At 33.8% G+C, this 72,089-nt stretch overlaps 5 protein-coding genes across 6 annotated transcripts in view; 3 read left to right on the top strand and 2 right to left on the bottom strand.

Annotated features, from left to right (window-relative positions):
* Positions 1-7,369, bottom strand: part of LOC111984638 (caffeic acid 3-O-methyltransferase) — a 9,792-nt gene extending 2,423 nt beyond the window's left edge. The window contains exons 1-2 of the mRNA XM_065771337.1: positions 6,806-7,369; positions 5,772-6,082 (exon numbers count right to left, since the gene is read on the bottom strand). Coding sequence (XP_065627409.1) covers positions 5,772-6,082; positions 6,806-7,224 — 730 coding nt within the window. The 5' untranslated portion in view covers positions 7,225-7,369. The remainder of the gene's footprint in view (positions 1-5,771; positions 6,083-6,805) is intronic.
* Positions 7,370-14,583: 7,214 nt separating this feature from the next.
* LOC111984635 (uncharacterized) lies at positions 14,584-39,438 on the bottom strand. The gene is made up of 7 exons (XM_024016254.2): positions 38,871-39,438; positions 36,847-37,632; positions 18,103-18,458; positions 16,996-17,207; positions 15,561-15,817; positions 15,288-15,466; positions 14,584-15,106 (listed from the first exon to the last, which is right to left on the bottom strand). The coding sequence occupies exons 1-7, from the start codon at positions 39,145-39,147 to the stop codon at positions 15,023-15,025; spliced, it is 2,151 nt and encodes a 716-aa protein (XP_023872022.1). The 5' UTR covers positions 39,148-39,438; the 3' UTR covers positions 14,584-15,022.
* On the top strand, positions 25,100-31,424 carry LOC112019031 (alternative NAD(P)H-ubiquinone oxidoreductase C1, chloroplastic/mitochondrial). Of its 2 annotated transcripts, none has more exons than XM_065771349.1 (9): positions 25,100-25,286; positions 25,477-25,664; positions 26,859-26,954; positions 27,129-27,195; positions 27,295-27,478; positions 27,961-28,054; positions 28,146-28,358; positions 28,712-29,125; positions 29,273-29,385. In XM_065771349.1, exons 1-8 carry the CDS (start codon positions 25,223-25,225, stop codon positions 29,120-29,122), a joined length of 1,317 nt encoding a protein of 438 aa, XP_065627421.1. In that variant the 5' UTR covers positions 25,100-25,222; the 3' UTR covers positions 29,123-29,125; positions 29,273-29,385. The 2 variants fall into 2 exon arrangements, with proteins under 2 accessions (XP_065627421.1, XP_065627420.1); XM_065771348.1 differs by having other exon boundaries at positions 25,101-25,286; positions 28,712-29,116; positions 29,273-31,424.
* An 18,013-nt stretch (positions 39,439-57,451) lies between the features above and the next one.
* LOC136066682 (fatty acid amide hydrolase-like) lies at positions 57,452-64,066 on the top strand. Its single transcript, XM_065771402.1, has 5 exons — positions 57,452-57,692; positions 58,245-58,354; positions 63,514-63,574; positions 63,876-63,976; positions 64,061-64,066. Exons 1-5 carry the CDS (start codon positions 57,593-57,595, stop codon positions 64,064-64,066), a joined length of 378 nt encoding a protein of 125 aa, XP_065627474.1. The 5' UTR covers positions 57,452-57,592.
* A 1,167-nt stretch (positions 64,067-65,233) lies between these two features.
* LOC112019026 (fatty acid amide hydrolase) overlaps positions 65,234-72,089 on the top strand; it is a 15,779-nt gene continuing 8,923 nt past the window's right edge. Inside the window, exons 1-4 of the mRNA XM_024051563.2 lie at positions 65,234-65,462; positions 66,015-66,124; positions 71,274-71,334; positions 71,636-71,823. Coding sequence (XP_023907331.2) covers positions 65,363-65,462; positions 66,015-66,124; positions 71,274-71,334; positions 71,636-71,823 — 459 coding nt within the window. The 5' untranslated portion in view covers positions 65,234-65,362. The remainder of the gene's footprint in view (positions 65,463-66,014; positions 66,125-71,273; positions 71,335-71,635; positions 71,824-72,089) is intronic.

Below are 72,089 nucleotides of genomic sequence, written 5' to 3' on the forward strand. Positions count from 1 at the left end.
GCCCTAAAGCGACAAGGTGACGGGGTTTTGGGTCTCGACAACTTCAATAGGTCTTGAAGCGACGAGGCGACATTGGAAACCACATCTTTCTCTCTCCATCTTTGTGAATTTTAAATTCCTTTATTTCTTTCCTATAGCATCATCTTCTTTGATTTGGTGGTGCTCGGAATCAAGATGAAGAGATCATCGAATCGGAGCTAAAATCTTAAGATTTGTGGTGGACCGGTGCAAGTGTGGGCCCATGAAGGTGTAGATTTGGAGGAGGTGGGTGGGGTCAATGGTGGCGGGGAGCTATTTGGCCATGTGGGTGGCTTGCTCTAGAGTCGATACTAGCTTTTGCAATGGTGCTAGTGGTACTGTTGCTGCCTCTACCATGCCTTCCATGATTTAATGATCTTTGATTTTTTTTTTTTTCCTCTGTCTCTCACTCAGTGTGTACAGAGTTTCTTCTCTCTCTTTTTTCTCTGTGTTTTTTTTTTTTTTTTTTTTTTTTTAGAAAAAAAAAAAAAAAAAAAAAATCCTTCATTTTACACATTTTGACTAAAAAAACACTCACATCAGTAAGTGTAAAAATGTGCATAAATGCACAATTGCTACAGTAACCGTGCATATATGCACGGTTATTGTAGCACTTGCATTTATTATTTTATTAATTTTTTCTCTCTCTTGTCTCTGGTTGCTCTCCGTTTTTCTCATTTTTTTTTCTCTCTCTCTTGTCTCTACTTCTTTTTCCTTCTCTCTTCTCCTTCTAGCTCCAACCCTCGCCATCCTTGTCACCGGCCTCACTGTCGTCATCATCGACGTCACTTGCTTCATCGAAACCCATGTCTCCATGGCCCTAAAGCGACAAGGTGACGGGGTTTTGGGTCTCGACAACTTCAATAGGTCTTGAAGCGACGAGGCGACGTTGGAAACCACATCTCTCTCTCTCCATCTTTGTGAATTTTAAATTCCTTTATTTCTTTCCTACAGCATCGTCTTCTTTGATTTGGTGGTGCTCGGAATCAAGATGAAGAGATCATCTTGAGATTTGTGGTGGACCGGTGCAGGTGTAGGCCCATGGAGGTGTAGATTTGGAGGAGGTGGGTGGGGTCAATGGTGGCGAGGAGCTGTTTGGCCATGTGGGTGGCTTGCTCTAGAGTCGATACTAGCTCTTGCAATGGTGCTAGTGGTACTGTTGCTGCCTCTACCATGCCTTCCATGATTTAATGATCTTTGAATTTTTTTTTTTTTTCCTTTGTCTCTCACTCAGTGTGTACAGAGCTTCTTCTCTCTCTTTTTTCTCTATGTTTTTTTTTTTTTTTTTGTTCTTCTTTCTAGAAACTTCTTGCTAATGGAGAGTTCTTTCTAAGGATGCGAAACTTTTCTAGTTATTTTATTATGAAATGGAGGATTGTAATTATTGTTTGGTTGATGAGAAAGTGAGAGAGAGGCAGATTGGGTCTGTGAGAGAGAGAGGCTGTGAGAAAGAGATGGGTTTCAGATTGGATCTGTGAGAGAAAGAGGCAATGAAGGAGAGAATAATAAAAAATTGTAAAAGAATGAATATTTTATTGAATAGATGTGTAAAATAGATAAACTGATGTTGATGTTTTGTAAAAATGGGTGTGGAAAATAGAAAAAGTAACTTTTTTGTGCAAAATAGATGGAAAGTTTGCATCCACTGATGTGGATGCTCTTAGTTAATAAAGGCTCCAAATTTGTGGAAACCAAACTATTTGGGCTAGTTGCAGGTTGGTCACTCACCAAACCAAACCTTATAGTAGGGTAATAACTTTGTCACAAAACTCATAACCAAATAGTATATTTCTTTCTGAAAAATTACATATTTAGACCCTAATCTTTAGGTTGGATGTCAATTTGATCCATGACCTTTCAAATATGTGGATTTAGTCCCTAACTTTTTGATATTATATCAATTCGATCATTATCGTTAAGTGATAGATGAAAAATACTGACATGACTAACATCAAAAATAAAAAATATGTATATTCCATGACACATCTGATGACACTTGTACTGCCATGTGGAATAAAAATAAAATAATGATAATAATAATTCAAAAAAAAAAAAAAGGAAAAGTAATTTATGATTATTTGACACAAACATCCTTATAGTCAAGGTTTTTTTTTACCCATTTTGTCTTTGTTCATTAGTAAGGAAAGTAGTGGAAAGTTGAATTACCATTGAGCTTTGAAACAAGTGTAAGTCTTAAACATTGACCTCAACTTTAAAAAGAAAAACAGCTATTCACAAAAGTGACAAAAGAAGACAGTAGCAAGTAGTAGAAAGAACTCAATGAGCTATAGACCATGGCTGGAGGTTGGAGCTTCCATTCTCTAACATATTCCCATACAAGAACTCGAGTATCCCAAACGACACCATTTTCTTTTCTACACCATATTCCCTAACTTCTCTCTAAATTTCGATCCTACCCCTAACCTTTCACTATCCTCCTCTTGGCTCTCTCCAGTCTCCACCTCCACCTCCACCTCCTATGATATCGGAATTTTTTCATTTTGAAATGATTTTAGGTTTTTCAATTGCTTTTCTATTTCCTTTTCCTATGGTTCTCCACAACTAAACAGGAATTTGTCATAAATTTTTATTTTTAATATTTTATATTTTAACCATTAATCATATCGGCATTTTTCATCCATCACTTAATAGTAAGAACCAAATTCACACAAAACGCCAAGAGACCCCTTGAACTTTGTGGTAGTGGCTATTGCACACCCTGAACTTTTATTTTGGCCAATTTACTCCCTGAGCTTTCCACATGTGGCAAATAAAGGCATTTGTTATTATATCATTAATATACTAACAAAATAGTCAAATGACATGCACATGAACTCTAAAAACCAAATTCAATCGTGAAACCTAATGGAAAGAAGAGAAACCTAGGAGAGAGGGACGATTTGAGGCTGAAGTTCTTTGTGCCACCATTATCATTGTTATGACGTCCATTAAGTTCAAGGCTGATAATCAAAACAATGAGTTGAGTTTGTTCATCGAGAAGGATTTGTTCACACAAGTTTATGACCTAATTACCATATTTTTTTTTCTTCATGCCCTCTATAAAGTTCATAGTGGTGTCTAGTAACTGGTGCAAATGGCTAATGGGTTTTATTAGTTGGTATGTGGCTAGTCAATAGTAGTGTATGATTTTGCTTTTCTAGTAGGATTTGTTTGAACATAGGTATTTGAGATTGAAAGAGGAATGTTCAATGGGCCATGAACTTTTGCAATTAAAGGCTGCTAGAATTAAATTGTTGTATTCAATTGAGTTTCTGTTGTAGTTTCATGGTCTGGTTTAATTTTCGAGGTTTGGGTTTATGTGAGTGTAGACACCTCATTTTATACCCGGTTAATAAACTTTATTCCCTAGTCCCAATGATTAGCTTGACATGTCTACAAAATGTAATTAAAGTTATTTTGATAGTTTGGAAGTAATTACAACTCAAAAGTGCTTAAATCGCTTTGAAAACGATGCTGAAAAATGACATTCACTCAATGTTTTGATCATACCTTTCTATCCTCATAGCATTTTTGGGTGAGGTTTGTTTCATTGGAAAATAGACATCTTGGGCTTCAATTTGAATACATATTTTTCCTAATTTAGACTTAAATTGAGTAAGTTATAACCGTTTGAAGTCGGACCAACCCAGCAATCAAAATTAGGGTTTTTGGGGACGCATGCATGTAGATGCACATGCATGGGGCCAAAATATCATTAATTTATGTGGGCCGGCCCCTAAACCCTTGGGAACATCCAAAGACATCTAAAATGCCCTGAAAACCCTAGTTTAAACATATAAATACAACCTTATGCTTCCAAACTAAAATCCTAGCTAGAAAGAGTGCCTCTTTGCTTTCTAAACCCTATTTTCTCTCTTGAAAACCCTAGGGCAGCAACTAGCACATTTTTTTTTTTACAGAGATTCAAAAACCTTTTTTTAGCACAAAACTGAGGTAGAAACTTTTTCTTAAAGGGATTTCTCAAAACCTTTTATTTTTGAGTTGTGATTACCTATGAACTATTGAATAATTTGATTCCTTTGATTATTACTTAATCTTGTTGTGTAGGCATTGAGGGGTCGGTTAAATATCGACCAAATTGTGTTCCATAAGCAATGTGAGTCTCCTTTTATGGCTCTTCCTTAATTTAGGTTTTATAACTTGTGTTGTTTTTGTTCTTTACTTTATTTACATATTATATACGCTTAGAAATATGTTTTTCTTTGTTTGATTTTGTTTTGTTGTGTCTCACCATGTTTTGATTGGAGAGTTGAATTATTGGATGTATTGATGAACATGTTTTGAGTGTTACTCTTGTTTGTTGTTAAAACCATTGCATGTTTAGGAATAGTTATTTGTTTTTGTTTATCTTTTATATCTTTGTTGTTAGTTTAGGTTCGCTAGTTATATATTAGAAACATGTTAGATTTTGTTTGATTGTCGTTTTTTTAAAACTTTGTTCTTGGGCTTGTATATGTGTGCATGCTTTATGCTTGCACATGCATACTCGAAGTATGTGTATGCATACAATTTGGTTGCACAATCATACCCTATGTATGCGCACGCATACTCATTCCCAGAAACGCATTTGAATATGATGATTGGTCTCCTTGATTGATGAATATCATGATGCTAGGTTTGAATGATTGAATATACTTGATGATTAATGCCTTGTTGATTTTTCTGCCTTGTGATATACTTGCTACCCTTGGATATATATGTGCTAGATGAATAGTAGGGTTTTTATGCCATGGAAGAATGTGGGACATTTGCCATGTTTTGCATGTTAATTTGTGTGAGTTTAGAATAACATGTTAGAGGAACTTTCAATGGGATTAGGATTTAGAAGATAATGAGTGGAGGCTAACCTACAGGTTAGGTGGGGTTAGGTGCCTAACACCTTCCTATCCTTATACCTAAACTCTGGATACGTACTCTAGAAAAGACTAGTCCTTCCACAAGAGCGCTATATTTATGGTTCTTAGACCTAATCTAGGTGGCAACTCTATTTTCCTCCGCCATGGTCCACTCAACCGAGGCATATGTCCCCATTGCGCCCACAGTAAGCTTGTTTGTTTCATTCAAGATAATAGAAATTAGTTACAAATGAGAAATTGGAGGTAAGAACAGTCTATAATCTGGGTTTGTTTTTGTAGTAGTAAGAACAGTTTATAATCAAGGTTTTACGGGATTGAATTTGGTTTTTTTTTTTAAGTTCACATGCTTGTCATGTGACTATTTCTTTAGCATATTAATGATAGAATAACATGTGCATCTCTTTGGCAGATGTGCGAAATTCAAGAAGTAAATTGGCTAAAATAAAAGTTTAGGGGGGTGTAATAGCCACTACTCCAAAATTCAGGGGGTCTCTTAGCATTTTTCCCTACCAAAAGGTTGGAGACCAAATTGACACATTTAAAATGTTAGAGATCAAATTGACGCAGAACCTAAATTTTAGGCTCAAATACATAATTTATCAATTTCTTTTCTTTTACTATACTTTTTGATGTTTATGTTTTTATATAATCACTTAATGAAAACCTTTTTCTTTTTCTTTTTCTTTTTTTGGTGTGTGTGTCTAGTATTTGACCTACACTAGTTGCTGATCCTCAACAGAATTTCCTACCAAACTAGGATACTTGTGTAAATAGGCATGATTAAGTCTACTGTTTTAATTTTTAATGAATTTCAAGCACATTTTATAATAATATTATTAACTAAATTAATCTTACTAAAGAAATTAGGAATGTTACCAGGATAGGATGGTGCATTTTGTATCACATGTGGCAAATCAAAGTTAATGCCTTTAGTGGTAGGGTTCTTGGAAATGATCATATTTATACATTTCCCAATTCCACCACCAACATCAACCAATGACTTTAGCCCCTCGAATCCTTGGTATACCTCAAGAATTTTCTTCATAACCATTGTGGAATCATCATCCATTATCTTGAAGAACATCTCCTTGAAAGTTGGATCCCCGTCCATATACTGAAACATGGGCATTCCATGGACTTTCTTAAATAGATTCCCACCTTCAAGGATTGCATCCTTCATACGTATGCTAGAATGTAGAAACAAAGTAAATAACATGAGATACAAAACACAGTCAGTATTAATATATCTCATCATATATGTAATAACGCATGACAGTCTATGATTTCTCCAAACATTTCAATTATCAAGGATTAAAGAATAATATTGCCTTTTATTTAAGGCACCCTAATATGGAAAGAGTTAAAGGCTAGTGATTTTTTATAACTTTTTTCATAATTTTAACATTATTTATTGTGATTAGAATAACATTATTTCCACTTGAGTCCACCACTAACATTATTTTTATTATGCATTAATTACAAAATATCATATCAGTTTTCTTATGAAAAAAAAAATGTGAAAAATATTGGTTTCCCATACTTACAAATGGACTCATATACACTTCTTTTTTGGTTAAAAAAATAAAAATCAAAATAGAAGTGAGGAACCAAAAGTATAGTTGCTCAACTAACACCCGGTGTTTCCTACAGAGATGAACAAGGTTCAATCAAAAAAAAAAGTGACTAACAACAAAAAATTATCCAATTATAATAAAATGTTGCTGCACTTTTTTCCCCTAAAGAAAGATATTTTCGTGAAGATTATTCTTCCAAGGAAAAACATGGCTCCAATGCTTCTATGCAATGGATCTATTAGGGCACGGACATGTGACAAATCTAGTGCACTAATCATTCGATCCAAGCCGTTTCCATTTTTGCATTTATACAAAACACAATGAGACAGCCCATACCTGACCTCGTAAATGGCTCGGTGTGAAGGGAAAGCTGAAAAACAAGCCACGGACCCTCTATCCTCTCTTTCAAAAAGGAACTGAGAGGCTGGTGTGAGTCCATAGAGTCTCTCAACCCTACCATCTTCAAGTGTGTGGATAGAGCATGTCAAAACGGAGTGACTAGCAAGAAGGCGTAGCATACGATCCAACCGAGAAGGCGCTTCCGAGTCCTGTGTTGGAAGCTGCGAAGCAATTTCTGTCGGTGTCATGCAAGCAGCGGGGCCTGCTCTGGCAATGATCCCAAACAAGTCAAGATCAGTGGCTGCTTTTAGGACCCAACTAATTATATGCGTGGTGGAGATTAGCATGGCTTGGAGGCATGCCTCATCCTCTTCACTAATGGCGGGTACAACTTGGTTTTCTATGGTTCCAGACATGTTTGCTTCCTTTTCCTTTTCTTTTTTTCCCTCTTCTTAAATAGGTCTTGCTGACATTTGCTTTGTGGTGTAGATTTAAAGAGTTCTTCTAGGCTGATTGCTGAGTGGTTATTTATCACTTTCTGAGAAGCCTAAGCCTAAGTTAGGTACGATTACGATACAATACAAGATATATACTTGAAAAATTAGGATATAATACTGTAGAGATGCATATATTAATTAATTATTAAATATATATTTGTATATTATCAAGTGTTTATTTGTAATATATTGTTTAGCATATATCAATTTAAGAATAATAAAGCGAATCCATGACCATTGAGTGATGTTCTAAATTCAAAACAGAATCTAAAAGAGGAAATAAAAGATAACTAGATAAATGTTTAACATGGAAACCAATATATATAACAATCCTCATAATTTAAGTATCTATACACTACCAAGGCATTAGGTTATGACCGTATCTATGCCGTAACCCACACTTAAAAAATATATATATATATATAATATAATAAAATAAAAAAGACACACCCAGGAGTTTCTCAAAAAATTAGGGGTGTCAATGTTCGACCCAACCCGCGAACACGACACGAACCCGACACGGGTTTTTTCGGGTTAGGGTTGGACCTTAATGGGTTTGAGTCATAAACGGGTCGACCCGAAAGCGACACGATAAGAAACGGGTCATAAACGGGTCAATCCGCGTAACCCGCAATAGATACGTTTGACAGGCCAATTTATTTGTATCAACCCGAAATGACCCACTTAACACAACCCGTTTAACTCATATAATAAATAAATATTTATTTTATTTTAAATTTGTCAAATACCTTTTATATCCAACATATATTTTAAATTTAAAAAGAAAAGTAAGTAATTACAAAAATTTACAAGGGATATAATTGAAAATTGAAACTTTACAAACCTTAGAACTACTAACACTTTTCTTCTTCTTCTTCTTCTTCTTCTTCTTCTTTTTGGGTGGCATAGAACTTATACAAATGAAATTAGATGAGCTTGTGGAAGATGTTATGAATTCGAACATCAACAAAGAATCTATGGATGATAATCGTGGTCATAGTCAGGATTAGTCTACTGTTTGCTCAAATTCTTTCAATATTGATACTTGGCATTTGGCGAGTTCCAAGAATATTATATTTTTGTTGAATTATGTTATTTTATTTTGTGAAACTTTGTTATTTTAAATTTGAATTGAAGTGTATGCACTTCTTTTGGAATGTAAAGAACTTATTACTAGATGAATGTTATATTTTCGTTGAATTATATTATTTTGAATGTGGGTTGAAGACTTGAAGTGTGTGCACTGCTTTTTGGGATGTAAAAATAATTATTTCTAGATAGATGTTATATTTAATATTATGCAGGTTGAAATGGATTGTGTTACATTCATGTCAATCCAACATGACTTGTTTATTAAGCGTGTCAAATGGGTTGGGTCAGGTCAACCCGCCTTATTAACAGGTCGGGTTAGGGTTGAAGGATCATGACACGATTATTAAATAGGTTGGGTTAGGGTTGAGCCATTTAGTCGAATACCCCTACCTCGACACAACACGAACCTGACACGCTAACCCGAATTGACACCCTACAAAAAATATAGGATATGGATAGGTATTGACTATGAATACTTGAGCAAAAATAGAGTCTCCATGTGTCCTAATTTCATATAAACCGTCATTTATTTTTCACTACTCATAATCTATCACACCCACTAGTTTAAACTTTAAAGTCTCAGTGTGGCCCCAATTCACAAACATGCTTACAATTTTTTGTTAAGAAAATTCATTAGATAGTTTGGGAGCACCGCTACACAAAACTTTCTTCAGCCCTTTGTAAAAGTCTCAAACTCAAATGAAATGGGAATTTTTTTTTTTTTTTAAATGTTACATATACAACATTTTCACAACACATCGTAAATGGTAAGTTGTTATTAGTTATAATTTGAATCCACAACTTCAATTACTTTTTTACATACTCATAATAACTAATAACAACTTATCATGTAAAATTTATTGTGAAAATATTATAGATATAATATTTCCCTTCTTCTCATTTTTCTTGAAAATGAGTAACATGTGGCTAACTGGCTACTGCTACACAAACAACAAAGATGATGATTACTAGTCATGAATGCGTACATGGGAAAGAGCTAGCTAGGATTTCAATAATTTATAATTGACGAGAATGCACAATGGGTGCTATAGATGTGATTGAAGGAGACAACCAAATACTGACCTGGATACAAAAACTATTAGGGACAGTAATTTACGTAAAAGAGGAAATAAGGATTTTGGGTTTAGTTTTGTGAGAAACGTTATTAGAGCTGCTCACAAACTAGCCTCCGATGGGGTGGAATGTAAAGACTTAGGCCGTGTTTGTTTTGGTTTCAAATCACTTTTGGAAATGTTTTTTCGTAAATGCGGGTGTTTAGTTGCACATGAAAAATAAATTTATCGGAAAATATTTTTAGTTGACCGTGTGTTTTAATGGCTTTGACCCAGAAATTGGTTTCAGTCCAAATTTTCACTTCAAACCATTTCTGGACTCACGCGCTCTCTCTCTCTCTCTCTCTCTCTCTCTTCACGCCTTCAAATTTGCCGATGAAACTAGAGCCCAGATCACGCCACAAACCCAGAGCCCAGATCACACCTTCAACTTCGCCGATCTACGAAACCACAAACCGATCTTCGACCCACGAGCCTTCGACTTCGCCAGCGACCCATAGCCTTTGCACCACGAACCCACAAACTGATCTCTCTCTCTTTGTGATTTTGATTTTTTGTGTGATTTTGATTGACCCACAAACCAATCTACGTTTCTGTGTGATTTTGATTTTTTACTCTCTCTTTGATCTCTAATTTTGTTGTTGTTGTTGTGGTGGTGTGGGTGGTAGTGTTTTGGTGGTTTTCCTGTTGTGTGGTGGTGGGTTTTGTGTGGGTCGTGGTGGAAAATAGTATTTTCAAAATGTTACCAAACACATGAAAATATTTTTTAGAACAATTTTCATAATGCAACCAAACACTTGAAAATATTTTCTTTTTCCGAAAATAGCATTTTCGAAAAATATTTATTTTCCGAAAAATATTTTACATTAACTAAACACAGCCTTAGTGTGCACTGAACTTCCTCCAAATTGGCAATTCCCAATATTAGATGGGGATGAACATTGCAACTGATTTTTTGAAGAAATATGATTGTTTCTACCATTTGGAAAAAAAAATATGAATGTAATTCACTGTTCACTAGAAGATTGCTAACTGAATTATATCTTACTAAACAAGATGACAATCGCAAAATTACACCTCAGATTGGCCCAAATATCAGGCCAAAATGGATATTTGCCCATTTTGCCCAAAACAAGTAGCAAAATGCTCCTGCTCTGAAACTATTTAGCTATATGCTCCTATTTTAAAATCGATTTTTTAAAAATCAAGTTTCAATGAAAAACTCGATTTTTAGAAAATCGAGTTATAAGCAAAAATACTTTTTTAAAAAAAATTACATGAAAGTCGAGTTCTATGTAACATTTTGCAAGTAACTTGATTTTTATTAAATCAAATTTTAAAACATGAGTATTTTACTATATAGTTTCAGAACATAATATCTTATTATGTATTTTGGACAAAAAAAGTAAATACCCACTTTGACCCAAATATTGTACAAACCTGAATGACAATAAAATTTCTTACAAATAACAACTCTTAGTGGGAAGGGAAGACAAGGATTTGAAAAAAAAAAAAAAAAAAAAACATACAACACAAAAGCAGATTATGATGGTAAACTGATTATGCATTTGTATACTCTTTTGGAACATTCACGCCATTCCCACATGCAGAGGGCCCACCCATTATCTCCCATTTAATGCCTGAGATCATAATCTTTTATTTTAGCCATGCCACTACAATCACGCATTCCGTATTACGAGAATACTCGCCATAAACATTATATCAAATGATATTTTTACAAATTTTCACAATAGGTAATTTACTAATTGTTATTGTTGAGAAAAAAATAATCTTAATGTTAAGTTTAAATTTGAATTAATAACAATTAACTATTTGTAATTTTTATAAAAATATTATAAACTCAATACCTTTCTGATTTAAAACACAATTAAAAAAATAAGTGTATACGAAGCGTGTGACAGTCAGCGTGAAATAAGATTTTTTTAATGTAATAACATTATCCTGAAAGAATATGCTAGTGCTTCAAGCTGAAAGGTCAATTAAAATAAAACTGCTATTTTTGATGAATAAATAAAACTACTATTTTACTCATCTGCTACAATGGCATAAAATAATTGAAACATAATGATGACCAATTATACCACCACTAGTCACGAGTCATGACAAGTATCTTGGCTTATCGACAGAGACAAAGCTAGGGGGGCCGCTGGGCCCTGGCCGCCTGACTTTTTAAAATTTTTATTAACAGTGCTTATATATTCCTAAATTTTCTGCAATCAGTACAATAATAATAAAAAAGACAAACAAATTCTTTGTCAATTAAAAATCCTTTTTCAATTAGAAGTACTCCCCCATTACTCCTAATGAAAAAAAAAAAAAAAAAAACTTACGCTGCCACCACGAGTTGCTTCCAACCTCCACTCGATGACTCGCGCCAACTCTGTTCACAGATGCAACACCATTACAAGCTATCAAAAATATCATCAATATACAAAGGTGTAAAAATAATCATACTCACCAATTACACACTGCCAAATAAATTGAATAGTCAAGCCCTTTTCATTAATTATAATTCAATTAAAATTAAGGATCTCAAGTTTAATTTGATGAATTAAACAAATAAATTGAAGAATTAAAGAAATAATGTTGACTTTTTGTTAGATATGGCAATGCATTGTTATAAATTTTGATTTTGGTTTTAAGATAGAGATAGAGATATTGTTTGGTACGGTTAATGTTGACAATCAAGCATGTAAGATACTAGTTTACAAAAATTAAAGCCTCAAAACATTTTTCCCCCAAAGAGTGTGGTTTTCAATTGGGTTGAGCTTTTATTAGTCTATTGTTTCGAAAACCCTTTTGGAAGTGAAAAGAAATAGTGCGCAACCTTTTTTCCAAAAAAAAATAATCACTTATTAATTATCATATAATTTTGAAAAAAATGCTAAAAAAATGTACTATAAAGTTTACTACATAAAGTATAGAAATTGATATAACAATGAATGTGATTGGTAGACTTTGACAATAAAATAAAATGAATGTTTGATTTTTTTTTTTTTTTTTTTTTGGTAATTGATGACACGTCACTTTAAGTTTTATACAATAAAATTTGAATTTTACCCCTTAAAATTTAAGAGTATTTGGATTTTACACCTCAAATTCTAAAACTTCAAGTTATAAAATTCAAATACCCTCAAACTTTAGGAAGTAAAATTCAAACACCTCTAAAATTTATGAGAAAAAATTTAAATTCTGAAATTTTATGGTATAAAATCTAAATATTCTCAAACTTTAAGATTGTAGTTTGCAATTTAGCCTCTTTTTATTTTTTATACAATGGAATGGACCTTTTTTAAAGAGGGATAAAACCATTGAAAAATGGTGGGTACCACTATATCATTGCCCAACAATCTCAAATCATAAGCAACCCTACCGGCCCTATTAAATTTCAGGTGGCCCAACGTTATCAAACTTTTTCACAACTTGCATCATTGCATAAAAGTATGAAACACGTGGAACGAGAGTTTTCGCTTCCTATGGTCTATATTACTTCAAAATTGATTGCAAATTTGTTAACTCGGTTCTGATTAGATCGGAATAAGCGAAATATTCCATACCAATTATAAGATTGGTATACTGAATTCCCTCGTTCCACCTTAATTGGTCAAAATTTCGAAGTATTTCAGCGCTTGTTCCAGCCGGTGTCTGCCAATTTTGTGAAGGGAAAAAAACATTGAGACTCTTGAAATCAAATACAGAATATTTAATATTCGCTATAACAGAAAATGAAGAGATGTAAATTAAATAGTTGTTTGGAGTCTTTTAGTGGCCATGACATGCGTTGTGTTTTGATAAGTTAGCGGCTAGACCTGAGTTTCACCTGTTAGCCACAAAAAAATAATTTTCTAATATGTAAATTAGGCTAAAACTTATGTGAAATTAGGCTAAAACTTAATACATACATCTTATCACACGCAACTATATATACACACATATTTTGGACCGAACACTTGACTTCAAGTCACGATTTCAGTGTAAAAATGTGTGTACAGTTGTATGAGATAAGATGTGTATAATAAACACTACTCATGAAATTAAGAGAATGAAATATGTTTAAAGAGGCTTAACAAACATTTTTCAAGATTAAATGAATATAAATTTGTCAAATTCTAAGTTAATATATTTGGCATTAAATTTATGCCAATAGATGCAGGAAGCGACATCATAAGATGTATATAAAAACCAAATTAATAAGGAAAAGAGTATTCTCATGTATAGGAAATTTAAACCATATGGCATGTACAAATAACCATGGAGAAATATGTTAGACCAAGTAAGAGTATTTGCCGATAATGTATCAAGTTGATATAAGCATCAAAGCCATGCTAATAATGTATCAAGTTGAATCATATGAAGATGTGCAGAGAAATATAAAGAATGAGGTATTAGAAACTTATCTTAGTTACAAGCAACTTACACCTCTCTCTTGGCCTAGTAAATCATGGATTCACGAGGCATTTGCAATAGATCAAACTCCAAGAATTCATGCTACAAAGTGTGAAGTGGCAGCGACTATAATAGCTTTGCTAAGACAGCTTCCATTACTTAAGAAAGATAGATGTTAGCTCCAAGAAATAAGGAAAAGAGGAAGTAATGATTTGAAAATGGGGACACTCCAATTTGTGTAGTTAAAGAACTCATAAACATATTTTGTACACCTGCTGAATATAAAAAAATTGTCCCAGCAAATATGAGTGATTTAAGTGATTCAAATACGTCTCTTATAAATGTGCGTTGTGGTTTCTAGTCCGGAGCTGACATAATCTCCCTTTCTCATGTTATGGGTTCCTTTGCAGTTTATATTAATGTTGGGGTCACTCGAAAACATGCTGAATGATGGGAATATCAGTTGTGGCCATTGGGATTAACTTTCTCCTTTATTGAGCAATGTTCCTCCTTAAAAAGATGATGTTGCAATAACATGGTAACATTGTGTTTGATATACTATATACCAAACAGTTTGTTGCAAGTCTCGTAAGTGATTTCAAAGTAATTTAGGTGAGGTACATTTAAAAGTTAATTAAAAGAATTTTGAGACATATTAAAAGGGAAAAAACTGAAAGCTAACTTATAATTGTGAGGGTAAACAAGATGAGAATCGCAAAATAACCAAAATATCATACAAGCTGACAACAAAATTTCTTACAGATAACAACAAACTAGTGGTACGAAGGTAAGATACATAGAATAGCTACCAATACTGGGTGCTTTGCTTGCATCCAAAATAATGGAAAAAATGATTACAATGCGGACACTAAAACAGATTGCATTTATCAGTTTCGACAGGGACATAGCCAGTTGAAATAACTGAAGAATGTTGAGCTCACCACAAAGGCTAACTGCCTATAAGATTATGCATTTGCTACAATCTTCCCATCCATCAATCACAAAATTTCATGCATCACATCCACAAGCAGCACTTGTGCAATATTGAGAACTTTACAGGGCATTGCCCCACCAGGCATTCAAGAAGTGTATTGCCCAACACAACATATAGAATCTAACTTCCAATAAAAAGCTGAGCACATATTTCACTCTGTCGCACTTTTGCGAATACTATGCTTTTCCTCTAACCTGTGATGAAACAGCTTAGCTATGGCTCTCCTCTCACAATCCTGCAATGCAAGGAACCAAAGAGACTTGTTAAAATAAAAAATAAAAATAAAAATAAAAAATCCATAATCTTTTAGCATCACATTGATTTGCCCCCCAACAGCCAGTTTATATTAAATTCAATCTGCCATCACCTTGGTTTCAGTTCACTTTGACATGATAATATTCCATAGAATTATTTACCTTGAACATATTAAGATAAAAAGGTTTGTCAGGATTCATCCTTCTCAACTTTTGGTGTGTATATGCAAAGCTCAGTTGATCACGAGGAGTGAACCGTTCAACTTCATTGAACCAAAGACAGGAGAACAAATTTGACATTGGAGTGTGTGCCCTAATGATGAAAGATCCTTCAGGTACATCTATAGACAGCACAGCACAAGGCAAATTATGTTATAAGTTAGAGGAGGAAGTTAATATAAAGTTTGGACAATGAAAATTTCTTATTGAACATACTGCTAGGGAGAAGTTTGTTTGGATCTGAGGCATTAAATCTTTTCAGCCCATCAGCCTGATAGAATGCAAATTGTTCATCGATGACACTATGGTTATACTTGTTCAGTTTCTTATTCTGGGCAACCTCTTCCCACACACAATGACGGTCATAGTGATTAGAAATCGCATATTCATGACCTTTTCTCCACAAGAAGTACTCCAAGATAAGAAGAGGGTCAAGTTGGAGACGTAATTTGCTATCCAGCCAGATCGAATACCTGAAAATATTTTTAAAACAGAGGATTTAGATTTAGACACAAGAGCCATGACTTGGTTGCATGGAATAGCCTCCTATCCAGCAAACAGACTATTCCAACAAGAAACATATACTGTAAAATCAGTTCCCTAAAAATGTATTTTGACAATCAGCTCCATATGAACAGAAGCAGACAAATTTTTTTAATTTAATTTTTAACAAATTAAAGTCAGAAACATGTTAACAGCACTGACAACTTCAAAGGAGTAACTAAGACAAGCAGCATGAACAATTTTTTTTTTTTTTGGTTGCCAGGTGTTAGATAAAAATAAAATCAATGACATCATTGTTTTATGCACAGAAGGAACTTAAACACAGTCTATAATAAACATATAAATAAAAATTTTATTTAAAAAAAAATCTATATTTTCTTCTTAATTAGATTACATTGGAAGGCTTCCCTAAACTGACAACCCTTTTAACCAACTATATAATTACTGGTAATTCATGTCCGGTAGGCCTTATTTAAATTTCTAAAATCATTAAATAGGGAGGGCAGCTTAAAGTTATAACCCAAAAACCTCGTGGAATGATGCACTCCTCCCCCCCACCCCCCCCCCCCCCCCCCCCTCTTCTTCCCCAAAACACAAACCCCCAAAAAATAGATAAATAAATAAGTGGACGAAAGAGGAAGAGAGCATTAACCAAGAGCACTCTAAAGCCCAGTCAAGGCATCATTAAAGATCTGGACCGAATACCTAGTTAAATGATGCAAGTCTCATGATACAAGTTCAACTACTACTACAATAAGTCTCATTTGATATTCAAATTAGCATATTGGAGACAATTTTGGGTGTAACCTAAGCCTTTTGTGCATTTAATTTATAAATAAAAGTTTATTCCCCAGCTAAAATTAAGACACGCTAATAACCATTAAATCCCACACAGGTAATTTGGTAAACAGAAAAAAATTGAAACCAAATTCTAAGATCCTTCACTAAAATATGATGGCTAGTGGAAATAAATTCTATTCATATGAACTAAGAATATATTTCAGTGCGTGTATGTGTGTGTGTCTATATATATATATATACGAACACACCCAAATTAGTTCAGTTACACTGCTAGGGGCTACAGCATTTTATTATTAACTGCATCGCAAGATGCAGACTTGAGCAGTCTAACAAGTCTCGTTCTCACCTTGCAGAAGGAAAAAGCCGATGTGGCAATAATTTAGGTATTTTGCCCACTCTTCGCATATCAGAATAAGGTAGATTCTTCACCACCACAACCTTCCATAAGCCAATAAAACCCATTCTATCTGGCACTTGACCTTCTGAAGAAAGTGCGTTCAAAGTAACTTCATCCATGAACATAACAAAGCATACATTTTTCCTTGACAATCGAGTCACCTGGAATAAAGACAAGGTGAGATGCCATTGACAAGCTCAAACCACACTTTATAAAGATTCAGACCACAGATACAGAAGAGATTCAAGAAAACATTGGTATTCAAAATGACCATACTAACTCAATCACTGTAACCTTAGATAATTCCATTTCGTTATCATATCTAATATCCAGATTAATTCATTTAAGTGGAAAAAGAATTCTGCTCCATTTGGCTTAATTTGCGTTAATGTGAATTTCTAGTTTTGTATTATTTGAGTTCCTGCTAACCCTGAGGTGCATATCATTATATAATGAGTATTAAAAGGGCAACACTAGAGAATCCCTAAGTTTTTCCTCTTCCAAAAAACTGTTACACCCAATGCACAAAGTTCCCACTTTTCCTAGGTTTGGGAGAGGTGATGATGAAGGAATGGTAGCATGGTGGCATCTTTAGGCTCCCTAAGGCCTACAGCACATGTGATGATGAAGTTGCAGAGAACATGAGGTTCAGGTAAAAATCAAACAATTTTTTGCATTCTTTTTTTTAATAACTGTAAAAGGCAAACATATGAATCTAAGAAGTCTACTTGATTTGGCGCTTTTCACGGACCATATATAATCGATTTGAGGCCGACTCAGTTTATGTTCTCTAAGTTTGCAGGAGGTAGGTATAATTTTTCTCATATTAATATAGGCTTATGTCTCAAGAATTCTAAAATTTTCTGAGCATGGACGGCAGGTTTGGCCAATGTGCATGAATTTTGATTAAGATTTGTCACTAAGTTTTTATGTGCTGTTCAAAGTGCAATTGTTCCAAGAAGATTATATGAAAACTCGACAGGTCAAAAGAAACAAAAAATAATGGCATAGAGAAAGTATAGGAATAAGCATAAAACTCTAGAATAAATCCTTTACCGTTTTACCAGTTGGCGTCCTCAAGCGATCTGAATTTCCAAAAATGCAAGAACTTACAGCAATGTGGCATGTACTGATGTAATTTGCATCATCTTCTGCCAAGTCAAACCCTGTACTTGGGGATCCTTTGGGACCTTTAACAAAGCCACAATTTATTTTCTGATCACGTGCCAAAAATGAATTTTCCCTTTCTTCCAAACTCTGATGTCCAGCAAACCTGGGCTCCCATTGCTCTTGTCCATCAGGCTTCTCCTCTACTTCTGTGTACTGCAAGGTAAATCTTGCAAACTTTCGACTTGCTAAAGGCTCCACAAGCTGAGCAGTAGAGTTTAAGAACTTCATCTCACAAGAGGAACCTGAAATATTTACATATAACATTTCAGTCAAGTAACAAGAACATTTCAAAGCTAGTGAACAACCAAAAACGTAAATTATTACCAAAATTTACACAACGCATTTTGTCTTTAATATTTCAAGAACCTCCCAAGCACTTCTTCTTTTTTTTTTTTTTTGATAAGCAATAAAGATTCATTGATATCAAAAAGAGAGAGGCACCCAAGTACACAAGGAGTATACAGGGGTGAACAAATCAAAGAGGAACATTACAAAACTCAAGTAAATCCAAAATAGAAGAAAAATGATGGTTTCTCCACACAGAGAACCAATCAAGTAAGGTTCTGAAAAAAAGAAGCTTGAGATCAAGCATGGAACGCTCCTTGTCTTCAAAATACCTACTATTTCTCTCCTTCCAAATACACCACATCAAACAATGAGAAACAACCATCCATATATCTCCATTACGATGGCGACCAAAACGACCTTGCCAACAAGCAAAATGCCCAACAATAGACATTGGCATAAGCCAACAAACTCCAAATAAACCAAAAACCATATCCCACAACTCCAAAGCAACAAGGCAATGAAGGAATAGATGGTCAATAGTTTCACTATTACACTTGCACATATAACACCAATCCAAAATGCAAACCATTCTTTTCCTTAAATTGTCAATTGTCAGACATTTCCCCAAGGCTGCAGTCCAAACAAAAAAAGCCACTCTAGAGGGAATCTTCTGCTTCCAAATGCTTTTCCAAGGGAAAAACTGCTCACTATGGACAACTAGAAGATGGTAGTAAGCACTAATCATGAACCCCTTACTCTTACAAGGCAGCCAACATCTCTTATCCTCCCCGATCTCCCTTACAAGTGTGCAATAAATGGTATTGATGAAGCTCTTGAAAGCACTTTTTTTTTTATATATAAGTACCTCCCAAGTCCCAAGCACATATTGTGGACCATGTTAGAGTTACTTGTTATTTTTTTATATGAGCATGTTATTTTACATTAGCATAAGGGTATCCTTAAAATCATGCCATAAACTGATGTGAGAAGTGTGAAGAAAATTTTATTTTAATTTAGTTTTATTTAATTTTGAAATGACATTGTATTTTTATTGACCAATTAGATTTTCATTTCAGGTCTTATTAGTTAAATTGATTGTTAGTATTTTTATTTAATTTCCCACACTAAGGGTATTTTTGTAATTTGATAATTAGGCTTTCCCAAGTAATTTAGAATTAGGTTTCCAAAGTCAATTAGAATTACAACTACGGTTTTGTCCTAGTAGTTTATACAAACACATTATTGTACTTCTATGGAGACAGTTTACACTTTACAGTATAATTGATTAATGGAAGTTTTTCTTGGAATTTTTCCAATGTTCTGATGCTAACTTCAACCAACCCCAAGTGCTGACTCCTAGATTTGTTCTTTATTACTTGGTGATGAGTCCAATCAAGCCTAGGTGCTTGACTCCTAGATTATCTATCCTTCATTTTTCTATTCTTTAATTTTATTGTTTTTTTTTTTTATAGGAAGTAAGGGTAATATTATTATGAAGAAAAAGAAAGAAGAATAAAGGGTGTTCATGATGGTGAATAAAGAAAAGACAAAATAAAGCAAAGAAACATAGAAATCAAGAGACTATTCTAGGAGAAGAAAGGAACTTTATGATAGAAGAACAATCCAAGAGGCCCCAACACTGAGACCAATCAAAGAGAGTCTACTGGCACAAATCTTGCAACTAAACCAACGATTTCTCAATATCCTCAAAGGAGCTATGATTCTGTTCCGTCCAAATGATCCACATCAAACTGCCTGGGACCAAATTCCAGATATTTGAATTATGTTTCCCAACCCATTTCCACCAACAAAATAATAGACTCGCTACAGAGACCAAATTCTTTAATTATATTGCTGCATCTTATTGATGAAGAAACAAGCTATCACTACCTTTATCCATTCAAATGATATTCTCACGAAGTCGTTTGCTCCTGCCTTTTTTCAACAATCATCTTTCAAGCTAGGCACATTTGATTTGTATGCTCCAACTTAACAAGGAGTATTAGAATTACTTGTTAATTTTTTTCTTATTTTGATAAGCTCTTGTTACTTTTTTTTAAATTAGCATGAGGAGAAACATTGTAATACCTATTGAGTGGAGAAGAAGCACTCTAATACCAATTTACAAGAAAAAGGGGCATATTCAAAACTGTACAAATTACTATGGAATTAAGATTTTGAGCCACACTATGAAAATTTAAGTGAGGGTGATTAAACATGGGTTAAGACTTGAAACAACAATATCGAAGAATCATTTTGGTTTCGTGTCAAGGCGATCTAACATGGAAGCTACTTTCTTACTTAGACATCAAATGAAAAATATAGACAAGCCTGTAATGATCTCCATATGGTTTTTATTGATCTAGAGAAAGCATATGATAAGGTACCTAGAGAGGATATGTAGTGAGTTTTAGACATTATTATGTCTATTAAGGTTATTAACCTACAATACATCATAATGCTGCCAAGCAACAATCTCAGGCAGGTTAGACTTGTTTGCACCCAACAGAGCATGACAAGCAAAGCCAGATTTTGGTCCAAAGAACCTTAAATCTTAGTCAAATTACATAATCCACCCTATAGTTTGGGGCAATTTCAAATTAAACCCTAAATTTAAAATAAAAATATATAAAAAAATTATTGAAACCATCAACTTTCTCCATTGTTTCAATTTGTTCCCCCAATTAGTCACTATTAACTAAAAGGAACATAAATTGTGACTAGAACATACCTAAACACAAAAATCCTTCCTGGAAATCACATATACCATTTTGGCAACAAAAGATAAAAACCTTACAAAATGAAGTTTAATGAGGATGCTATCATTTTGTGAGCTTTTTTGCATTAAAATACCACTTGGTATTTATATGATGGATTTTTAGTGCTCAGATAAGTCTTAAGTGCAATTTACTAGATTTTTCATTACTTTTAAATGACAATGACTCTTTGAGGGGTGAATTAAAAAAAATTTAAAATTTTTACGGTTTTAATATAAACTTTTTTAAAACTAGGGTCAATTTGAAACCATCCCCAAATTATAAAGGGAATTATGTAATTTCCTCAAAATATATATACCTATGTCATTATCTAAACCTTAGCTATATGCAAAAGAGATTGAAGAAAAGATTTAACTGCTCGCCTATAAGTGCAAGTGGATTAGGTATCAAAAATTTGAGTATTTCAACCATGTCTTGTCAAGGAAATGATTATCGAGGTTGTTATAATAATGGTTAAGTGATTATATTCACGATTTCCCTTTTTTTTAAATTATATTCACAATATCCTATCAGATTAAGCTTTTTGGACTAGCAATAAGTTACCATAATACTAGAGTAGGCGATCCTAAGTAGGAACCCTATCTCTACTCTACCTCCCATTAACAGTTAAATATTGTCAGGACCTACTTTTTAAGGAGTCTTGGCTCACACTTGAGGGGAGTATTATAATAATAGTTAAGTGATTAAATTCACCATTTCTTATCAACTCAAGCTTTAAGGATAAATGATACTTTATTAGAGGTTTATTTAAAAAGATGACCACTAGTCCACTAGTGGAAATGCTTATTAGTAGTGAAAAATGGGGAAGTAGGGAGAGAGTTGGTCTATGAAATCACCTCATGGTACATATGGAGTGGACATCTTGAAGGCGATTAGAGTTGGATGAAATGTTTTCTAGATATATTAGTTATATCATCGGGAATGGTAGAAGACTTAGTTTTTGGCAAGAAGAGGAGAACATTGATCATTTTCTTTTGCATTATACAACACTAAGGCAGTTAAAAAAATTCATATTTGTGCTTTTGGTGTGAATGGGTGATGCCTAGAGTAGTTAGGAGTTCTCAAATGTTATTGTCAGACATCTCTCTTTTAAGAATAGGGTACGGATGATAGCTCCATTGTGTTTGACGTAGCATATATAAAGGGAGAGGAATAGAAATTTAGAAGGGTTCAAGTTGAATATTGAGAGGTTAAAATTGTTTTCACAGAAAGTATTGGATGTCCTTTGGATGAGAGTCAACCCTAGAATATGTGTGATTTTATAGAATATTTCTGTCAAGAAGAGTATTGGATTACAAAAATTGCTGAAGATGCATCTTTCATACGTATTTTCATCAAGAATCACTCCATGATATTGGCAATGTTTAATGAATTTTGCCCTTTGAAATTACTTCTTGTTGCTGAAACATGATTTGCTTCAACGTTGGTCATGCTTAAGAGATTTCACTCATAAGAAGAAGCCTTCAAAACATGGTCATTTGCGAGCATTGGTCAGCTTATAGGGAAGATAATGTTGGAAAAGCAGCAACTGTGAGAGAATTGGTTTCAAATGAATTGTGGTGGGACAAGGTTTGCTATATTCTTCAATTCACGTGACCTATTTATGGCATGCTTTGTACAGCTGACAAAGATAAGCCTATTCTTCATGAGGTGTATGATATGTGGGATGCAATGATAAAAAAGGTGAAGGCAGAAATATAACAATTTGAAGGCAAGCACCAAGAGGAGATTGTGCCATTTTATACTATGATAAACAATATACTCATCACTCGGTGGACCAAAAATTGCACACCACTTCATTGCCTTGCTCACTCCTTGAATCCTAAGTAAGTTTTCTTCCTTATGAAATAAATGAACTCATTATTAATATTGTAACATATTTATTTAATTTTAACTAGGTACTATAGGAATCAATGGATTAGTGGGGCAAAAGACCGTGTCCCTCCACATCAGGATAAAGAAATTTTTGAGGAGATAAACAAGTGTTTAAGAAGATTCTTTCCAAATATTGAAGATAAATGGAAGGTGCATACAGAGTTTGGTTTATTTTTAAGGACATGTGAGCTCTGATAGTGATTGCATGTAGGAAAGGTGGAACTCAGATGCATTGCTTTGGTGGAATGTCCATGGGTTCTCGTTACCAATGCTTCAAGTTTTAGCTGTAAAGTTTGCTAGACAACCTTGTTCACCATCTGTGCTGAGAGGAATTGGAGTACATACAACTTTTTTCATTCAATGAAGAGGAACAAAATTGCTCCTAAACGTGCTGAAGATTTATTATTTGTTCATACTAATCTTTGACTTCTTTCAAGGAAGAGGAAAGATTATGATAAAGGAAAATCTCAGAAGTGGGACATTGGAGGTGATTCATGAGGTTATTCATGGGATGAGCCATTTGGAGGAGCTGGATTGCTTGGGATGGCAAATCTTTCATTAGATGAGCCAGAGCTGGAGAGTGTTATTTTTTCTAATAGTAGTATTTGTAATGACAATAATGAAGATGATGATGCTGTCTTTGAGGGATAATCTTGAAGACTTGTCTTCTATTTTTGGTTTTTAGTTTGATGTTGAATGTTGTTTATGTAAACTATTTTGTTGGGTGTCTAGTTTATTTGAACTCAATGTTCGTACTTTAAAAAATATTTTATTGCCTTTAAATTAATTTTAGATATCTAAACATTTCATTCTTGTTACTTATTTTTTAAATCCAAAACAAACATAAATTATGTCCAAATATAAAATATATATACCTAAAAATAAATAAATAAATATATATATATATTAATTAATTAATTGTCATATCCTAGACTACCATATCCTAGTTTTTCAAGAAATGCCGTGTCATAGTACTATGTATCGTGTCCGTATCCATGCTACATAGCTCTTTATACCCTTAGAGCATTTCTATCTATTTTAACATAAGGACCTACTTTTTCTATTTTACACAAATTACTTTTCAAAATACCTACATCAATTTATCTATTTTACACTACATTTCATTAAAATAGTATTACTTTATCAAATTTTTATAATACTCTCAAATCATCTCTCGGCTTTACCAAATTTGTAAACCACAAATCATAGCAAACTACCCACCAAAATCACAGTCTCTATCTTCCTTAACCAAAAGCCTCACCAAAATCACAACAAACTACCCAGCAAACTCTCTTTGAAGCTTTTGATCTTGTCTTAGGCTAGTGTTGGTGTGATTTTTTCTTTCTTTCAGATAATCAAGCTAAATGGTTATTACTGATGACAACAATCCAACTTTGATCAAACGCCCAAATTTTGAAGGTAAACTCATTTGATTATTTGCTACAAAGCCTCATTTTTGACGATTTAACAGTATCTGACATGGGTTTTTCTTTTTTGAATGATAAAGATGAGGAGGTTAGAGATGGATAATAAAAAGATTTGCCTCGTGAACCTCTTGATTCCTTCTTATCTACATTTAAGCAATGCTTTAGATATGTCAAATTATAGAAGGGGCAATTGAATTCATAAACTTTACAGGTTGATTGATGGTTATATTTGTTCTCTCAGTAGAATATATGCGATTTTTTCATATTTCTAATCCAGAGGAAACTTGACGTGTTGTTTTCAATGGGGGCATGTTAGTAAGGAGGTGAAGGTGACCAACTATTGGGAGGCCTGATGGTGGTTTCAGTGGCAAGAGTGCTTCCATGACGTTGCCCCCCACCCCCACCCCCCCCAACCCCAAAAAAAAAAAAAAAACAATAAAAAAAATATAAGAGAGAGAGAGAGAGAGAGAGAGAGAGAGTAACGCGGAGTTTAGGCGACCGTTTGCAACGTGCGTTGTGGCGCTGGTAGCGTGGAAGCAAAGCAGCCATATATAACATAAAAAAGCCACTTCACTCTCTAAAAGCTGTTACGGGTTAGACTTGCTAAAATCCCTAATTGCACGCTCGCACAGATCGGTAATGGCACACATTGCGTTATCTACTTCAGCTTCAGCTTCAGCTACGCTACTTTTACCCTTCAATCGTATGCTATCTCTTTCTCTCTAAACATTGGCCTCTTAGAAAATGAAAGATTACAGAAATTTTATGTGTGGATAATAACATGTTTACTTGTCTGAGAATGATAACAATAAATAAATAAATAAATGGCACATATAGCTAAACACTAGCTTCACTGCTCTTAAGGTTTTTTTTTTTTTTTTGTGGAATTTCAGGAGGAGCAAAGCAATGGACCAACAAGCTAGTTCCCGGATTTCCGAAAAGATATGGGACCGGTTTCTCGTTATTTCCGAACAAAGTAATTCGATTCGTTGGTTCGGGTGTGACTGTAGCGAATGGAGGTGTTGTGGAGATTTCTGAAGGTGAAAAAGCTCCGAGGTCTTATGTTTGGCAAGACAACAAGGTTGCCCCTCCCATGTGTTAAATTTATTGATTTACTATTGCAATTGAAGTGTGTCTCATTTGTAATGCAATGTCCATTGTATTTGTTACTACAACGTGATGCTATATCTAATAAATTTCCGATTGTACAAAAGCTTAAAACTATTAGGAACTCGTGAATTTATGGCATGTTTGGATGTTTAAAAAAGGAGGGGAAGTAGAGTAGAGGGAAGGAGAGTAATGCAATTACCTTATTTGGAAGTTTTTTAAAGAATGAGGGGGAGGGGTTTGGAGGAGTTTGGAGGGGTTTGGACTCCCTCTAGCCCCCCAATTTTAATTCCCCCAAATTGGAGAGATTTGGAGGGGGAGTAGAGTACATAAACTATTGACCAAGTAAATTACCTAATTTACCCTTATTATATTAACAAAATTACACAAGGGGAAGGGCTAATTACTCCCTTCCCCTTTACTAATTTTAAAAACATCCAAATAAGGTGGAGGTTAATCATTCTCCTCTACTCTCCTCCCCACTACTCCCCTTCCCTTTACTCCCCTTTACTCTCCTCTCTCTTTAAACTTCCAAACAAGCCATTAGTCCCTTAGAAACACCAACAACTGTCAGTTGAGTTACAAGGCTCTTGGCAACTATTCACCAAATTTATATATATTTATTGGTAATTATGCACGCACTCGACGTTTGCAAGTGGAGGTAGTGTCATTTGAGCTAGAGCTCAATGGCTTTACATTCATTTATATAATAAAGCATTCTTAAATTACTTTGTTATCAATGTTGGATGACTTTCTTGTGCTTAATTTGAAGTTGACCATGCTTTATGCTGCTGCATCAAATTTATTGTGTGTTACACTGGAAATGGCGAAGAAATATCTTAAACTAGGTGGTTGTGTTATTATTTTAAAGCTTCACCTTGGTTTGGGTCTCTTCACCTAATAGCACATTGTTTTGGGTTGGATGTTCAAACTTCAAACATGGTGTCAGAGCCTAGCTTCTATATATTCCTGGACTTCATTAGTCAGGCTCATATGCATCTGTTAGGGTGATGAGTGATAAGGCTATTTGTCTCAATTTCTGTTTGAGTCCTGCACATGAGAAGTGGTGTTGTTAGAGAGTGCCACCTTCAGTTTGGGCCTCTCCAACTAACCTTATGCTTTTGGGTTGAATACGCTAACATTAGTAACAAAAATGTTTTGCTTACAGAAGCCAAGGGTGTGTATACTAGGTGGTGGATTTGGAGGCTTATATACTGCTTTGAGACTAGAATCACTTCTGTGGCCTGATGACAAAAAACCTCAGGTAAGCCGTGATTAAAAACAAACAAATAATTTAATCACTTGATTTGTTTGCCTTAGCTAGTGGCAGAGGTGCCCTGTTTGCTTGGGCATTTTGTGAATTTTTTTTTTCATAGCAACATTTTCACTATTCAATTTTTTATGTATCACCTTTGAAATGCATTGGATATGGGACTAGGTGCTTCTTGTCGATCAGTCTGAACGTTTTGTTTTTAAGCCAATGTTGTATGAGCTTCTATCTGGAGGTACATCGTTCTTTGGGTTAAATCACATTTATGTTCTCCTAATCCATCTAAATGATCTTATAAAAGTAGGGGATAAAGTAAGTATCTCTTTGTATGCAGAAGTGGATGCATGGGAAATAGCTCCTCGTTTCTTGGATTTGCTGGCAAACACCAGTGTGCAGTTTTTTCAAGACAGGGTAAAACTATTGCGTCCAGCCGATCATTTGGGAATGAATGGGCCCTCCAGATCTCGTTGTGGAGGAACTGTGCATCTTGAAAGTGGCCTCCTTATTGAATATGACTGGTATAGTGCTTGTTATTGACACACCTCTTTAGAGTTTCTACTTTATTTTTTTAATTAGTCTTTCTTACTCTTATTTCCTTTCTGTTCCATCAAAGATATATAATGCTAGGTGCTGCTCATTGTCATAATCTTTAATTTATACTTGAAATATGTAAAAGACCAGGACCTGTTGGTTTTTTAGTTTTAGAGCTCCCTAAGTGATCTTAGAGAAGAGCTTCCTTCTTGCCTCTGTAATATATGGGGTGTAGGATTGATTACGTCTGGGTATGATGCATGGTAAGGAAGTCCTTATATGTACCAAAAGAACATGCAAATGAAAAACCTTGTATCAATATAAAGAATTTGTTTTCAACATTCAGATTTCCCTATTAGCATGATCTAGATTGACTTTGTTCTCATGGCTTTAATGTAAAGGTTGCTTGGCCCTACTGATTTGACTTTTCTTTCTTTTTAATTATTGGTCTTTTACCCTGGACAGCCAGGCTGGTTCTTGCCTTGGGAGCTGAATCAAAACTTGATGTTGTACCAGGAGCATTAGAGTTTGCATTGCCATTCTCCACCCTGGAGGATGCACACGTGAGTGCTTGACTGAAAATAAATTTTTTCATTCTATGTTGCAACAAATTAGTGTTCCCTGCCTTCACATGATAATATTCTTGCAAGGCAGAAGGTTGACAATAAGCTAAGAACACTGGAGAGGACGAACTTTGGTAAGGGCTCTCCGATTCGTGTGGCTGTTGTTGGTTGTGGTTATGCTGGGGTTGAGTTAGCTGCCACAGTAGCAGAGAGACTGCAGGATGGAGGGATTGTGCAAGCAATTAATGTGGATACCACAATCTGCCCAACTGCCCCACCTGGGAATAGAGAAGCTGCCTTAAAAGTAAGTTGTCTGGAATTTGGATTTCATGTTTCTTGAAATATTATTTGTGTATCACTGAACAACAGCTTCAGAGTAATCCTTTTAGCTGTATTAATAGATGAATTTATTTGTTTATAGAATTTAGTAATGCAAACTTGGTGAAATGTTTAGTACTTTGAATTTGAAACCCAACTCCCAAGAGTCCTAGCTTCAGTATGCGACTTAACTTTTTTCTTTCAAGTCTATCGCAGAGTAGATTTTGTTGTTCTTCTCCAAGAAAGTTCCAATTTTTGTTGCAACCTTCTCATTATAATTATTAAGAGTAAATTATATATCTGCCCTGACAGCACCTTTTTTTTGGCTGTTGATGCTAGGTTCTTTCATCTAGGAAAGTTCAGCTACTATTGGGTTATTTCGTCCGCTCTATTCAGAGAGTGGGCAATGCAGAAGCTTCAGAAAAGCTGACTGACAGTGAAGCAGTTCCAGGTATTGCTGCAGAACATGATCATGAGAAATATATATTGGAACTTCAACCTGCTGAAAGGGGATTTCAAAGGCAAATCGTCGAGGCAGATCTAGTATTATGGACTGTTGGATCTAAACCTCTTCTTCCTCTGCTGGAACCCAGTGACAAGCCTCATGAGCTTCCCCTAAATGCTCGAGGACAAGCAGAAACAGATGAAACCCTTCGTGTTAAGGGCCACCCCCGCATATTTGCACTTGGTGACTCTTCTTCTTTAAGAGACTCAAATGGAAGGCTTCTTCCAGCCACTGCACAGGTGTAATATGTAATTTATCTTCTTATATCCTGTTATTATAGGTCAATAAGGATTACGGGCTAAAATTATCAGACCTGTTCATCAATATATACATTATTCTTTTTTGTAGTAAAGTCAATTTTATTATCTGATGTCTTGTTTCCATACACCTTGCAGGTTGCATTTCAGCAAGCAGACTTTGCTGGTTGGAATCTATGGGCAGCTATCAATGACCGTCCTCTTTTGCCATTTAGGTTGGAAACTCATACACTTGCTAGTATCATCGAGACAACCCAATAAAGGATTAGTAAAGCCAAAATAAAACCCGTTTTAAATTTTAACCCTAGACTCATTGACTTGACCTTCAAAATCATTTAACACTTTTCTCATTCAAATGTTGTATGTGAATTCCACACAAGAAAATCTTTAAGATGCCAAACTTAAAATTACAGAACTTACCTTCTCTTCTTCCTTGTCTGCATCAAATTTCAGCCTAAAAACTACTTTAAACAGCCTAGCCCATTGATATTATTTGTGAGGCTTTCGATCTTTAATACTAGGGGTTTTCCTATAGCATCTAGCAAGTAAATGTTGGTTGAGCTACTAAAGTTCCCATTGTGATGTTTGCCTTGCAAATGGTTTATTCATTTGGCTTGTTAGTTTAGCCACAATGTTCCCTAAGACAACATGACTTTTAGAGATGTCGAGGCCCAAGCCCATTATATTATTAGTCAAGGTTGATTGTGTTATCCTAGTTGAAGTTCATTGTACTTGGAATCCAAATCCTACATAAGTACAAGTAGTCTTAACTATGTTATCAATATTGTAAGTCTAGTGTTAGTCTTTTAAAAAGGCCTCTAAGGCTGAACCACATTAATTCCATCTGATATTTCTCTTTCTTCTTTGATGTAAACATAAAGAGTTTGAGGAGAAACAAGATTAAATACCAAACGAATTCAATAATTGTGGTCTCAGATGTTGGACTTTCTTGATACTTTTAATAGGATGCTTCATCTATGATTGCGTTTTAGTATTAAGGTTCTTTAGGTTGGAAATTGTTGGTTGAGTTTTTATTAAGTTTTACTAGATTCCAGATTTTCTGGAAAGGGCTGTCAAAAGTTGCTTAAAAGGCCCATGAGTCTTATTTTATGTTTTTAGTCCTTTTTTCTATTGATTTCAAAGTTCTTAAGTACTTTTTCTTTGTGATTAGAGTCCTTGTCTTTTTAGGACTATTTTATTGAGGAGTCCTAGTCCTTCTAGGAAAGGATTTTGCAATAGCCTATATAAAGACTTTATTGTAGGCAATAACATTGATAGGGAGATTGAATTTAATAAAATATTGACAGCTTATTTTAAGCTTTCCATGGAAGGGTGTTTGGAAAGCTAAGATCCCTAGGAGGGTAGCATTTTTTGTGTGGACAGCAGTTCATGGGAAGATCCTTACATTGGATAATCTCTTGCTTAGGGGGCGCTTTTTGGTGAATCGGTGTTGTATGTGCCATCGGAATGAGGAAACTGTGGATCATCTCCTCCTCCATTGTGCTGTAGCTCACTCTTTGTGGGTTTATATGCTTTAGATCTTTGGGACTCAATGGGTCATGCCAGGCTCTATGGAAAGCTTGGTGTATTGTTGGAGCTATTGGCTGGGTAAATTTAATTCTGACATTTGGAATATGGTTCCTGGCTGTTTGATGTGGATTGTTTGGACAAAAAGAAATCGGCATTCTTTTGAGGATACTGAGAAATCCTTGGCTCAATTACAAGCTCTATGCCAGAAGACTTTATTTGATTGGTCTAGATGTTGGGGCTTCTCAGATTGTTCCACTATCTTGGATTTTATTTCTTCTCTTAGTATTGCACTTTAAGTTTTTTCTTCTTGTTTGTTGCTGTTTGTTTGCTGGTTGCATTTCCTTGTGTTCACCATCATGAACACCTTGTATTTTCTGTATTCTGTTTTACAATGTGTTTAATAATACTCTTATTACCTACCCAAAAAAAAAGGATTTATTTTACTTTGTTTCTTGTTCTATTCATTATTTTAATCCAAACAACCATCAAACTCATTCAAGATCTCATCAAAAACCCTAATTTAGTGCTGAATTTCTATAGATCCTACATCAAAATTGGTATCAAAGCTCATTATGGCTTCTGTCCTGCGTCATTCTTCTATTTTCTTCTTCCTAATTTTTTTGTATTGCCTTTTCTAGCATGATATTAGAGCTAGATCTTTGTGGCCTCCACTAACCCCTAGACTTAGGTTTACTCTCACCACTGCTGCTAGCCACTCCTATAGGGGTTCAGTCACCTTGTTCCATTTTTTTTCTTCACCCCCCCCCCCCCCCCCCCCCCCCCCCCCCTTTATTAAGAATAATTATCTAGTGGATTTACCATTGGAGGGGGCTACTTTCACCTAGTTTAGAGATGCTAAGCCGCAAGCTATGTCCCGTATTGACAGGACTCTAGTTTCTGTGGATTGGGTGGATCATTTTGGGAATGTGTCTCAAAGGGTGCTCCCTCGTGTTATTTCTAATCATTGTCCGCTTTTGGTGGAAGCTAGTGGAGTGGGTAGGGGTCGCTATGCTTTTAAGTTTGAGAATATGTGGTTCAAAGTTGAGGGTTTTGTCGAGAGAGTTAATCAATGGTGGGAGGGGTATAGCTTTATGGGCTCCCCAAGTTTTGTTCTAGCTCAGAAATTAAAGGCTCTTAAAGAAGACCTTAAGAAGTGGAATAAGGAGGAATTTGGAGATTTGGCATTTAGGAAGAAGCGTTTGCTATCTGAATTAATCGGTCTAGATGCTAAGGAAGAACTTTTGGGCCTCTCAAATGAGGAAGAATCCCGCCGAACACAGGTTAAACGTGATATTGCAGCTTTAGCCGCTTTAGAAGAGACTTTTTGGAGACAAAAGTCTCGTGCTCTGTATGTGAAGAAGGCAGATAACAACACTTGGTTCTTTCATAGATTAACGAACTCTCATAGAAGAGCTAATCACATTAGAAGCATCGAGGTAGATGGTGTCTTATATGAGGATGGATCTGCTGTACAATCTCAGGTGGTTTAGTTCTATCAAAATCTCTACACAAAGACAGATATATGGCGTCCAACTGTGGATGGACTGGATTTTGCTTGCATTGGAGAGGATGAAAGGTTGTCCTTGGAGGGGGAGTTCTCTAAAGAGGAGGTTACCCAGGTTTTGATGGAGATGGAGGGGGATAAAGCACCTGGACCAGATGGCTTCACCATGTCTTTTTTTCAAAAATGTTAAAGTGTGGTGGAGGTGGATGTCATGGCTGTTTTTGAGCACTTTAACAGGTATTTAGTGTTTGAACGGTCTTTAAATGCCTCGTTTCTCACTCTAATTCCAAGAAAAATAATGCTATTGATGTTAAGGATTTTCAGCCTATTAGTTTGGTAGGGAGTGTGTACAAGCTGTTGTCTAAGGTGTTGGCAAATAAATTGAGGGTTGTGCTAGATAGTCTCATCTCTGAGTCTCAAAATGCTTTTGTTGGTGGGAGATAAATTTTGGATTCAGTGCTTATTGCTAATGAGTGCCTAGATAGCAGATTGAAGAGTCATGTTCCCGGGGTGGTTTGTGGCATGGTATTCATGATGGTTGGGAGAGTTTCTCCAAAAATGTGGCCTTAGTGGTGGGTGATGGCACTCAAATTCTTTTTTGGCATGATAAGTGGGTTGGAGATAACCCACTTAAAAGGCTTTATCCTCAGTTGTATGTGTGTTCTAATGACAAGGAAGCTTGCATTTCTGATGTACTATGCTACCAGGAGGGTGGAAATGATAGAATTTGGAATTAGAGATTTCATAGGGATTTTCACGAAAGGGAATTAGAGGCTACCTTCTCTTTCCTTGAGTTCATTCAATCTCGAATCCCTAAGAGTGATGAGAGTGACACTTATCATTGGTGTCTCAACGAGAATGGCAAGTTTGATACCTGGTCCTATTACAATATCATTAGGGGTGCAGCTACCTCCAATTTTAATTCCATGGAAGGGTGTTTGGAAAGCTAAGATTCTAAGAGGGTGCATTTTTTGTGTGGACAGCGTTCATGGGAAGATCCTTACATTGGATAATCTCTTGCTTAGGGGGCGCTTTTGGTGAATCGGTGTTGTATGTGCCATCGGAATGAGGAAACTGTGGATCATCTCCTCCTCCATTGTCTGTAGCTCACTCCTGTGGGTTTATATGCTTTAGATCTTTGGGACCAATGGGTCATGCCAAGCTCTTGGAAAGCTTGGTGTATTGTTGGAGCTTTTGGCTGGAAATTTAATTCACATTGGAATATGGTTCCTGGCTGTTTGATGTGGATTGTTTGGACAAAGAAATCGGCATTCTTTTGAGGATACCGAGAAATCCTTGGTCAATTACAAGCTCTATGCCAGAAGACTTTATTTGATTGGTCTAGGTGTTGGGGCTTCTCGATTGTTCCACTATCTTGGAGTTTATTTCTTCTCTTAGTATTGCACTTTAAGTTTTTTCTTCTTGTTTGTGCTTTTGTTTGTTTGTTCATTTCCTTGTGTTCACCATCTGAACACTTGTATTTGTTTCTTTTGTTTTACAATGTGTTTAATAATACTCTTATTAACTACAAAAAAAAAAAAAAAAGACTATACTGACCTGCTTGCTGCTTTGCCATTTTTGTAAGCGAATGAGTAAGAAGAAGAAAGAGGAAGAAGAGAGTGAGAGAGGAGAGAAAAATCATCGGGTGGAGTAAACAAATATTAAAATATAGAAATACACAGCTACAGTAACTGTGTATATTTACACAGTTACTGCAGCTCATTCGTATATTTACACAACAATAGACAACCCAATGCAGATCAATTTTTGGAAAATGTGTGTAAACTTTACATTTTTTCTATTATGCACCCACTAATGTGAGTGCTCTTAGCTGCCTAGATATTAATGTTTTACAGCTAGTATACTCCGTTTTATCCACATTGTACTTGTAATCTTTAGTTTTAATACTGGCTTTATTATAAAATAAAAAAAATAAAACAATAACAACAATAATGGCAACAAAGCCTTAGTCCCAAATTTTTGGGTCAGCTATGAATCCTCAACAAATTCATTAGGGTCTATCACATGTATTCTTCTTATGTATTCTTTTCATCCATTCTTTTCTTTTTATGGGTCTTCTCATCCATTCTATTCTATCTAAAGCCACTCTCTATATTACTTCCCAATTTAGCATATCCTTTTTTATTACTTCTAATAACTTTTTTATTTTTTATTTTTTTTATGACCGGCTATGTTGTATAGTATTGAATGTTGAACAGTTAAGAAGCAACATATCCATAAAATGCAGATCAATTTTTGGAAAATGTGTGTAAACTTTACATTTTTTCTATTATGCACCCACTAATGTGAGTGCTCTTAGCTGCCTAGATATTAATGTTTTACAGCTAGTATACTCCGTTTTATCCACATTGTACTTGTAATCTTTAGTTTTAATACTGGCTTTATTATAAAATAAAAAAAATAAAACAATAACAACAATAATGGCAACAAAGCCTTAGTCCCAAATTTTTGGGTCAGCTATGAATCCTCAACAAATTCATTAGGGTCTATCACATGTATTCTTCTCATGTATTCTTTTCATCCATTCTTTTCTTTTTATGGGTCTTCTCATCCATTCTATTCTATCTAAAGCCACACTCTATATTACTTCCCAATTTAGCATATCCTTTTTTATTACTTCTAATAACTTTTTTATTTTTTATTTTTATTATGACCGGCTATGTTGTATAGTATTGAATGTTGAATAGTTAAGAAGCAACATATCCATAAAATGAGTGTAACTAAAATGAGAATGTCAAAATAAATAAGTGAAAAATAATATTCCAAAGCTCCTATAATGGAATAGTTATTCATGTGTAATAACAATTTGGTCCTTTGGTTGCATATTTATTACATAGATTAATTATTACATTGGAATAACCATTCTTTAAATTGAAGAATAGTTATTCCTCTTTAATATGGATGTAATAGTTATTCCTTAGTGCATATAATAGGTTTTAAAATTAATATATTTCCAAAAATATAAAGTTTCCTTATACATCATCTTTTACAAGTTTTCCATATGTAATAACTAAACTTATAGATGATAATAGTTATTCCATTACAATGTCTTTCATTCCCAATAATAAAGATTACTATTCCTAATGCAATCTACATTTAGTGTACCAAACATACCCATAATGGAATAACTAAACCTATTCATAAATTTGGTTGAATTGTAACATTACAATAAAACTTAAGATATATTTTAGGAAATATCTTACTCATACAATTATATTTCTTAAAAAATAATATTTTTATAAATTTGAGAGAAATGAATTGTTTTTTGATGATTTTTATTTTCATAATTGTTGTGTATATGGAAAAAAAAATTTATTTGGAAATATATTCATTTTAGAAATTGTTACACCAACAAATAAATAACTATTACAACCCATTTAAAAAGGAATAGGTATTACTCATTTTAAAGTATAGCTATTCATAAGGAATGACTATTCCCTCTAATAAATACATAACCAAACTACTAAATAGTTTTTTTTTTTTTTTTTTGAGAAACAAACTACTAAATAGTTAAACCATAAAAACCACTATTTCATTACTATGCCTATTACAGTTTACTAAACATGCCCTAAATGTTTTTGTTGTAAACACCAATAAGTGCCAACCAATTGAGCTACAAGGCTCTTGATAGAGTGAATGAACCATCAAAGTTATTATTTTTCCAGAATCTTTTCAGCTAGCTGAAAATAAATTTGCTAGTGTCTAACCTATGGAGATATTAGGTGGTGTAGTACATTGGAACCCAAATTAGTGAGAGCCCAGTTCAATATTAGGAGTTGGAATCCGTTAACAACTTATTTGATATGCTGTATTTAGTTTGGATACAGATTGGGACAAATAATGAGTGTTAAATAAAATGGTATTGTGTCAATTCCTTAGTTCTATAAGGTGTCAGGAAGGGCTTCTAGTTCAGATTTTTCAAGGAAGGCTATTAGGAAAGTGAAGGCACCAACAAAGGTAGCGCTTTTTGTTTGGACTGCAACTCCAGGGAAAACTCTTACAATGGATTTCAGAGAGGAGAAAAAGGGAGAGGAATCCAACAGTTTTGATTCCATCTTCGGGTTAGAACAATGGGGTACATCCAATAAATCAAACCCAGCCAGGAAACTACACATGCCACCTCAGCACCAGCTGCTGGCACTGCATTTGACCATAGGAGGATTCACAGCAGGGAGGATAAAGAGAAGGTTCAAAGAAAAGGCCATCAGGTTCATTCACTAGATGTTATGTACAAGAAGTGGTAAAAATAGCTTTAGGTGTCATGATTTATACAATTGGATTAGGACTAGATCTCTCTAATGATATTTGGAATTGAAGTCTGAAGAAGAGTATCCAAAACCAAGTATCAGCTATCAGTTACAAGCGCAGTTGGTATCATAGGTATCCTATTCATCATCAATGTCATTTGTTTGCAAGAAGATTCCAAAAAAAAAAAAAATGTAAGCTTGAAATGAGAAAAATTTACAGGTATAAAGTATCCTTTGGATTGAAATGTCTGCACCAACTAGCAGTTAGGTGTCAAAATGATCTCTAATTTTAGAACCACAAGCAAGTTATAATTTTTGTAGGCAAAAACTAATTAAATTTTCAGCGAGTCAAAAAAAGAAATATTAACATGTACCCAGACAGTTTTCATAAGAAAAAACAGAAATTTTACCAGAGAACTTGCGGTGCTTTGGTTTTCTTTTTGAACCTGAACGTGTCCTGGTAGATTGCTTTTCAACGAAATTAACATGTCTGGAATTTGTCTTGGATTTATCAATATTTCGGGAGTTTAAAGAAGAATCCTCATGTGGATTGGTAAAGGTTTCATCCGTATCCTCAGCCACATTCTGATGCTTCCTTCCGGCACTAAGAAAATCAGAGGACTCCCTAGAGTCTCCACTGTCTTCATTGTGTGAATTTACTACATCTAAATAGTCCCCTTTCCCATGTCCAGTGTCATCATCCATTTGAGCATCATGAAAATCAAAACCATCATCATACTCATCAAAAGGTTCAGCTATATCATCCTGCTTTCCCAAATCTTCAGGATCAAATAGCTGATTATTATTTTCATTTTCTGTAGACAATTTCCCCACATTCTCCAAAGAGGCCTCATATTGTGCTTCATAAATTTTCAACTCATTACGCCCAGCTTCATTGTACAATCCAATGCCTCTCCGATTTGAACCCTTGACAGAATCATCAATAGAAGACTTCTTGTTGATATTCTTCATTCTCATCTGATCATCACCCTTATGAGTTTCATCATTTGAGTCCGTGCTAGAATGCTCCACCACATCTTCATTATAATCTTCATCCCTTCTTCTATCATCTCTATCCCAATACCTTGAATCTCGACCATGCCCACCTGAACCCTGGCCAAACTTGACTTCATTCCTCTGTGTCCGTGTCACATTTCTAAGAAAATCATCATTCTCAGCAAGATAACTATCTATTTCTGCACAAACACATAAAGAGTCATAAAATGCTTAGATAAAACTCCAACTTCCATAATCAGAGTATAGAAAGGGATTATAGATCAAGCTGTCATTATATATTTTGAAATAAAAAGATTATACAATGATAAAAGGTTCTTGAGTATTGGGGCTCAAGAAAGCACGTTCATCACACAAACATAAATGGAAAATTACAAATAAATTAGGGTTTGACTACATCAAATTCCCTACCACTCCAATTGTTGGCTGAGAAGAAAATAGGGGTTTTTCTTCCCCTTTTGACTGGTAAGTTACACACGCACCCAATGACTCTTGAACCCACAACCCCACCCTCCATCCCATTATTATAATAGGAAAAAGAAGTGTCAATTGAGCTATAACTCATTGGCAGTTGAAAAGAAAATAAGTTAAAGGATTTATGTATTATTTGATTATTATGCACTGAAATTAATGGACTCTTCAAAACTTGATTCCATATAAAAAAGACAATAACTCAAAGATTTTTCCCACTGATATGATTTCTTCTTTCTGCTTTAGTTATTCAGTAGCAAAGGTACTGGCAACAACCAAATATACAGTAATGTTGGTGAATTCAGTAACCCCACCCTCTGTCCCATTGTTGTGAGAGAAGGCAGTACCATATTAGCTAGAGATTATTGGGCATTTACAGGTTTGGAAATGACAACAAGAAGTGACCAGGGGTTAATGTCGGCAGCAATGTGTGATTGCAGAGGGATGTTGCTGTGACATTCATAATGTTAGTGATAACAATGGTCGTGCCAGTGGCAGCGAGTTGGTTGTGATAATAAAAATGGTGATGGTAGCAACAATTACAATGGTAGAGATATTGTCTCGTAATGGCACCCGATATCTCTTCATTAGTTAAATATTTTACCAAGCACAGTGTAGGATTATATATTTTCCTAGATGTATCGTGCTCATCGATTATCAAAATGATCAGAGATTAAGAGCCATTTCATCTGCAAAATGTTCAAATCTTCAATATTTTATAATTTTAAAATATACAAAATTCGTGATTGAACAGTAAATGACATCCGATTGACAAGAAAAAATTCAACATGTATGAAGAGAAAATGCGATCTAATGGCAAGATTGGCACAATTTTAACTTATACTATGAAGTCACTTTACACCAACAGTAATTTAAACCTAACGGACATGAACTGTGATATAGAGAAAACGACTCAAATCAAAAATGCAAAATGAGGAGTGAAAGGGACCTTTGGTTTCACTAGAAAGGTAATAGTAGGCCAAGACGGTGAGGAGGAGAACGAGCGAGAGAATCAAAACGACGCCGCACACGGAGACGCGACGGCGGAACTTGTCGGAGCGACCGGAGCGGCGAGCCCGAGACGGTTTATTGTGGTGGAGCGGCGTGGAGCGAATCCCGATGGAGACGTGATCGCCGGCGCCGCCGTTGGACGATGAAGGTGAATGACCGCCACGTGGATTGGGGAACCTGTCCGCTCCTCCTCCTGATTGCCTGTACTGAGCCATTCATTCTAGCATTGTACTGAACTGATTCCAAAAGAGAGAGAAAGAGCGCGCGAGATTTTGTGAAACTCTATCTCTCTCCTTTACTTAGTTGGGGAAAGAGCGAGTGTGAAGGAAGTGATATATAGATCTTTTGTTTTCTCAATTGGAAATGGAGTTTACTGTTTTCTGTTTTCTGTTTTCTAAAAGCAAAATATAAAAATTATTTAATTTTGAAGAAGAGGGAAAGGGCGGCGATGGAGGAGAGGAGATTTTGACGGTCTTGTCTTGTTTTTGATTTTCATCCATGGAACCAACCATTCTAGGCAAGTAGACCACCCATCCATTATTACAAACCTACCCTTTTACCCGACCCTGACCCGGATTTTAAGGATAACTAATCTCATGTAGATTACACCTTATCACCAAATTTTTTCAAAACTATCCAATTTTTTTTCTAGTAATCCGATTGGATTGAGGGGATAAGGAATATGATAAAGTAGATTTAGCATAAAATTAGTTTATTTTTAGCCAACTCTACTCTACTCTCCTCCATTCTCCTAAAAAATTATTAGGTACTTCCGAAATACTATAAATGCGCACTCTTTCCATTCAAAAGCATGAATGGTGGGTCCCATCATAAATTTAATTAGTGGAACTCACTATTTATGTGAGATAAAGAAACATACATTTATGGTATTTCGAAAATACACAATAATTTCCTTCCTCCCCCTCCTTTCTCCCTCCATCCAAACATGCTAAATTAACACTTCTAAAAGAAAACCTGTCACTTAACACACTTTAAAAATTCTACTCTTTTTTTTCCTTATTTTTTTCTCTCTTCCCTAACTCTAGCTGCTATATATATACTGTTGGCAACATAAACACCATGCTTACACGTATGATTATCATAATATATAATCATTATGAGATTTGTGTAGTCAAAATATGTTGTTGGAAGGAAGCAAACAATTTTGAGGTGTGGAACTTTCAGCTTATTTCTACGTTTCAGCTCATTCTTGCGTTTCTCATCTCAGCGTTTATTTTGTCTACTGTTTAGCATGGGTCCCAACAAATAATAAACGCAAATGTGAAATACAGCATAAAACATTGATCCAAACAGATACTAACTTTTAAGTGTCCTTCGTATTTAAGGGTCCGTTTGGTTCCCGTAAAATATTTTCTTAAAAATACTTATTTTCTGGAAATGCTATTTTCCGAAAAAGGAAAATATTTTCATGTGTTTGGTTCTATTAGGAAAATGCTATTTTCCTACCATTTTTTCACATTTTTCGGCAACAACAACAACAAATTCCGGCAACAACAACAAATTCCAGCAACAACAACAACAACACTGTCGTCAACGAGATCGAGGGCGATGGTTCGAAGTCGAGGTCGAAGGCGATGGGTCGTCGGTCTCAGTCTGGGTCGACGGTCTCGGTCTCGGTCTGGGTCGAAGATCGGTGGGTCGTGGGTCGACTGCGAGTGGCGGTGGGTCGTGGGTCGACGCCGAGTGGCAGTGGGTCGCCGGAGCTGGGCTCTGGGTTCGTGGCTCTCTCTTCTTCTTCGTGGGTCGATCCGTTTCTTCCTTCCTCTCTCTCTCTCTCTCTCTCTCAATTTTTTTCGGAAACACTTTGAAGTGAAAATAGGTACTGAAATTGATTTCCGTTGGGTAACGGAAAATTTGGAAGTGATTTTCCGGAAAATAGAATTTTCCGAAACACCCAAACACGCGAAAATGTCGAAAATCATTTCCGGAAATGATTTACTCCCAATTCAAACGCAGCCTAAGTAGCAAATTGGACATTTTTTGAAAGTCTTAGTAACACTTTAAAGTTTTTACTTTTTAGAAACCTCTCATAAAATTTCAAAAGTCTACCATTTATTTTCAAACAAATAATTGGATCTCAACACATCATTAACAATTTACATAAGTACTAAATTGGTGATAATTAACCTTTATCTAAATGTTGATGACATGGTAAAATAACAGAAGAATAGCATGTGGGTGGTGGGGTTTTCTTTGATTAAGAGAACCTTTGCCTAGAAGAGGTGGTGAAGGATTTGAGCACCAGGATTGAACTTTTTCTTTGTCACGATTTCTGTGAGCATAGATGGATCATCCTGTTACTTCTTGGCGATGCCCTAAAGGACAATCAATAAAGCTCTAAAACTTAAGGCTCTATTTGAAATTTACTTATTTTGTTGAAACTAAAAACTTTTTGGTGAAAGTACTGTAGATAAATGTAAAAATTAGCTAAAATAATACAGTAGGACCCATAAATAGTATCAAAAAGTGCAGTAAGACTCATAAATAGTATAAAAAATAAGTTAAATAGTAAAATAAGTTGGCAAATTTCTTATTCTAAAGTCCTTGGAAATCATTATTCTTGTGATTTGACCCATACCCAATCAAATTCCCTTGAGTTCACCAATCATCCACAAAAAGTGGTAGGAAATATCATTAATTGAAATCATATTTTAGGCGTATCACTCCAACTAGCTCTCCTTTTAATCGTTATGTTGCTTATGCAAGGATCATTTTATGTGGCTAACATGACTATCTTGTTGAATGTCCCAGACACCAGACCTCATGACTTTTGAACTTCCATTCAAACTTGGTTTTCATCCATTGATCTCAATTCTTATCCCTCCATAGGATATTAGAAATTGCAAAGTTACCTAAGAACTTTAGAATCCCAATGATATAAATGCTTTACATTTTTTCTTCATCTTCTTTTTTTGAATTATATGTCATCTTAATTTTCAACACAACTTTAATCAAAATAGTCTTAACAATATGTTAAAATGATAAATTGTGATTTGAGCAATATAACTTTTATATGGATGTATACTTGACATCATTTTTGTTATGCACCAATTACAATATGACACATAAGTTCTGGGAGGAAAAAAAAAAAGAAAAAAAGAAAGAAGAAGGAGAGATGCGTCTATACTTATTGCAATAAAAAATTAAAAACTTCTAAATTTTAATACTTAGATCTCATGATCTCGTCTCATTGTTTGGGGCATTCTAAAATTAAGGAAACTTGACTCCAAGTGGTTACATGATACTACACCAGATAGCTACAAAGGATAACGGCTCTCTTAAGGTTCTATGTGTCTTAAAAATTCACTCTTTCTTCACTGGACTACTGGAGCTATAAAATGATTTTCTTGAAGGACCACCACTGAACTATATTCATAATTTTTAAGAGAAATTTGTATCATCATGATTCTATGGATCGCATGTTGATCTCTTCTCAATATATAAATATATTTTATGTATTTGTTATCCGCATGGATGGTCTTCCATCATGACCTGTTGGCATAAAGAGTAAACAAATGATTCAAACATTTGAGTTTGACCCACCATACTATCAGTCTCAACTTCTTTAAAAATTCATGCTCCAATAAAAATTCTGTTTGTCATTGATCCACTCACTTGGGCTTGTTTGGTTAAAAAAAATAGTCACTCATCACTCATCACCCAATTTTCGTCACTTATCACTTATCACTTAAAATACTCCAACTCCCTACACTCCACCCATTTGGCACCATCACTCACTTATTATCACTCAATATTTTTCAACTGTTTGTGGGCCCCATACCTATTACTTGGTGCAGCTTTTACTTCTTTTCTTTTTTCTTTTTCCCTTCAACCCCCAATACCCAAACTCACTAGGAAAAAAAAAAATCATCAAACCTAGTGAAAAAAAAATTACCGAACCCAGTGAAATGAAAAAAAAAAAAAAAAAAAAAACCGAACCCAGTGAAAAAAAAAAAATCACCGAACCCAGTGAGAAAAAAAAATCACTGAACCCAGTAAAAAAAAAAAGGTCAAAAGTTGCGGCTGACTAGATTAGTGGGTCTATGTTTAATTACGAAAATGCCATTGAAAACAGAGTTATGAAAACTGAAAACACATAAAATGTGTTTTCAGTTTCCATAAATTATCACTCAAAAATCAAAGAATTGAGTGATGAAAATAATGATCCAAAACTCATCCAAACAAATACTAATCTGTGGGACCTACATAATTTGAATGATGAAAACAAAAAATTGAGTGATATCACTCAAAACTCATCCCATCCAAACAAGCTACTACTCTACATTATGATCAAAACTAAATTAATGTGTGCATTCTTTTTTATACCCAGAGTAAAAGAATAGCACACTATATAAGTCTAATACCCTAGGGTTCAGGTTTATCCTTAATGGGCTACACTGATGAGTGCAAACTTGGTTTTGTCCAAAGCTCAAAGGCCAACAGTTTGTGAAAAAAAATATAACGTCATAATCATTAATCATATCGAGTAGAGCGAACCCATCAAAGACCAAGTAAGCATCGAAACCCATTTTAGTTTTACCAGTTTCTAGCGTGCACCGGCCAGGATTGAACCTAAAACTGTCCAACCCAACCCATTTCGAATAAAATGTCGAAGATTCAAACCCATTCATACTAAAAGTAATTAACGTCTTCTTGGCTGGATGACGAAAACAATCACATGAAATAAACTCCATAAATTTAAAATGACAAAGTTTAGCTACAAAATTGATTATAATTTAAAACTACAATCTTTTTTAATATCTTTTTGTTGAATATGAATTTTGATAAATCCACCATTAAATTATATTTTCTTCTTATATTTTTCATACTTGTAAAATTTTTAGAAAATTAAATATCAATAATTATGTTATCAATAAATTGTTTAAAATTATGCATAAAATATAAATTTATATATCACATAATAAATAGTATCTGAATAATACGAAATTTGTAATGTGTATTAAAAGCGTAAAAAATATGTAATTTAATTATTAAAATTTTAAAATATATAATAATAATTATTTTATTAAATAAAATTGTAACTCTCTCTCTCTCTCTCTCTCTCTCTCTCTCTCTCTCTCTCTCTCTCTCTCTCTCTCTCTCTCTCTCTCTCTCTCTCTCTCTCTCAACCAATGCTTCATGGCTCCACCACAGACCACCATGGGCAAACCCTTAAGAGCTCATCCACCATCGGTGGTGGTCTTCTTCTCTTCCTCTATTTTTATTTTTGGTCTATTTTTCTGTGCATGACCGAAAGCTATATGTTTGTTTGGTTGGTTATGGGTTTGAGAATTTAGTATTTTGTTTGAGGATTTGGAAAATGGAATATTTGAGGGGTTGATTGTTGGTTCGTAGGCTTGGGCTTGAAAAGGGAAGTTTTGTTTTGGGTTTGGATTTAGATTTGGATTTGGATTTGAATTTGAATTTCTTTCAAAATGAATTAATCTACAGGTTTTAGGTAGGCCGAAACAAATGGGTTTTGGTTTGGGTTTATTGGCTTTGATTTTTATGTATGTAAATCTAAGCATGTGTGTACAATTAATTTTGAAGAGAGGAAGAGAGAGAGGGATTTGTATTTTGATTTGGTTTTGGGGGCTAGGTATCTAAGAAGTGAGAAGAATGAAGGAGAGAGAGAGAGAGAGAGAGGAGCGCGTTAATGAGGTTGTGAAGAGAGAGAAAGGGAGTTGATGTTAATAGACATTATACACAGCAAATCCTTATCCTTTTTGAAAACTTTATAAGATTATATGTAATATAAATATTATATTTGGAGGGTATTATTGGTTTTTTTTTTTTTTTTAAATCTGTCTTATGGGTCAATCAAATAAACATGATGGTTTTGTTACGTCAATGATGTGTATATGACCATTACATCCTGTCAAGTATAATTTTTTTTTGAGAAAGAAACTGATGGATTTCATTAATGTAATTTAACTACATTCTCTATTCAAGTGTAATTAATTATTTAATGGGACCAAACAATTTATGAGTGGTTAGCTATTATATTTCTAAAGCAAAATATATCGCATTATATAAGACAGTTTGACTAACTATATTTTTGGGAGAATAAATGTAATTTTGGAAACTTTAATTATATAATCATATGTACTATAAAATGTTAATTTTGAAGGAGATTATTAATATTATTATTATTAGGTTGTGTTTATTTCATACCACTTATTACATATAAAAGTACATGCATATACTTTTTGTAGTGCAAAAAATGTGTATATATACGTTTATGTGCAATAAATAGTATGCACTAGTATTTATCTTCTTCTTTTTTTTCTTTTTTTCTTTTTTTTGCGGCATCGAATGATCAATCAAATAAACATGGTTTTTGTAAGGACTCAATCTGAATTGAGTGTTGGGTTTTCAGCCCAATAAGCCCAAACAATAAATTTATAGAGTATGGGCTCAAGAACTAGTACCGTTTTGCAAGAAGGGTTCCACTCATCGAGTAAAAAGGGATACTATTGATTCGCTCTATAAGGAAAAACTCTCCTCGGCCCTCTTTCAATTGGTCTGTTCTTCTCTCTCTCTTTTTCTTTCTTTTCTTTTTTGGTCAGAAGTCCTCTCTGTTTTCTTCGTTTCTACCTTATATACTTCGTTTCTCCTTCTGTTTCCTTTGTACACGTGTAGTTCTTATCTTGAGAGCTTCTTTCTGTCCCATCTAGTCCCTACCGGAACCTTCAGCTTAGTGGTCATAAAACTGCTTAGTTACTATTCAGGTATCACCTACACATTAATGCGGCCAGAGTGTTAGGTGGACAGCATTTAATGAGGAGGTGATAGACTTTAGAAGATATTTTCTACCTTCTCCGATGCCTCTTTAAGATATATCCAACTTCCAATTCAGCTACAACCTGGCAGAATCTTTCAGTCAGTACGAAGGTTACCTTCACCTCGGACTTTGGCGTCCTCGGACGTGTGCTATACCACCGTATATAACACCTGTTTATACCTTTCATATCGCCTATTTAACGTGAATAAAACTTCTTTAGGCTGTCCTCGGACATACGCGTATCCTCGGATCGGGCCTCTGGGCCCTGGGCCTAATTCTGAGGGCTACTATACCTTTTTTAGGTAACAGGCCCCACAGTTTTTTTTTCATTAAAAATAAATAAATAACCATGGTTTTGTTTTTTTTTTTTTTTTTGATAAACAAATAACCATGGTTTTGTCAATGACGTGTATATGATTATTGTGTCCTGTCAAAGATAGTTAAAATCAAAACAACAAATCCGGCGGTTTTGTCAATGATGTGTATTTGACTATGGTGTCCTGTGAAAGATAATTAATAATTCACGTGTGTGTCTCGGCGGCATCAATCAATTTCGATACCATCGTCTTACTTTTGTGCAGCACACGGGGAGTTGCGCACTCATATGATTAGACGCAGTCATCGCTCATTAAACTTGTGCCACCTACTACGGGTTCTTAAAAGGCTATAAGTCACCCAAAAACTAGTAATAACTAATAATATATGTGCACAGTGGACTGGTCGTAGTCCGAATGAAAAAGACGACAATGTTGGTTGGCAGCTTGGGGCAAATGATGACATGAATTATTGTCATAGCAATGCACATGAATTACTTAATTAAAAAAAATTAAATACAGTAATTCGGTGTTGTTTTTTAGAGTTTTTTTAAAATTTAATTATCTACTTTTTCTTTTTATGGAATAAAAGTGTATTCTTAATTAAGTATATATAGCCACATTATTGGATCTTAAAAAAAGAAACTTAGAAAATAATATCTAAGTATTGTACCTAAATTTTGCCCTACTTAATCACACTCAAGCTTAAAAAATAAAAAATAATAATAATAATAATAATCTTTTATAGTGCATAGTTTGTACCAAGTAAAAGTGGTCACTTTATATTACATGGATAAAAAAATGCCTTCGTACTTATGTGTGTCTTCTAGAGTCTAGACTCTACCTCCAAACATAAAACAAAGGACAAACCCAAACTAAAGCTGGTCTACATGTACAAAACCAAACCAAGTGAGAGAAGTTTTACACGAATTTGAAACAAAGATTTTAGAGCAACTGTATCAGTATATCTAAAAGATTCCATTTATTTTACATTAAAAAAAATTTTACTTTTTCTATTATATATCATCACTTTTACAAAACATCTACATCGATTTATCTATTATACACATTTTATTTATTAAAATAATATTTTTTTTCCCACTTTTTCTATTATTTCCCACCTACTCCCACCTAACCCACAAAAGTCTCTGCCTCTCACTTTTCCCTAACCCTTAAACTCTCCACCTCTCACTTTCCCCTAATTAGGAGTGTCAAATGAATCGGTTTGGGATGAACATAATTGGGTTGGGTATATAAAACTCATTTACCCATTAAAATCCATTTAATTAATTGCTTCTAACCCAAATCCAACTCAACCCAATTATTATGGGTAAACCCCAACCCACCAAATTATCAAAATTACCAAAATGCCACTAAAGTGAAAATGACCAAAGTACTCTAAAATGTGTGTTGGTAGGGCCTACAAGTTGTAATCGAGTTGACCAGCTCTCTCTAAGTTAACTCACTGTGTCACAACAGACCCAGCTCTGTTGTTGTGGGCAAGTTGCCATGTTGATGTAGCTATGAGAGGTCGAGTATGCCAACCCAGCATCAAAGACCCATTTTTTTCTTCTACTTTGTACCCTTCTCCACCTGCAAACAAAGCCAACAACATACTCACCTGCTTGAACGAATTCGACCCGAGGTGAACCAGTGCAAAACCGGCCAATCTCATCCGAGTTCTCCACTGAGTCAACGTTTCGTGCCTTTTGACTCAGTCCACGCCTTCACAAGCCACCATGTTGCATATCTATTTCCCTAAGTACACCTTGAACGTCGCCTTATCCTCACTGTCCACCGATCCTTCCAGCAAGTCAAACATGGTCGAGTAGTAATGCAACGACTCAGTGAACCAATCCAGGAAAACTGGCCCGTTATGGTTCGCTTCTTGCTCAACTACAGTCACGATTTCTGGCTTCATCTGCTTCACCACTAACAACACTTTCTCGATCACTCCGGGTCGAGCTAAAAGTTTGTGCAACTTAAACATCGAGTTAATCGCTACTGCCTCGACCTCACTTCGACGCAAGCCATTAGAGCGTGGACAAGTCGAATTTTGTTTTCTTGCAAGTCAATGAGGATTATGTTAGGACATATATGATTTACTTGTTAGGAACATATGTCACTATTTTATGTAATTAGCTAATTCTTTGACAAAACATACTTTACTTGTATTTGGGTAGATCTAGGAAGTGTTTAATACTTCAAGAAATTTTGTTTCAAGATCAAGTGTTGAAGTCATGCAAGTCTGTCCAAGTTTCAAGTCTAAAAAGTGACTGTCATTAAAACTCGACAACTAGCCATCTATCAAGCTTGAAGAGTTGTTCCAGTCCCATGGCTCAACAGCAGCTTGACAGATAGGGTATCTATCGAGGTTTATGAAAAACAGAATTTCAGTTCTGTTTTGACTCTAATCCGTGATTATATGTTTGAACTTTATTTTCTCACAACCCTAGACATATAAAATGTTTATTTTAAGGGCCGTCAAAGTGGACACAAATTGCACAAGTGTTGAGCAAAATTTGTTCAAGCAAATTGTGACCGGAAATAGAATCTGCCCTAGTTCCTATTTCTTGTGAAGAAGTTACTGTGTTTGTACACCGTAGGGTTTTGTGACCAAGCATCTTCTAGATCTTCATCGTATGATGAATTGAAGAACTTTGCAACCAACAACTTTCTCTAATTGGTGATTGAAGTCGCGTACTGGAATCCGCACAATTGGTTAGTCACGTACTGGGAGCCATGCATTACAAGGAGAGACTGTCACTACAGAACAAGTCCAATTGGGTATTGGAGTAATGGTTCAACTGTAAGTTAGTATAAGGTACTGGAATTCCTTTACTTGTAACCGCTTGTTGTAATAATAGTAAATTCTTGGGAGTGGTGACCTTAAAATCACCCGGTGGGGTTTTTGCCGTGTAGATTTTTCCCATTTATAAACAAATCTTCATGTCAATTTATTTTCGACTACATACTTAATTGGAGATTTTTTTGTGTTACCACGTGTTTGCATGTTAATTTGATTAATTAATTAAACTTGGCTAATTAATCAATTATTTCATCATAATGGGTCAATACGTTCTCAGCCTATTAGACTACTGGGCAAGTGGACTCGATAATGGGTAAGTTAAGAGCTAAGAATATAGAAGAGCCCGGGACAATCTCCGAGTTTGACTCGATTAAGGGTTTTAAACGTTTTCCAACTGAAACGTGATTGGAGGCCGAGAAAATGAAGACTAAACATAATTGGAGGCTGAGAAAATGAGGGAAAATGCTCATGAAACCCTGAAATGTCTAAGGGCTAGGTTTCTTTTTTCTTTTCTTTTTTCTTTTTTTTTTTAATTTTGATAGGAAAGGCTATGTTGAATTTGAGTATATTGTTTTTAGGTTAAATGGGTTTCAATAAGTTTTTAGTTAAAACCCAATAATAACTGGGTCTAATTGGATTGATGCCCATTTAACCCAACTAATAATTAGGTGGGTTTTGGTTCAATTAGAGTGGATGAGTTTGGGTGGGCAAATGGGCTTGGGCTTACTTTGCCACCCCTACTTCTAACCCACAAAGTCTCTACCTCTCTCTCATCCCTCAAAGTCTTTGCATCTTTTTTTTTTTTTTTAACAATTCGAAAGCTACAAGGAAGAGAGAAGATGGTGATGATGATGATGATGAAGAAGATGAAGATGAAGATGATTGGGTTTGTATTTTATTTTGATTTTGGGTTTGGGTTATGAGTTTTCAGTTAATGGTTTAATTTTGAGTTAATTTTCTGTGGATTTTGGGTTTCCGTTGTTTTAACGGGTTTTGGTGGTGGTGGTTGTTTTAACGGGTGGTGGTGGTGGTGGTGGTAGTGATGGTTGGGTGGTGATGGTTGGATGGTGTGGGGTGGATGGTGGGATTTGTGTTTTGGTGGTGGTGCTCTTGCAAGTTCTGTGAGACAATAAGAGATGGTGGGTTCTGGGTTTTGTGCGTATCTATGTTGGTTTGTTTGTGTGGGTGTGTTTGTGTGTATCGAAGGAAGAAGATGATGAGGGAGAGAAGAAGTATGAGTTCGTTTTGTAGATGGAAAAGAGAGAGAAAAAAGGGAGCGAAATGGGAAATTAATAAAATAATAGGATACATAGCTTATATATGCATGGTTAATGTAGTAAATGTGTAAATATGCACAGTTTTAGAAGGACTGATGTGGAAAATTTTTGGAGTAAAATATGTAAAATTGGTTACTTTTTGTATTTTGCAAATATTTACATCCACTGATATGGATGCTTTTAGTAGGCTTTTGGTTAGTAAATGCTCTTAAGCTTTAAAAAACTATAATGGTAATTAACTTTTTTATTTAGTATTATAATGAAAAAATGGCGTATTAACTTTTGTCCAAACTAATCACCCAATCCAACTATTTAAAGATGCCAGTGATATGCATATGCATTAATGAATAAGTGGTGGACATTTTCTGTCTTTCGCAACTTATCACTTTACGTTACTCACTCACAATTACATAAATTAGCAAGTTATAAAATTGGGCACAGTAATGGATGTGTTCATAGGAAGACTGAAAAAAGAGAGTAATACAATGCCAAAGTGCCATTAAATCAAGGGGTGGCTCAACCAATTTTCAAGCCTAAGGTGAAAATTTTAAGTGGGCCTTTTCATTTTTTTTTTTATATTTAAATACGAATTAAATAATATTTATTTATTTAATAATATTTTCATTATTATCGTCCAAATCTTTTAAATGTTTCTTATTCATTTTTTATATTTTCACCCTTTTTTTTTGTGTCTTGTTTAGTATTAATAACAAATATATCTAGATACATATTGAGATCCAATTTTTTTTTTCTAGATTTCTCTTCTTCTTTTTTTATTTTTTTTTTTTTATATTTAGATGGATATTTTCTAGTAGATATTTATAATTGAAAAAATATTTATAAATAAATTGAACACGATTTATAATAGTGAATTATAATTTAACTAAAATAAAATATGAAGTATAAAACAATATACATAATTTATCAAAAGCAAGATTGCAACTTTACTAAATGATGTGGTCACTTCATACTCTAAACTTGCACAAATAAAAATTTATCTATCATATAATTGAATAAATTAGTACTAATACTAAAAGTAGATTGTTTTTAAAGGATAACTAATGAAAATATACTTAAACAGTAAAAATTAAATAAATTACTTGAAACATTAAAAAAAAAAAAAAAATCGGTACCATTGAAAATTGGAAAAATCAAACTAATTAAAATATAAAAAAAAATATTAAATAAAGTGACATCAACCCACATGATAATGGCTAGGGTTTATAGACTCTTTAATCCTTTTTTTTTTTTTTTTTGTATTTTGTATTACGTTGGGATATTTTTAATATATAATGCATTTTATTAGCTAATGAAAGGGCCCTTAATTTTATTTTATTTTTTAAATTCTGGTGAAGGGTAAATAAGTCTTAAACAAAATAAAATATAAAATACATTATTTTTAATATACTTATTTTCAGTTATAAAATTCATGTTAATAAAAAAAAATGTCACAATGGCAATCAAATGAACCAGATTCTGCAGCAGTCAATTTGTTCTGCAACTCTTATAAATCAACCCGAACCCTTTGAAATTCAACTGCATGAAACTGAAAATAAGTAGTGTATAGTAGTAAACCACCGAAACTCTCAGTAACTGATCCAAATTCTCAACAATCGAGAGGCGTGAGGTAGCGTCCAGATCAAAGAATGAATATTATAAAAACAAGGAACTTTTCTTCTTGAGAAGGTAAAAAAATTTAAAAATAATAATAATAATATTAAAACAAACAAACATACAATCAACAAAACAAACAAACAGGGAACTTTAAAAAAAAAAGATAAACAAACTAGTTACGCCACTCCTAAATAATGTTCTAACAAAATTGTTCCGACAAGTTGGGCTTGTGCTCTTGCTACTTCCAAAGTTTATCATATGTAACGGTTATATGTAACATTTTTTTTTCATGTGAGAAACTCTCAAACTTGTAAGATTCACTCTTATCTTTTCTCTTTTTTTTTTTCTTTTTTTTTTTTTTTTGAGAAGCCACACACCGTGGCAATTTATATTAAAAGCTTGGAAAATCAAAAGAAACAAAACACAAAATGTCTGTTGGAACATCCTCCATCCAGACCAAAATAGGAAAAGAAAACCTTGCTCTTTGAACTAAAACATGGGCCACAGAATTATCCTGCCTCCTTACATAAGAGAAGGACTTGGTTTGTAATAAACCTGACATAGACCAAATGTCTTTTACAATATGACCAACACTAGGCGATGAAAAAACTACATTATTAAGTGCCTTAATGATAACTTCCGAATCACCTTCAAACACCGACTGCTTAAAACCCAACTCCAAGATAAATTGGACTGCCCTCCGCGCTGCCAATGTCTCCAATATCTCAGCTGAGTCGGGTTTTTGTATTCTTTCCGATAACACAGCCATGACCTGTCCTGCCCGATTTCTAACCACCACCCCAATCCCGGCCTGATAAGATTCACTCTTATCTAATGTGAGAAAGATGTTACATTTAACCATTACACTAAATAATATATCATTATGGATGACACTGCCTATATTCTTTTTTATTTTGATTTTTATTTTAGATATTGGATTTGATAATTATTCAATGAATAGATTTTTAATAGCTTGTAATTTCATGGTCTTGCTTATTCTTCCATTTGAGAAAAACTAATATGGCAATATTTCATAAGAGGGTGTACATCAGGATTTTTTTTCACCGAAGTCTTGATGAATTTAATCTCAGCACTAAATCCAAACATTTCAACCCCCGCTAGCAAGAAAGGCAACTACTTCATAATTTAATCTAAACTTTTTCCTTAAACTTTTATCATATTGATTTTGAGATAATTTTAAAGACCTTTTTTTCCTTCTTCTCTCTAATTGATAATTGATTACAAAGAGCTTTTTACAATTGATTTTCACTAGTATATTTGTGTTCTCTTTTCTACAGAACTTGCAGAAGTCAAATTCGATTCTTAACTACCCCTACTTATTAAACAAGAAAAACAAAAACAACCCCACAAGGAAGTAGACTATTAGTTTGGGAACGCTAAAGGTCCCAACTCAATGCATGCAGGCATGATACCTAGAAGCAAGAAATATGAGTAGGCACATCAATCATAATCAAGTGGGCACACAGAACATTTAACTTTTGTCTCAGTTTGGGTGAGACAATGGTTGACTAGTTGAGTCACGTGAGTGACCAAGGAGAAGTCCCAAATGAAAGAAATCTCGGCGTGTCACCAAGATGCATATATATGCTTAAGACTTGGTAACAAATTTCACAGGAATTGAAGTATTACCTTATTCAATGTATTGTTTATTGTGACTTGAGATTCAAATCGGAAACTTGTTCTTACTACTGTGTATCTAACTCGGACAAATCTCTTAGTTTGCCTTTAAGTTAATCCAAACCTCATTAGCTCTTGGTGTACCCACCATATATAGAAGTCATTTTCAACAGCTGCAAAATATATAAATAAAAAATGGTGAGGATGCTAAATCCAAGCTGTACTACAATAATAAGAAAGTGGCAATAATGAATGCATTTTCATTTTAGCTCCAAAAATAAATAAATGCAAGGTTTCTAAAAGTGTAGGGACTAGGGAGGCCCATATTCAGCCTGAAAAAAGGTATTGGGAGGCCGATGCCATGATTGCATAAATTTATGACCACATATTTCACCAAATTTTGGGGCTCATAAATAGTACTTATTGGACCGTTTATGCTGCTCCTTTATTAGTTCCGCTCAAAATGTACATTTTTTACTTTTCCTTTTTGAGCAGCGGTAGTTATAAGCATTAGTTTGGAAATAATTTATTTAGTTTTTTATTGGAAGTGTGTTAAAATATATTTATACATTGAAAATTTTTTAAAATATGAAAAAATGTGAAGAAAAAAAAATGAGATTTTATAAAACTGTACATAAAAACTAAAAACTAAAAGTTGACACTAATACCAAACAGGCTCATAGTGTGTACAATACACTTGTGAATTGTGATTCCCATATTTCAAAACACATCTTAACTCTTAAGCCTCTTGTGTGCACAGCTTTTATTTTTTGGGGGGGGCGATAAAACGTCAGAATTTCATTCAGCCACAAAAAGTACACAACTGAAGTAACCAGTACAAGCTAGAGGAAATGCCTCCAACTGAAACCAACAATAGAGACAACAATATAAAGGCTTCTGTTATATCCAAATCAACAGTCATATCCATCTAAATCTCCAAAGCAGCTAAAATAAAGAGAAAAAAAAATTCCTATAGAGAACAAAACAGCAAAAAATATTAGAAACTCAAGTAAGACTACCAAATTTTGTTTCTACATATTCTAAAGCATCTAGCTAGGGATGCAGGGTCAGGCCTTGGAGCGCCTAGGTGAGCTTCATTCCTCTTGTTCCAAATCATCAAGCTGTTTGTAAAAATTATTGTAATTTCTAGCTCTTTTAATCCATTTATCATTTGGTCTACCACATCCACAAAGGATAGATTTGAGCATCGGCACAGATTATTTCTTAGGCCTGTAAACTGTAAAGTACTAAAGTTCCACACCACAGTGCAACAAGACATGGTCTATTGACTCCTCCCCATCCTCACAACATTCACATCCAACATCATACAAAATTTTCCATCGGGTCAGATTAAGTTTAGTTGGCAATATATCTTTACAAGCTAGCCAAATGAAAATTTTGATTTTGTTACATACCTTGGCTGGCCATATTGTGTGCACAGTTATGTGAACTTCCTTGTGTACACCTCAATTGGAGTATATACCCAATAAAGCCGTATAGACTAGGGTTAACTTTTTTAAGTCCCAATTTAATTCGGTCTTTCAAATGATATATACTCAAACTGTTCTCCTTCTTTTTTTTCTTTTTTTTTTTTTCTTTTTTAGAGATCTATGGACCATAGTGCTAAAGCCTAAATCCTATCCCAGAAGGAAGGAAAAAAAAAAAAAGAAGAGAGAGAGAGAAGACCATAGTGCTAAGCTACTCACATGCATCCAAAGTTATAATCTGCTTCAATATTTTTTGTTAATTTGATAGTTGGGGTAAGATATTTGAACCTTGAACATTTTTATTAGAAACATTCATAAAGTGTCAATTGAATTAAAAGACTTCTAAAAAAAAGTTATTAATTTAGATAGTGGATCATAAACTTTAAGGTCATTTGAAAACTCACACTTCCCCAACAAAAATATAAATGGTTATAAACTTTAATTTGGTGTTGGTCATCCGTTTAATTTGGTTTTAGTTAATTTGGTGTTAGTTAACCATTTAATTTGTTTTTAGTAGTTTATGGTCGTTTCTACCATTCATCTCAAAAAATTTAAAAAAAAACCCCACGTTTTTTTCCCATGTTAGTCCTTTTGGATTTGCAATTAGAGCATTCCCATCAAAATTTTAAAAAAATTTAGCATTTACCATCTCAAAAACCAATTTTATAACATATAACACATCACTTTACAATATCCTTTATATAAAAACTTTTTTTTTAACACTCCATTTAAATATTCTTTTTTTATTATTATTTTTTTTATTTTTCCTCTCTCTCTCTCTCCTCTGTCACTCTCTTTCTCAACCCAATTATTCTCAACATTGCAGGCCACCACATCCACCCACCATCGCCACTACCAACCACCAGCCAGATCCACCGCAACCACAAACAACAACAACAAAAACCTCCACATCCACCCACCAAACCCACCACATCCACATCCACCGTCAAACCAAGAAAAAATCAACAACAATCAAACCAAATCAACATCAACATCCACCCACCACACCCCCCACATCCCACATCCACATCCACATCCAATCAACAGCAAAAAAAAAAAAAAAAAAAAAAAAAAAAAAAAAAAAAAAACGATCGTCAGTGACCCAAAATCAAGATCAAAACCACAACCCACGACCTAGTAATACCGCACAGTGACCCAAAACAACACCGTGACCATCGAACCATCAGACCACATCGGACCCATGACTATCAGACCACCATTGCCAAACCAAAACCATCATCAAACTAAAATCATCGCCGAATCACATCCATCAGGAGAGAGGAAAGAGAAGAAAGAGCTGAAAAAGGAGAGGAGTTGTGAGAATAAAAAAGTTTTTTTTTTTTTTTTAACAATCTAGCTACAGTGAGCTTGTATTGATATAAGCTCATTGTAACTTGGTGCTAAATCTTTTAAGATTTAGCATGTTTGATGGAAGTGGATTTTTATCATTTAAGGTGTTAAAAATGCTAAAAAATAGCATTTAGCACTTTTAGCACCTTTAATGAGAATGCTCTTACAAAGACAGAGTATGGAATTGAAAACAGCGTATCCACATGCTTTCTCACCCTCTTGATTGCGTCTTCAATAAGTAAATCAATACACAACCTACCACCATTCAACTTGGTTTTTTTACCCAATAATTTACCTTGTACACACACTCGAGAATCTCACTTAACCATACCTTTCTATAGGGGAAGAGTTGCCATACCCTTACTCCAAAGGTCCTTAGTGGAAAGACAGAAAATTAAGTACAGTTGCTTAGATTCAATTTAAGAATTGATGTTTTTGCATGGTCCAAGAAATCATATAGTTGAATATTATTGTCTTTGTAATTGATAATATTATATTGGAAAAGTTAATGAATACCTTAAAAGTATTGATTTAAGAAATATTTTTAAAAATTTCCTAAGAAAAAAAAGGACTTTTTTATTCAACCTTTTTATATCCCATGAAAGTGAGTATCAAAATTTTTCTAAAATGGTTAATTAACAAATAACCTAAGGGCACCTGTTAAGCGAACTCATTCTATATTTGGGTCGTGTTAGCCAATGCAACCACATGATGGAATTTAGTTCGAAAACCTAATATAATATCTAAATAATTGTTGTAAGTTTTACCCTTAATGTAAATTTGAATTATTTTGATTGGTATTGATGACTTGATTTAATTGTTTCTTAAACTTGAAAGTTAAAACTTCTAATCCAAAAACTTTGTAATTCAACAAGCAATTCTTGATGTTTCAAAACGAAACGCTCAGAGTTCGAATCTCCTATTTTCTAATTGTATAATAATAATAATAATAATAAAATTAAAATAAATCCTCTGTTTTATCAATAAATAAATAAAATAAAACTAAAAAAGCCGTTAAGACTTGGAAGTTTAAAGTGAAACCAAATCCTCTGTCTTTGATTTTCTCCAACTACTTCAAAGACTCACTCTCTCTCACTCACATGCTAGCTCTTATCTTTCACTTTCAATTGCTCATATTGTCATACCACACACTTTGTCTATCATAACAAGCTTTCAAGTTATTGTCTTTTTTTGTTGGATAAGTTAAAAAGACTTTCCTTTGCATTGCATCCACCGCCAAGTCATTCTTCCTAAAATCTTAATCTATATATAGGAATCTATAGGTTGTGTCATCGTCTTCTTGTTCACTTCATTTGTTTTATTTTGTATTCAAGTAAGCTTGAAAGATAATATTATTTTTGCCTTCATGGGGTTGTTCAAGGATCAAGGGGTGGTTTACAAGCCAGTGGAGGAGGTTGATCTTGGTCCTAAGAGCGATCATGTCTATCTCCGTGCCAATGTTAAAGGTTCAATCTTGGGTCCTAACTCTTGGTTCACCATCTTTTTTATACTCTCCATGCATGTTTCTTCTTCTGTCAAAGAATTGTCACCATTAGTTGGGATTCTTTATATAATTTGGTGTCATAGGATTAGTTTTGAGTTTCATTTGGTTTTCTATTCTAATTCACCAAAAATCCATTTTGTGAATTAGAATTATACATCATGTTGATGCATCTTGAAAAATAGAACTTTTTTTGGGCCTGCATATCTGAATTAAATTTCAGTTTTTTTTTTATTTATTTATTTGTGGTAGAACTTTTGGTCCTGAATTTCATGGTACTTTGAAATTGAAATTTGAAACCGATTGCACCAAACATATTTTAACTTTTAAACCAATATACATGTAAGTGAAGGCATAAAAAATTGCCTTTGTATTGTAATTTTGTAACTGAAAGAATAATAGGATGATGGATTGAACCCCAAAAAAAAAATATATATATATTTTCTTTCAAATTTATTTTTGAATACTTGGTGAACGCTGAACATACATAACTAGTGAACTTTCATTTGCTGCATAGCTCCTAGAATGGCTGGACTTCTGGTCAAAATTTTCACCTGGTTTCTGGAGTCACGAATCTTTGGGACAATATTGGTGTACATGTTGAAGAAAAACAATCTAATTCACAAGGTACACACTCTTGGTCTCGAGTTTCATTTTTGAGGTATTGTCTTAACTTTTCTATATGTTTATCTAAAAGCTCTTAGTTTTTGTCAACCATTGGCCTGACTGGTTTCTCACACTAGAGGTTTCTTCCTTTTTAGTTTCAAGGGAGACCCTTCTATCTTCCTATGTATGTGAAACCAACATATGAATTTTCTACCAAACATACACTTTGCTGCATCTTTAACAATTGATTAAATTATCAAATTAATTTCCTCTGTAAGTCACTGTTGACCATGTTGTCTCATACTCTCATGTAATAATTAATTTTTATGATTAACCACATGCTAATATAATGGTATTTAGGCTCTAGTTGAGGAATTCACTTCAAGCTAGCAAGGTTGTTCTTTAACTAACATCTATATGAGAATGGGGTTTCCCTTAACAGAAATCAATACTTTCTCTCATCACGGTGAAGTACATAATGAACAGATGAAGTGGTCCACTAACTCATTAATTTGAGAGTTTTGAGTGCCTTTACCTATAACACAACGAACCAGTAGAATTAGAACATACATCATTTTCACAGCTCACATTCAATCGACAATGCTTGTCATGGCATTGGATGGTAGGGTCCTTTCTTTTAAAGAAGATGCTTATCTTAATTTCTCAAATACAACAGTGGTCAAATTAAATTAATAATTGTTCCACATCCACTGAACTCACTATATGGAGACTATTTTGTTATCCCCAGAACTGCTTTTGTCATGGTCATGGTAGGGTTTTTAAGCACACCATTCGAGCTTACATAAATAACCCACTGCTTCCATTCATTTACTTTGAGAGCAGTTACGCACAAACTTGGTAAAAAAAAATCAACTTAAAAGTTAGAACGTTTTAAACTAATGAATTCAAGTTATGATATCAGTTTTAGAAATAAAAAATAAAAAAATTGCATACAACCGCTTACTATTTATGAGGGTTAAAAAGATTGACAAAAATACATATTTAAGTTTGATGATTTTTTTTTTTTTTGGCTTATTTCTTTTTGTCATTTTAATCTTAAAATTTTATATGTTGTCAACGATGATCCTTCCATTTGCTGTCCATTCTGTTAACAATTTGCTTTAAACCCCTTTAAAATGACTCAGTTTTGCGCTTTTTTTTTTTAATTAAAATAAAAACTAAAGATCTTTTTTAAAGAAATTCATTCCTCTTTCTATGCCGTTCAAACAGTTTAAGTCCAAAATGGTTCAGGCATTAGTCATTCTCAACATATATTTGACATTTTTTCACAATAGTACGTGTAAATTTATCCTCCCTGCCAAACCATTGTGCTGTGTGTTGTGGGGTATGAGGAATTTTCTTTCATGTCTAATGTTGTGATTTAACTTTTAAGCAGTAATTTTCAAACTTATTATTTAATGTGTTTTCTTATCCGATATCAATAAAAAGACAATTCAAGTCTTTCATGTATCTCTTTCTACCATGCATAAAATTTCTCAAACTGTTGAAAATCTTGGTCTTTTGTCAACTACACCTTTCATGAATCATGCATCATCAACAAAATATCTATAGCCACCTGAGTAAAGCTCAATGGAACCACATACATTGAAATAAACTAAATCTAACCCATTGAGTTTTTCTACCAAAGGATTTATGAAATGAAACTTTATGATGTTTGCTAAATAAAAAAATAATCATAGGGATTTAGTAACATACTTTTGGCAAAGGGAATGAGAGACTTTTTTTTATCAAAATGTGCAATCACTATTCGCTCATGTAAGTCATCTGTGTATGCCACAAGTTAAGCAAAAAATTATCTCGAGTTACATTTACTACACCCTTGCATAACTTTACTTGTGTCATATAAAGTGTTTAACATATCTTTTTTCTATCAAACACTATTGACCATTTAGTGAGTTTCTATTTTTCATCGCCGAAATAGCTACCATATCATGATTGATCTAGAGCATGCATTGAGATCATATTTGAGTGCATATGTTTAACCTGTTGGACATCCTTAGGCGCTAAAGTGCATCCCATATTACTCTTCACACAAATATCACCAACTCCTTTGATGTCAGCATAATTATCATTTTACTCTGCTAAAATCTTTTGCTTTATACAAAGTTAAAAAGCTCCTTTCTTGAAGTTATTGTACAGTGTGGCTCAATTTTTAACTTTAACTTTTTAAATTGAGGTGGAACTCTTAACAAAAGAAGGAAGATTATTTGGTGCAATTTGAGTAGAAGTAGATATTTGTTAAAAAAATTCTGATATTTCTAATTTGACTTGGTTTAGTGTTTTTTTTTTTTTTTTTTTAACTTGAAGTGGAAGAAAATTATATTACTTGCTATAAAAGTAAATTGGTATTCCTTTTCAACCAAGGAATATGTGTTGAAATCCTATAACTAGACAATATTATTAAGGATTTGGTGTATAAGGGTATTCCCACATGAAGAGAGATTTTGAATTATCATAAAGAAATGGAATGGAATAATCATAAGGGAATGAAATGGAATGAAATGTGTTTAAGCAAGGGAAAGAAATGGAATTAAGTAACCTTGGTTAGATGTTTTAAAATAAAATAATGGAAAGGAATGAAAACAAATGGAATGTAAGTAATCTTGTTTAAGAGTAACATAGAGGGAATGGAATGGAATTATTTTATGACAATATTATTATTAGAACCCTATTTTAAAATAAATGGTTGAATATATAAGGGTATTTTGGGAGTTTTAGTAAAAAAAATTCATTAAATCTAATTTCATTCCCTCCCATTCCTCTCAATTTCGGGGAGAATGAAAATTTGAGTTTTTAAGGAAATAGAGAGAAATGAATGTTGTCTCTTATCCATTTCATTTCCTCTCACTTAAACTCCCAAACAAGGGAATAGACTTTCAATTCTCTCCATTAAAACTCCCAAACAAAGGAAGAATAAAATATTCTAAAATTATTTTTTTCATTCATTTCCATTACATTCCATTCCCTCTTCCCAAACGAGAGCTTAGAGAGATTTTGTTATTTATGAAAATTCTCTAGGTTGGACTATGTGGAGTCTGGTTTTGTGTTTGATCCAATTCGTGACCTAACCCAACTTAGAAGCATTATAATTTAAAATAGGGGATTTTCTAAGGTTGAGTCCATCGAGTGGAGGTTTGGGCCAAGTTCCGAGCATTATAATTTTAAATAGGGGATTTCCTTTCCATTTCATTCCCTCTTCCCAAACGAGGGCTTAGAGAGATTTTGTTATTTATGAAAATTCTTTATGTTGGACTATGTGAAGTCTGGTTTTGTGTTTGATCCAATTCATGACATAACCTGACTTAGAAGCATTATAATTTTAAATAGGGGATTTCTTTTTCATTCCCTCTTCCCAAACGAGGGTTTAGAGGGATTTTGTTATTTATGAATATTCTTTATGTTGGACTATGTGGAGTTTAGTTTTGTGTTCAATCCGATTCGTGACCTAACCCAACTTGGAAGCATTATAATTTTAAATAGGGGATTTTCTAAGGTAGAGTCCACGGAGTGGAGGCTTAGGCCAAATTCCGAGCAGTACCCCCAAGAAAATTTGTTGGACCATTTTCGACTTGTTTTTGGAATATATATTTGTTGATTCAAAATTAGGGTTTGATTTATTGAAAAACTATATCGTAGCCACCTTTGTATTTTCCCTAACATAGTGAAATCACTGCAACTCCATAGTCATAAGCGCATTGCCGAATCACATAAATCTTTGTGTAATATGATTGTTTCTTTGCGCAATTTTTCTCTATTTTTAGATTCTAGAAAATAGTTTAAATTCCTAATACTTTAGTGTGTAAATATTTCTAGTCTCTCTTTGATGGAGTGAATTCATCTTATGCCACCCATGGATGAAAGTCTAAAGTTGAATCACGTAAATCATTGGTGTTCTACTCTTGTGTTTGGTTATGTCTATTTTTCTCTTTTCCTATTATTAGTTTATAATATCTTTCTTAAGCCCATAACAGTTTTACAATCAATCTTGTATGACAGTGCTTCCAAAGGTACTTTCGTGATAACATATTCGTATTAGAGCTTCCGCAGTCACCAAAAAAAAAAAGTATCATAGTCTCCAAATACAAATCCTTAACAAGAATAATATGGTGGGAAGCAACTAAGTCAATCATCCACTTAACATACGGATTTACAACATGGTAACACTCGTCATCTCCAACATGATATCTTTCTCAAATTTATACCAAAAAAAAAAAAAAAAAGCAACAAACAAAGCCTAAATGAGCTTTAAATACCACGTGGGTTGCTACTTAACTTTGCCATCGATACAACATCCCATAATTAAGATTCGTGGCTAACCTAGCGGCTGGCTGCCTTTAGCAACGGGGCCATTTCTTTTTCAATACTTTCTTTAGGAATGATGATTTTCTAGACTTTTTTTTTATTATTATTTATATATAATGATAATTTTCTAGACCTTATTTCAAACTGTATCCTTGGTCCATGTCGATATCAAAAGCTGAAATCTTTTTTTTTTTCAAATAAATAAAAATTAAAAAATTGATAGATGGGAAAGAGGAGATTAGGACATTAATAAACGTTACCATTAAAAACACCTAGAATTGGTTGAGCTTGGCAGAGGTACATATTAGCATTAAGGAAATGGATAACCTTAACTCCATTTTTCATCATCAATAATCAATCATCATATCTAAATGCACTCTAAATGTCTTATATAGAGCCATACGTTTATTCATGAGAATATCAGACAACATATTCTAAATTATTTTTCCTTTATATCTCTATAGTTCCAAACATGTAATTTCTTTCTAGATACCTCTTAGAAATTAAAATAACTAATTACTTATTTACTTGCGTAGTTCCTGTATTATTGAACATACCATCAGTAAATTTGAGATATCCAAAAAGAATTAAGTTCACGACTATTTCATGTCTAAGGAACCTATTCTTTTTTCCCTTCATAACAAGTAGTCATTTGTCACAGTAACATAGTAATTGCCATAAAAAAAAAAAATTGAATACCATGCACATTGTACACCAATGCCATAGAATTTAAAATAAGATTGGTAGTACGCATCAATTTTCGTCTCTCTGCAAATGTTACTATCTACATTGAACCAATTGTTGCATGCAAAAAATTTGTTATGAAATTCTTAAAAAATGTCTTTGAACTTGTGCAGCTCGTAACAAATGCACAGCTAGAGGAGTCACCTCTCTATGTTCCCTTACATCCTTTCGAAGGTCATGTTTTTATCCTTAACTTTCATTGCATTTCAGCTCTTTTACAGACAAGGACAGGTTTTCAAATAAAAAGCAATGTTCCACAAATCGCGACTGAAACTAACCAACAAATTTTTTTTAGTGAATAAAATAGTTTATTAAAACGAAGGACTAGTAGGAATTTGCAGGGGTTAAATGGTGTTAAAACACTACTCTATGTAAATGTTCAAATATCTGAAGATTTCTATGTATGTCAATGGCTGAAAATGAATTTTTCTCTAGAGAGTAGGATCATGCTGCTAATATCAGTTTATGATTGCAGATCTTAAAGAACAAGAAGTCAAATGCATAGATTCTAAATTATCTCCACCTGAACAAGTTCAACAGGCAATGGATTGTTTGCCTAGTTGTGAGAATAAAAAAGTTTTTTTTTTTTTTTTAACAATCTAGCTACAGTGAGCTTGTATTGATATAAGCTCATTGTAACTTGGTGCTAAATCTTTTAAGATTTAGCATGTTTGATGGAAGTGGATTTTTATCATTTAAGGTGTTAAAAATGCTAAAAAATAGCATTTAGCACTTTTAGCACCTTTAATGAGAATGCTCTTACAAAGACAGAGTATGGAATTGAAAACAGCGTATCCACATGCTTTCTCACCCTCTTGATTGCGTCTTCAATAAGTAAATCAATACACAACCTACCACCATTCAACTTGGTTTTTTTACCCAATAATTTACCTTGTACACACACTCGAGAATCTCACTTAACCATACCTTTCTATAGGGGAAGAGTTGCCATACCCTTACTCCAAAGGTCCTTAGTGGAAAGACAGAAAATTAAGTACAGTTGCTTAGATTCAATTTAAGAATTGATGTTTTTGCATGGTCCAAGAAATCATATAGTTGAATATTATTGTCTTTGTAATTGATAATATTATATTGGAAAAGTTAATGAATACCTTAAAAGTATTGATTTAAGAAATATTTTTAAAAATTTCCTAAGAAAAAAAAGGACTTTTTTATTCAACCTTTTTATATCCCATGAAAGTGAGTATCAAAATTTTTCTAAAATGGTTAATTAACAAATAACCTAAGGGCACCTGTTAAGCGAACTCATTCTATATTTGGGTCGTGTTAGCCAATGCAACCACATGATGGAATTTAGTTCGAAAACCTAATATAATATCTAAATAATTGTTGTAAGTTTTACCCTTAATGTAAATTTGAATTATTTTGATTGGTATTGATGACTTGATTTAATTGTTTCTTAAACTTGAAAGTTAAAACTTCTAATCCAAAAACTTTGTAATTCAACAAGCAATTCTTGATGTTTCAAAACGAAACGCTCAGAGTTCGAATCTCCTATTTTCTAATTGTATAATAATAATAATAATAATAAAATTAAAATAAATCCTCTGTTTTATCAATAAATAAATAAAATAAAACTAAAAAAGCCGTTAAGACTTGGAAGTTTAAAGTGAAACCAAATCCTCTGTCTTTGATTTTCTCCAACTACTTCAAAGACTCACTCTCTCTCACTCACATGCTAGCTCTTATCTTTCACTTTCAATTGCTCATATTGTCATACCACACACTTTGTCTATCATAACAAGCTTTCAAGTTATTGTCTTTTTTTGTTGGATAAGTTAAAAAGACTTTCCTTTGCATTGCATCCACCGCCAAGTCATTCTTCCTAAAATCTTAATCTATATATAGGAATCTATAGGTTGTGTCATCGTCTTCTTGTTCACTTCATTTGTTTTATTTTGTATTCAAGTAAGCTTGAAAGATAATATTATTTTTGCCTTCATGGGGTTGTTCAAGGATCAAGGGGTGGTTTACAAGCCAGTGGAGGAGGTTGATCTTGGTCCTAAGAGCGATCATGTCTATCTCCGTGCCAATGTTAAAGGTTCAATCTTGGGTCCTAACTCTTGGTTCACCATCTTTTTTATACTCTCCATGCATGTTTCTTCTTCTGTCAAAGAATTGTCACCATTAGTTGGGATTCTTTATATAATTTGGTGTCATAGGATTAGTTTTGAGTTTCATTTGGTTTTCTATTCTAATTCACCAAAAATCCATTTTGTGAATTAGAATTATACATCATGTTGATGCATCTTGAAAAATAGAACTTTTTTTGGGCCTGCATATCTGAATTAAATTTCAGTTTTTTTTTTATTTATTTATTTGTGGTAGAACTTTTGGTCCTGAATTTCATGGTACTTTGAAATTGAAATTTGAAACCGATTGCACCAAACATATTTTAACTTTTAAACCAATATACATGTAAGTGAAGGCATAAAAAATTGCCTTTGTATTGTAATTTTGTAACTGAAAGAATAATAGGATGATGGATTGAACCCCAAAAAAAAAATATATATATATTTTCTTTCAAATTTATTTTTGAATACTTGGTGAACGCTGAACATACATAACTAGTGAACTTTCATTTGCTGCATAGCTCCTAGAATGGCTGGACTTCTGGTCAAAATTTTCACCTGGTTTCTGGAGTCACGAATCTTTGGGACAATATTGGTGTACATGTTGAAGAAAAACAATCTAATTCACAAGGTACACACTCTTGGTCTCGAGTTTCATTTTTGAGGTATTGTCTTAACTTTTCTATATGTTTATCTAAAAGCTCTTAGTTTTTGTCAACCATTGGCCTGACTGGTTTCTCACACTAGAGGTTTCTTCCTTTTTAGTTTCAAGGGAGACCCTTCTATCTTCCTATGTATGTGAAACCAACATATGAATTTTCTACCAAACATACACTTTGCTGCATCTTTAACAATTGATTAAATTATCAAATAAATTTCCTCTGTATGTCACTGTTGACCATGTTGTCTCATACTCTCATGTAATAATTAATTTTTATGATTAACCACATGCTAATATAATGGTATTTAGGCTCTAGTTGAGGAATTCACTTCAAGCTAGCAAGGTTGTTCTTTAACTAACATCTATATGAGAATGGGGTTTCCCTTAACAGAAATCAATACTTTCTCTCATCACGGTGAAGTACATAATGAACAGATGAAGTGGTCCACTAACTCATTAATTTGAGAGTTTTGAGTGCCTTTACCTATAACACAACGAACCAGTAGAATTAGAACATACATCATTTTCACAGCTCACATTCAATCGACAATGCTTGTCATGGCATTGGATGGTAGGGTCCTTTCTTTTAAAGAAGATGCTTATCTTAATTTCTCAAATACAACAGTGGTCAAATTAAATTAATAATTGTTCCACATCCACTGAACTCACTATATGGAGACTATTTTGTTATCCCCAGAACTGCTTTTGTCATGGTCATGGTAGGGTTTTTAAGCACACCATTCGAGCTTACATAAATAACCCACTGCTTCCATTCATTTACTTTGAGAGCAGTTACGCACAAACTTGGTAAAAAAAAATCAACTTAAAAGTTAGAACGTTTTAAACTAATGAATTCAAGTTATGATATCAGTTTTAGAAATAAAAAATAAAAAAATTGCACACAACCGCTTACTATTTATGAGGGTTAAAAAGATTGACAAAAATACATATTTAAGTTTGATGATTTTTTTTTTTTTTTGGCTTATTTCTTTTTGTCATTTTAATCTCTAAAATTTTATATGTTGTCAACGATGATCCTTCCATTTGCTGTCCATTCTGTTAACAATTTGCTTTAAACCCCTTTAAAATGACTCAGTTTTGCGCTTTTTTTTTTTAATTAAAATAAAAACTAAAGATCTTTTTTAAAGAAATTCATTCCTCTTTCTATGCCGTTCAAACAGTTTAAGTCCAAAATGGTTCAGGCATTAGTCATTCTCAACATATATTTGACATTTTTTCACAATAGTACGTGTAAATTTATCCTCCCTGCCAAACCATTGTGCTGTGTGTTGTGGGGTATGAGGAATTTTCTTGTCATGTCTAATGTTGTGATTTAACTTTTAAGCAGTAATTTTCAAACTTATTATTTAATGTGTTTTCTTATCCGATATCAATAAAAAGACAATTCAAGTCTTTCATGTATCTCTTTCTACCATGTCATAAAATTTCTCAAACTGTTGAAAATCTTGGTCTTTTGTCAACTACACCTTTCATGAATCATGCATCATCAACAAAATATCTATAGCCACCTGAGTAAAGCTCAATGGAACCACATACATTGAAATAAACTAAATCTAACCCATTGAGTTTTTCTACCAAAGGATTTATGAAATGAAACTTTATGATGTTTGCTAAATAAAAATAATAATCATAGGGATTTAGTAACATACTTTTGGCAAAGGGAATGAGAGACTTTTTTTTATCAAAATGTGCAATCACTATTCGCTCATGTAAGTCATCTGCGTATGCCACAAGTTAAGCAAAAAATTATCTCGAGTTACATTTACTACACCCTTTGCATAACTTTACTTGTGTCATATAAAGTGTTTAACATATCTTTTTTCTATCAAACACTATTGACCATTTAGTGAGTTTCTATTTTTCATCGCCGAAATAGCTACCATATCATGATTGATCTTGAGCATGCATTGAGATCATATTTGAGTGCATATGTTTAACCTGTTGGACATCCTTAGGCGCTAAAGTGCATCCCATATTACTCTTCACACAAATATCACCAACTCCTTTGATGTCAGCATAATTATCACATAACTTTTTAAATTGAGGTGGAACTCTTAACAAAAGAAGGAAGATTATTTGGTGCAATTTGAGTAAAAGTAGATATTCGTTAAAAAATTTCTGATATTTCTAATTTGACTTGGTTTAGTGTTTTTTTTTTTTTTTTTGTTTTTCACTTGAAGTGGAAGAAATTATATTACTTGCTATAAAAGTAAATTGGTATTCCTTTTCAACCAAGGAATATGTGTTGAAATCCTATAACTAGACAATATTATTAAGGATTTGGTGTATAAGGGTATTCCCACATGAAGAGAGATTTTGAATTGTCATAAAGAAATGGAATGGAATAATCATAAGGGAATGAAATGGAATGAAATGTGTTTAAGCAAGGGAAAGAAATGGAATTAAGTAACCTTGATTAGATGTTTTAAAATAAAATAATGGAAAGGAATGAAAACGAATGGAATGTAAGTAATCTTGTTTAAGAGTAACATAGAGGGAATGGAATGGAATCATTTTATGACAATATTATTATTAGACCCCTATTTTAAAATAAATGGTTGAATATATAAGGGTATTTTTGGAGTTTTAGTAAAAAAAATTCATTAAATCTAATTTCATTCCCTCCCATTCCTCCCAATTTCGGGGAGAATGAAAATTTGAGTTTTTAAGAAAATAGAGAGAAATGAATGTTGTCTCTTATCCATTCCATTTCCTCTCACTTAAACTCCCAAACAAGGGAATAGACTTTCAATTCTCTCCATTAAAACTCCCAAACAAAGGAAGAATAAAATATTCTAAAATTATTTTTTTCATTCATTTCCATTACATTCCATTCCCTCTTCCCAAACGAGAGCTTAGAGAGATTTTGTTATTTATGAAAATTCTCTAGGTTGGACTATGTGGAGTCTGGTTTTGTGTTTGATCCAATTCGTGACCTAACCCAACTTGTAAGCATTATAATTTAAAATAGGGGATTTTCCAAGGTTGAGTCCATCGAGTGGAGGTTTGGGCCAAGTTCCGAGCATTATAATTTTAAATAGGGGATTTCCTTTCCATTTCATTCCCTCTTCCCAAACGAGGGCTTAGAGAGATTTTGTTATTTATGAAAATTCTTTATGTTGGACTATGTGAAGTCTGGTTTTGTGTTTGATCCAATTCATGACATAACCTGACTTGGAAGCATTATAATTTTAAATAGGGGATTTCTTTTTCATTCCCTCTTCCCAAATGAGGGTTTAGAGGGATTTTGTTATTTATGAATATTCTTTATGTTGGACTATGTGGAGTTTAGTTTTGTGTTCAATCCGATTCGTGACCTAACCCGACTTGGAAGCATTATAATTTTAAATAGGGGATTTTCTAAGGTAGAGTCCACGGAGTGGAGGCTTAGGCCAAATTCCGAGCAGTACCCCCAAGAAAATTTGTTGGACCATTTTTGACTTGTTTTTGGAATATATATTTGTTGATTCAAAATTAAGGTTTGATTTATTGAAAAACTATATCGTAGCCACCTTTGTATTTTCCCTAACATAGTGAAATCACTGCAACTCCATAGTCATAAGCGCATTGCCGAATCACATAAATCTTTGTGTAATATGATTGTTTCTTTGCACAATTTTTCTCTATTTTTAGATTCTAGAAAATAGTTTAAATTCCTAATACTTTAGTGTGTAAATATTTCTAGTCTCTCTTTGATGGAGTGAATTCATCTTATGCCACCCATGGATGAAAGTCTAAAGTTGAATCACGTAAATCATTGGTGTTCTTCTCTTGTGTTTGGTTATGTCTATTTTTCTCTTTTCTTATTATTAGTTTATAATATCTTTCTTAAGCCCATAACAGTTTTACAATCAATCTTGTATGACAGTGCTTCCAAAGTTACTTTCGTGATAACATATTCGTATTAGAGCTTCCGCAGTCACCAAAAAAAAAAAGTATCATAGTCTCCAAATACAAATCCTTAACAAGAATAATATGGTGGGAAGCAACTAAGTCAATCATCCACTTAACATACGGATTTACAACATGGTAACACTCGTCATCTCCAACATGATATCTTTCTCAAATTTATACCCAAAAAAAAAAAAAAAAAAGCAACAAACAAAGCCTAAATGAGCTTTAAATACCACGTGGGTTAAAAAAAAAAAAAAAAAAAGCAACAAACAAAGCCTAAATGAGCTTTAAATACCACGTGGGTTGCTACTTAACTTTGCCATCGATACAACATCCCATAATTAAGATTCGTGGCTAACCTAGCGGCTGGCTGCCTTTAGCAACGGGGCCATTTCTTTTTCAATACTTTCTTTAGGAATGATGATTTTCTAGACTTTTTTTTTATTATTATTTATATATAATGATAATTTTCTAGACCTTATTTCAAACAGTATCCTTGGTCCATGTCGATATCAAAAGCTGAAATTATTTTTTTTTTTTTCAAATAAATAAAAATTAAAAAATTGATAGATGGGAAAGAGGAGATTAGGACATTAATAAACGTTACCATTAAAAACACCTAGAATTGGTTGAGCTTGGCAGAGGTACATATTAGCATTAAGGAAATGGATAACCTTAACTCCATTTTTCATCATCAATAATCAATCATCATATCTAAATGCACTCTAAATGTCTTATATAGAGCCATACGTTTATTCATGAGAATATCAGACAACATATTCTAAATTATTTTTCCTTTATATCTCTATAGTTCCAAACATGTAATTTCTTTCTAGATACCTCTTAGAAATTAAAATAACTAATTACTTATTTACTTGCGTAGTTCCTGTATTATTGAACATACCATCAGTAAATTTGAGATATCCAAAAAGAATTAAGTTCACGACTATTTCATGTCTAAGGAACCTATTCTTTTTTCCCTTCATAACAAGTAGTCATTTGTCACAGTAACATAGTAATTGCCATAAAAAAAAAAAATTGAATACCATGCACATTGTACACCAATGCCATAGAATTTAAAATAAGATTGGTAGTACGCATCAATTTTCGTCTCTCTGCAAATGTTACTATCTACATTGAACCAATTGTTGCATGCAAAAAATTTGTTATGAAATTCTTAAAAAATGTCTTTGAACTTGTGCAGCTCGTAACAAATGCACAGCTAGAGGAGTCACCTCTCTATGTTCCCTTACATCCTTTCGAAGGTCATGTTTTTATCCTTAACTTTCATTGCATTTCAGCTCTTTTACAGACAAGGACAGGTTTTCAAATAAAAAGCAATGTTCCACAAATCGCGACTGAAACTAACCAACAAATTTTTTTTAGTGAATAAAATAGTTTATTAAAACGAAGGACTAGTAGGAATTTGCAGGGGTTAAATGGTGTTAAAACACTACTCTATGTAAATGTTCAAATATCTGAAGATTTCTATGTATGTCAATGGCTGAAAATGAATTTTTCTCTAGAGAGTAGGATCATGCTGCTAATATCAGTTTATGATTGCAGATCTTAAAGAACAAGAAGTCAAATGCATAGATTCTAAATTATCTCCACCTGAACAAGTTCAACAGGCAATGGATTGTTTGCCTAATTCTTCAGAAAAGAGTTTACGTGGTTTACAATCTTCTTTTCGACATTGGACAATACTGGACTATTCAAGAGCCTATAATTTGAAAGAAATAACTCCTCGGATGGTATGCCAACTTTAGCTACTTTGTTTATGGTATATTGTTGTTTTCCTATTTACATATGTACTCATTAAATTGTAATTTACACAATTGTCTTTCAAACTTAATTGAAATCTTGAAAAGTATTTTGAAATGCTTTTATGAATTTCTTATGCCTTATGTTTGTGTGCTTGTTGTAGCTATTGTGAGTTTCCTATGAGCAAATATTTGGCACTCACCCAAAGATTTTGAAAGAGAAATATTAGGGAAATGATGACATGTTGTACCATACT

The sequence above is a fragment of the Quercus suber genome, unplaced genomic scaffold (genome assembly GCF_002906115.3).
Source record: "Quercus suber isolate HL8 unplaced genomic scaffold, Cork oak 2.0 scaffold_4, whole genome shotgun sequence".
In the NCBI taxonomy this organism is placed as follows: domain Eukaryota; kingdom Viridiplantae; phylum Streptophyta; class Magnoliopsida; order Fagales; family Fagaceae; genus Quercus; species Quercus suber.

Excerpts from the sequence above, each read along its gene's own strand:
- LOC112019031 (XM_065771348.1), top strand. The coding sequence starts at position 25,223 with ATGGCACACATTGCGTTATCTACTTCAGCTTCAGCTTCAGCTACGCTA. Across the intron at positions 25,287-25,476 it reads GCTACTTTTACCCTTCAATC|GAGGAGCAAAGCAATGGACC; the intron begins GTATGCTATCTC and ends GTGGAATTTCAG. Across the intron at positions 29,117-29,272 it reads TTCTTCCAGCCACTGCACAG|GTTGCATTTCAGCAAGCAGA; the intron begins GTGTAATATGTA and ends TACACCTTGCAG.
- LOC136066682 (XM_065771402.1), top strand. The coding sequence starts at position 57,593 with ATGGGGTTGTTCAAGGATCAAGGGGTGGTTTACAAGCCAGTGGAGGAG. Across the intron at positions 57,693-58,244 it reads TCTCCGTGCCAATGTTAAAG|CTCCTAGAATGGCTGGACTT; the intron begins GTTCAATCTTGG and ends TTTGCTGCATAG. Across the intron at positions 58,355-63,513 it reads AAAACAATCTAATTCACAAG|CTCGTAACAAATGCACAGCT; the intron begins GTACACACTCTT and ends GAACTTGTGCAG.
- LOC111984635 (XM_024016254.2), bottom strand. The coding sequence starts at position 39,147 with ATGGCTCAGTACAGGCAATCAGGAGGAGGAGCGGACAGGTTCCCCAAT. Across the intron at positions 18,459-36,846 it reads AAAGCACCGCAAGTTCTCTG|GTTCCTCTTGTGAGATGAAG; the intron begins GTAAAATTTCTG and ends TAAATATTTCAG. Across the intron at positions 15,107-15,287 it reads TTTATCTTAATATGTTCAAG|GATTGTGAGAGGAGAGCCAT; the intron begins GTAAATAATTCT and ends CTTGCATTGCAG.